The sequence below is a fragment of the Mandrillus leucophaeus genome, unplaced genomic scaffold (genome assembly GCF_000951045.1).
Source record: "Mandrillus leucophaeus isolate KB7577 unplaced genomic scaffold, Mleu.le_1.0 Scaffold36, whole genome shotgun sequence".
In the NCBI taxonomy this organism is placed as follows: Eukaryota; Metazoa; Chordata; class Mammalia; order Primates; family Cercopithecidae; genus Mandrillus; species Mandrillus leucophaeus.
The window spans coordinates 6156873-6228961 of NW_012103809.1; the positions used below are offsets into that span (position 1 = coordinate 6156873).

The 72089-nt window shown below is 38.2% G+C and overlaps 1 long non-coding RNA gene across 1 annotated transcript; it reads right to left on the reverse strand.

Annotated features, from left to right (window-relative positions):
* Positions 1 to 29682: 29682 nt before the first annotated feature.
* On the reverse strand, positions 29683 to 32297 carry LOC105546466. Its single transcript, XR_001007101.1, has 2 exons — positions 31997 to 32297; positions 29683 to 30405 (listed from the first exon to the last, which is right to left on the reverse strand). It is a non-coding gene; the product is annotated as an uncharacterized LOC105546466 (long non-coding RNA).
* Positions 32298 to 72089: the final 39792 nt, after the last annotated feature.

The window sequence follows — 72089 nt, forward strand, 5'->3', positions numbered from 1 at the left end:
AGCAGTGCAATTCCTGAGCAAGAAAGCTATGTGCAAAGGAGTCCAGGAAAGAAATGTGATAACATTGGGAAATGATATCTGCTGGGTAGGTCCTAGGTCTGTAGGGGTTTCATTTTTTCAGTAACAAGTCAGTAATGGCACCAAGAACAAATATGAGTTCATTGTGTTAATGGATGACCCCAGGTTGACCCAGAGAAAATTAAAATTCAGAATGATTTTATTCAATGTGGGGAGAAACTTCGTGAAGATTTTAAGGACATGTTCCAGGCAACACATACAGAAAAAAACATGGCTGGAGAAAATCCTTTGGGATTTACAGCAAACTTCATGCTCCCCTAGGTCACTGATGCTCAGCTATGGTACTGTTTCCAAAGATCGTACATGTGTGATGTACAATGTTTAACTGGAGAGGAAGCATATGGTGGGCTCCCTTTACTTTATCGGTAAAACAAATGGAAGAAGAAGATAGAAGGGAATTACAGAACTAGAGACTAGAGTCAATCAAGAGGATGAGATTGATGATAGTAAGAATTATTGAACATCAAAAATGTATGGTTAGGAATGTAATGATCATTCCTGAAAGTCTTTGAAAATGCAAAATGTTTTGTCTTGGTAGATTAGCTTGGATGCCATTGTGGCATCCAAGATTTAGATGATTCTTAAGGACACATGTAGCTTAACGTTTCTGCGGACTCTGGGAGAGGAGACTCCATGCCCTGTTTGAAAGCTCCTGGGGCCCTCTTCTCTCCTTCTGGACACAGACGGCAATCAGGATGACACAGGTTCAGATTGTGCTGGCTTTTCATCTCTCTATGGTAACTGACTCTGAAGTTGCGGCAGACCACTGTTTCTTCCTTTTCTATCCCCCAAAATGGAACTGAATGAGTTTATTTTTCTCCTTCTCTGAACTAATTCTGATTTAGCAGACTGAGAGGAAGACAGAAAGAAAAGGGGAAAGATGGAAGCAAAAGTAGAGGCAGTGCCAAGGAGGTGGCTGGGGACTTGAGCCTCGTTTTCATCTCCACTGCCACATCTTCTTAAGTGGCCCTCAAACTCAACTAAGTACTATCTGGGCTGTGGAAATGTAGCTTTAAGACAAATTCCCCAGACCACAAACTCATTTCGATTTGCTACCCTAAAACTCTAGAAACTCTGGACCTGTCAGTTCTTTCACATCATCAAAAAAGTATTCATTCCTTGTTTACAGAATCAAAGGCACCCTGAGCTGGAAGAGACCTTAGAGTTAGCACATTCAGTCTAACAACTTCATTTTACAAATGGGCAACTGAGGCCAGGCACAGTGGCTCACACCTATAATCCCAGCACTTTGGTAGGCTGAGGTGAGCACAGTCAACGTGGCGAAACTCCATCTCTACTAAAAATACAGAAATGAGCCATTCATGATGGTGTGCACCTGTAGTCCCAGCTACTCAGGAGGCTGAGGCAGGAGAATCGCTTGAACTCAGGAGACAGAGGTTACAGTGAGCCGAGAATGCGCCACTGCACTCCAGTCTGGGTGACAGAGTGACACTCCATCTCAAAAAAAAGGGCAACTGAGGCCCAGAGCAGATCAATGACTAGACCAAAATTACTCTGCCCCAGTGCAACAGAGCTAGGTTTACCATCAAGAATACTGACTCCAGGTGGGCAAGACATGTGCCCATTTTTTTTCCTGCTGCTTCTTCAGGATTTAACATGATGCCAGGCACATAGTAGGCACTCAGTAAATATCTGTTGAATGGACAAATAATCCATGATTTCTAACATCCCTTCCACTGCTCTTGCTGCTCCAGTACATGTTTTAACTCTCCAGAAACAACAACAACAATAATCGGAGGACCAATTTAGCTCATTTCACCCAACCTCAAGCCCTGAAATGACCTAATATTTTATCTTGGAATGTTCCACTGTGTTTCCAAAAATTCCTAGTATGCAGTGGTGTGGTTTGACTTAATTCTGTTTTCACAAAATGAGCTTGGCTGCATGAGTCCTTCACAAAAGCCCTATTGTGATCCTGTGACTCAACTTTTGCCAATGAAGAAGCATCATCTTGTATTTCTAATTTTGAGCATTTTTATTCCCGGGCTTTCCCTCTAATCTTTCTTAAAAATTTCCTCCATCACAGTAAGGGAACTCTTTTACCTTGGTTGGTAGTAAAAGTAGGCTGAGAATACTGTGGGCCATATGTAGGTAAATCTCACTGTGTATAAATTCTCATACAAGGGAATATGATTTCAAATCATAAATTGCAAGTGAGGTCAATTCCTTGCAGTACTGAAGGATTCATCATAAGATTTCTTTAAGTGTTGGTTTTGGATATACATGTGGTTCAGTTTACATCTTCTTAGAAATATAACTATTGTGCAATTGGGGTAACACTTCTGAGACAACCATGAAGTAAGCAAAAATCCAACTGGTAAGGCATGTTTTAGGAGTGACTCAGGGGTCCGGAGTCTGACTTCCAAAGCCTTCTCAAGCATGTAGACTCTTTCAAGCCCTGCAGGCCAGGAAAAACCTAAAATTACTCCTGCTTACAATTTATTTACTTCATGTTCCACAGTCAGTTAAATCCAGAGATGGGGATGGATTGGGGATTCATGAAGGAAGAATAGGGGGGAAAAAAAAACCATTTTATTTTATACTGGAATGTCAAATGCCCGCATCCTAGATAGACTTGACAGACACATAACAAAACAGTAACATTTCGATACTAAGATATTCACATTCATTATATTTCTAATTGAATAACATAAGGATACACATAAAAAATAAGATTGATACATTAAAAGTATATGAGAAAACATATAGGGATATAAAACCAAAGAGAAAAGCTAATAGAACAATGTACACCATAATATATGTTGTTATGGGAGACATTGAGGTGACCCCTAGCTTTCTGGCAGTCAAAGAGAAAAAGGAAAAACTGACCCATTACGCAATTCACTGTCTTCCTCAGGCTTTTTATTTGTTTATTTTTTTAATGCTCAAGAAAGTGTACCAGAAAGAAATGTGTCTTGTAAGTCCTCATAAAGAGGGTACTGGGTAAGTAATAAGTAACAACCCTAAGCACATCCTTACTATAGACCAGTGATTTAGTTTGAGTATATGTCCCTGCCAAATCTCATGTTGAATTATAACACCCAGTGTTGGAGGTGGGGTCCTGGTAGGAGGTGATTGGATCATGGGAGCCAATTTCTCAAGAATGTTATAACACCATCCCCTTGGTGCTGTCTTTGTGATTGTTAGTGAGTTTTCATGAGATCTAGTTGCTTAAAAGTGTGTAGCACCTCCCCGCATTCTTCTCTCTTGCTCCTCCATTCACCATGTGATGTGCTTTCTCCCTCTTCACCTTTCACCATGATTGTAAGCTTCCTGAGGACTCCCTAGAAGCTGAACATATACCTGCATCATGATTCCTGTAAAGCCTGCAGAACTGTGAGCCAATTAAATCTGTTTTTTTTTTTTTAATAAATTACCCAGTCTCAAGTTTTTCTTTACAGCCATGCAAGAATGGCCTAATACAACCAGTGTTTCTCAAACTTTAGCAAGCGTTGGAATCAACTGGAGTCTTACTAAAGCACAGATTGTCAATGCCACCCCCAAAGTTTCTGGTGCAGTAAGTCTGGGGTGGGACCCTTGCATTTGTATTTTTAACATACTCCCAGGCAAATGCTGTTGCTGCTGCTTTGCTCCAGGGACCACACTTCAACAACCATAGCTGTAGACGCAAGGCCCACTTTCTCAGGTCCTCTTCTCAAAGCATCCTTTCATATTGACTGATGACGATGTAGTAATTACAACCAAGCAGTTCCATGGAATTAGGTCCAGCCCACAGTAGGGGGTACTCATGTGGAGAGGGAATGGCCCCACCATTTCTCATTCAGTATATTCACTATATCGTTTCTAAATGCAATCCATCCCCATTGGCTTATTCACTGTGTTTTCCAACACACTTACAGATTGCTTCCTCATGCATCAAATTGCTCTGCAGCCCAGTCCAGAAGGAACTCTACCTATTAAAACCCAGCCATCCCTCATCAGCAATCACAAAAACAACCTTTTCTTATTGGTGACTGCTTTTTAAATGCCAACAGAGTTCTGCACCTATATTACTTGTTACTTAAATGATCTTCTTTTATTATTCACCTATTATTTATCTCTTTAAAAGTAGGATATCTTGTATTTCCAACCACGGTTCAAACTCTATGAGCTATGTATAATATATCCCCATATCTCTAAAGCACACAATATAGTGCTTTGAATAAAATGAACACTGAATTATTCGAGAGCTAAACAAACACTTAAGAAAAAAGCTGTAAAAAATAAGTGAAATGGCAACTCATACCAACAAAAGAGATTACCTTATCACCATCATAAAATATCTGCTTTCCCATAAAGATGGGCTGTTTTAAAATAACTGCTTTGCCATAAAGCTGGGCTGTTTTAGGTTAACTACGTGTTATTGAGAAAAAAGGTGTATACAAAAAAATATGGTTTTACTAGCTATCTAACCAAATGTATGATACAGTTATTGTCTTTGAATTCAACTTTTTCCCATATTTTAAAGCCGAATGCATTCCCTGATTCAATGAATGTTTACCGAGAATTTGCTATATGTAAAGTAATTGGAAAGCAAAGAGTACATCCTTAAGGAGTTCACACCACAACAGAGAGGACAGACACATAAACCCATAAATGCAACCCATGCAAGACTAAAAATACGTGTAAGCCATGCTGGGAAACCAGAAAAGAGTAGTCAGGTTAGAGATGGCAGGAGAGGGACTTAGAAGCTTATCTATTCAAGGTGGCACAACACATATTGGGGGTGGCATTGTTTGAAAAACAGGTACTGTTAGGAATTGGTATGTCTTGTACTGTAACAGGTGACAACAAGCAAACTAATCCATTAATCCTCAGTCTACTGTGAGCAAGGGAAGCATGAAGAATCAGAGGACTGAGTTGACACACACGGTGATATGTTTTGAAAAGAGCCAGAAAGGATTTCTGGCTGAAGATCCCACCACCAATTGCCACGGTCCCTGACATTTCACCATTAATAAGTCATTCCTAGATATCTTAAAGACTCTCTGGTATTTGAAGGACCTCAGGTAAAATGCCATTTCTCCTAAAACAGAGTCTCTTAACCTTGGTGGCATGACTGACATTTTGGGTTGGATAACTTTTTGTCGTGGGACTTCTTTGATGTGTTACAGGATTTAGCAGCATCCCTAGCCTCTATCCACTATATGCCAGTAGCAGCCTGCCCCTAAGTCACAACAACTAAAAATGTCTCCAGACATTTTCAAATGTCCTCTGGGAGGTAAAATTGCCCCCCACTGATAACCATTTTCCTAGGAGATATTACACCTTAGACTGGTGTCAGCTGTGGTTCTGTTGTGTGATCAAAGAATAGCTCAACTCTCTCTAGAGAGACAGTCCCTCCCACACTCCATGCAGCTAAAGGAAGAGTGACATGGCACTGAAGAATCAAGATGACAACTGCCCAGACACTCTTATCTGCTATACTAGGTCAGGCTCTCAATGAAGTGACATGTGCCATGGATAGGTGACCATCACATCCAACTGAAATTTAGGAATCAGACTATCTGAACACAGGAAAGATTTGGGAGGGGGAGTGGAGGTGAAAAAGAGTATTTCAAATAAAAACTACCCAATTGTACACAAACTTGAGGAAGAGTGGTCAAATTAAATCTTTTTACTTTAGGTATATCATACAGCAAAAAGGGACTTGATTCCTTATTTATTGATTGACTAATCATCTGTAAAGCACATAGTTACTTTGACATGTTATTAATAATTATAAAATAGTAATATCCTTTATACATATATCATGTTTTGTAACTCTTAAAATACTTTTCACATAGTGCCCTTTTAAAAAATTGGCAATGTATTCCCATATTTCAAAAATCAAAACAATCCCAAAAGGGAAATAGTGAACAGTCTCATTCCCAGCCTTGCTACAACCTTCCCCTCCCCATTACAGACAAATATTTTAGTTTCTTCAGCATCCTTTCAGAATTTCTTTATGAAAATATAAGAATATGCAAATACACATTCATGTTTTCCTATTTCTTACACAAAAGGTATTGTGTTATCCTTGCATTGTTTCCAGTAATTTACTACTGCAGGCAAGGCTGCAGTAATTAGCATTAGCCATGTGTCATGTCAAATGTGTAATCACTGCCTATCTACCTATTTATTTATTTATTTACTTATTTGTTTATTTTTAGAAACAGAGTCCCACTGTGTCACCCATGGTGGAGTGCAGTAGCACAGTCATGGCTCACAGTACCAGGATCACGGTTCACTGCTGCAGCCTCAAATTCCCGGGCTCAAAGGATCCTCTTCCCTTAGCCTCATGAATAACTGAGATTACTGGCATGTGCCACCATCCCCAGCTTCACTGTCTTTATCTAATCCTCACATCACATCAATCCTATTAGATAAGCAGGAAAAAGGATCATTCCTGCCTTTACAAGTGTAATTATTTTATTTGTGTGTGTCAAAAAAAGATACCTACAAAATATACCATATTAATCATTTTTACATGTACAGTTCAGTAGTGTTAAGTATACTTTCATTGGAGGGCTATCAGGGAAAATGGCAGATAGGAGGCAGCACTAACTTGCATCTCTCTCTCTCTCAGATGGACAGAACAGTGTGTGGGTGAACTTTTGCTCCAAGAAGTACTGCAGGAACATACCAGGGAAACCAAAAGAATTAACAGACCCTTTGAAAGAAGCAGCTTGCTGCTGCAAACTCTTGAGACAGCCAAAAAATTGCAAATGCCCAAAGTGTGAGGGGGGAAAATTCACCTCTGAACACACATCCTCACTGGGGAACCTGAAAACCCACATCATGGGAGAAGGATTTAAACTTACCTAGTGTTGAAATGAATTTAGAAAGTCGAGCAAACTGTAAAAGTAGAAGAAGCAGTGGGAAGAGCCCTGTAGGCACTCCCAGTCCCCAGGTAAGCCCAGGGAAGATATTTCTGACTGTATCTCACAGGAGTCCTTGGAGAGACCAGTCAGTGGAATTGGGGAAGAGCCACAGAGAGAAGGAGATTTCCAGCTAAACTTTGTAACAATTTTGATTGAGTGTGACTTTCCTGGAATCCTGGGGTGGCAAATGGGAAGTGCAGATACAAGCCCAGAAACCATGGCAGGCAAACAGGGGTGAAGCCTGAAAGCCCTGCTTACTTTCTCAGCAGGGAGGCTTGTAGCCTGAGGCAAGATCTCAGCCCTGCCCACTGGAGACCTGGATATAAGTTCAGCTCTGTCAGCTGTTGGGGAAGCATGGTGGAAGTGAGACTGGCCTTATTGGCTGCGTGGAAACTGGATGAGGCCTGTCACTCTCAGCTTTCCCCTATGTCCGTGGTGACCTGTACAAAGCAGCAGAGGCAGCCATAATCCCCCTAGGAACATAACGCCATTGGTCTGAAAACCATTCCCCCATTCCCCATATTAACTGCAGCAAGCCCTGCCCAAGGTAAATCTCAGCTGAGACATGCCCAAACCTGTCCCTATCTGATGGTCTTTCTCTACCTGTTGTGGTAGCCAAAAACAAAAGAGATAAACTCATGGGAACTCTATGGCCCCACCCATCACCTGAGAAACCTGAATACTTATCCAAGTGACCTTAGGGCAAGCTTGTATTCCCCCCTGTACTACTGCAGCTGATGCTCTCTTGAAAGCACCACCTCCTGACTGGAGGGTAACCAACTCAAATCATTAGAGCAACTCATAACAGAACAACCCTGCTCCAACGAGGAAGAAGACAATAGCTAATTCCATCACCTGTAACATCCTAGCTAACCAGAAGTCCTGAACCAGTCCACATGACAACTTCACTGCTAGCATAACTACCATTCAAGAAAACCAGCACACTAAACAAAACTACAACCAAGGACTCTCACAGAGTCCATTTCATTCCCCTGCTACCTCTACCAGAGCAGGTGCTGGTATCCAGGACTGGAAGACCTGAAGATGAATCATATCACAAGACTCTTTGCAGACACTACCCAGTACCAGCCCAAAGCCCAGTAGCTCCACTGGGTAGCTAGACCCAGAAGAGCAATAACAGTCACTGCAGTCCAGCTCTCAGGAAGCCCCATCCCTAGGGTAAGTGAAAGAGTATCACGTCAGGGAATCACCCGATGGGACAAAAGAATCTGAACAACAGCTCTTGAGCCTCAGATCTTCCCTAGGACATAATCTACCCAAATGAGAAGGAACCAAAAAAACAATTCTGGTAATATGACAGAACAAGGTTCTATAACACCTCAAAAGATCACACTGGCTCACCAAGAAGAAATCTCTGAACTGCCAGAAAAAGAATTCAGAAGGTCTTTTATTAAGCTACTCAAGGAGGATCCTGAGAAAGATGAAAACCAACTTAAAGAAATTAATAAAATAACACAGGATATAGACAAAAAAACCTCAGAAAAACAGGTAGCATAAGTAAAAAACAATCACAACTTCTGGAAATGAAAGACTTATTTAGTGAAATGCGAAATACATTGGAAAGTTACAACAATAGAATTGAACAAGTGGAAAAAAAACTTCCGAGCTCAAACACAAGGCTTTTGAATTAACCCAATCTGACAAAGACAAAGAAAAAAGAATTTAAATAAATGATTGAAAACTTTAAGAAGTTTGGGATTATGTTACATGACCAAACCTAAGAATAATTGGTGTTTCTGAGAAAGAAGAGAAATCTAAAAGTTTGGAATAATTGAGGAAAACTTCCCTGGCCTTGCTAGAGATCTAGACATCTTATATAAGAAGCTCAAATAACACCCAAGAAATTTGTCACAAAAAGATCATCACCTAAGCACATAGTTATCAGGTTATCTAAAGTCAAGACGAAGGAAAGAATCTTAAGAGCTGTGAGGTAAAAGCATCGGATAATCTATAAAGGGCAACCTATCAGATTAACAGCAGATTTTGCAGCAGAAACCTCTCAAGCTAGAAGGGAATGGGGTCCTATCCTTAGCCTCCTCAAACAAAATAATTATCAGCCAAGAATTTTGAATCCAGCAAAACTAAAACTTCATAAATGAAGGAAAGATAAAGTGTTTTTCAGATAATCAAATGCTGAGAGTATTCGCCACTACCAACCCAGCACTACAAAAACTGCTAAATGGAGTTATAAATCTGAAATAAAACCTCAAAATAGAATCTCCTTAAAGTATAAATCTTATAAAACAATAACTCAAAGGCTGGGCATGGTGGCTCACGCCTGTAACCCCAGCACTTTGGGAGGCTGAGGTGGGTGGATTACAAGGTCAGGAGTTTGAGACCAGCCTGACAAACATGGTGAAACCCCACTTCTACTAAAAATACAAAAAATTAGCTACACGTGGTGGTGTGCGCCTGTAATCCCAGCTACTCAGGAGGCTGAGGCAGGAGAATCGTTTGAACCTGGGAGATGGAGGTTGCAGTGAGCCAAGATCACACCACTGTACTCCAGCCTGGGCAACAGAGTGAGACTCCATGAAAAAAAAAAAAAAAGAAACCCACAGTGGGAAAAAAAGCAAGATATTATTCAGGCAACAACTAGCATGATGAATAGAATAGTACCTAACATCTCAATACTAACATTGAATATAAATGACCTAAATTCTTCACTTAAAAGATACAGAATGGCAGAATGGATAAGAATCCACCAATCAAGTATCTGCTATCTTCAACAAACTCATATAAGGACTCACATAAATTTAATATAAAGGGATGGAAAAAATATTCCATGCAAATGGCTGACAACAGCAAGCAGAAATAGCTATTCTTATATCAGACAAAACAGATTTTAAAGCAACAACAGTAAAAAAAGTCAAAGGGGGACATTATATAATGATGAAAGGACAAGTCCAACTGGAAAATATCACAGTCCTAAATATATATGCACCTAACACTGGAGCTCTCAAGTTTGTAAAACAATTACTACGAGACTTAAGAAATTAGACAGACAGAACACAATAATACTGGCGAACTTCATTAGTCCACTGACAGCATAAGACAGGTCATCAAGACAGAAAGTCAACAAAGAAACAATAGACTTAAACTAGAAACAATAGACTTAAACTAGATATCCTAGAAAAAATGGACTTAACAGATAAATATCTACCCAACAGAATATTCTACCCAATAAGTGCAGAATATACATTCTATTCATCAGTACCTGAAACATTCTTCAAGACAGACCATATTGTAGGCCACAAAACAAGTCTCAATAAACTTAAGAAAACTGAAATTATGTCAAGTACTCTCTCAGACCACAAAGGAATAAAATTGGAGCTCAATTTCAAAAGGAATGTGCAAAACCATGCAAATACATGGAAACTAAACAATGTACTTTTGACTGGTCATTATGTCAACAATGAAATCAAGATTGAAATTTAAAAATTCTTTGAACTGAACTCTAGTAGTAACACAACCTATCAAAACTTCTGAGATAGCAAAAGTGGTGCTAAGAGGAAAGTTCATAGCATTAAATGCCTACATCAGAAAGTCTGAAAAAGTGCAAATCGATAATATAAGGTCACACCTCAAGGAACTAAAGAAACAAGAAAAAAAACAAACCCAACTCTACCAGAAGAAAGGAAATAACAAAGATCAGAGCAGAACTAAACAAAATTGAAAGAAAAAAATTCAAAAGATAAATGAAACGAAAAGCTTGGTTTTTGGAAAAGAAAAACAAAATTGATAGATCATTAATGAGATTAACCAGGAAAAGAGAAGAGCCAAATAAGCTCAATTAGAAATGAAATGGGAGATATTACAACCAATACCACAGACACACTAAAAACTATTCAAGCCTACAATGAATACCTTTATGCCCACAAAATAGAAAACATATAGGAAATGAATAAATTTCCAGAAACATACAACCCTTCTAGATTAAACCAGGAAGAAATAGAAACTCTGAACAGACCGATAACAAACAGCAAGATTGAAATGGTGATAAACAAATTACCAACAACAAAAAAGTCCAGGACCAGATGAACTCACAGCAGAATTCTATCAGACACTCAAAGAAGTATTGATATTAATCCTACTGAAACTATTCCAAAAGATAGAAAAAGAGGGAATCCTCCCCAAATCATTCTATGAAACCAGTATCACCCTAATCCCAAAACCAGGAAAGAACATAACAGAAAAAGAAAACTACAGATCAATATCCCTGATGAACACATATGCAGACTTCCTCAACAAAATACTAGCTGAGTCCAGAAGCATATCAAAAAGATAATCTGCCATGATTAAGAGAGTTTCATACGAGGGATGCAGGGATGGTTTAACATACACAAGTCAATAAATGTGATACACCACATAAGCAGAATTAAAAACAAAAATCATATGATCATCACAATAGATGCTGAAAAAGCATTTGACAAAATCCAGCATCCCTTTATGAATAAAATCCTCAGCAAAATTGGCATAGAAGGGTCATAGCTTAAGGTAATAAAAGCCATCTGTGACAAATCCACAGACAACACTATACTAAATGGGGAAAATTTGAAAGCATTCCCGCTGAGAACTGGAACAAGACGAGGATGCGCACTTTCACCAATTCTATTCAACATGGTATTGAAAGTCCTAGACAGAGCCGTCAGGTAAGAGAAAGAAATAAAGGGCATCCAAATCAGCAAAGAGGAAGTCAACCGTCTTTTTTGGCCAATGATACAATCTTATATCTAGAAAACCTTCAAGACTCATCTGAAAAGCTTCTAGATCTGATCAATGAATTCAGCAAAGTTTCAGGATACAAAATCAATGTACACAAATCAGTAGCACTGCTATACACCAACAGCGACCAAACTAGGAATCAAATAAAAAACTCAATTCCTTTTACAATAGCTACAACAAAACAAAACAAAACAAAAAAACTTAGGAATATACCTAACCAAGGAGGTGAAAGACCTCCACAATGAAAACTACAAAACACTGCTGAAAGAAATCGTAGATGATACAAACAAATGGAAACACACCCCATGCTCATGGATGGGTAGAATCAATACGATAAAAATGACCATACTGCCAAAAGTAATCTACAAATTCAGTGCAATTTCCATCAAAATACCATCATCATTTTTCACAGAACTGGAAAAAACATCCTAAAACTCATATGGAACCAAAAAAGAGCCTGCATAGCCAAAGCAAGACTAAGCAAAAAGGACAAATCTGAAGGCATTATATTACCTGACTTCAAATTATACTACAAGGCTATAGTCACCAAAACAGCATGGGACTGGTGTAAAAATAGTCACATAGACCAATGGAACAGAATAGAGAACCCAGAAAAAAAGCCAAATACTTACAGCCAACTGATCTTTCACAAAGCAAACAAAAACATAAAGCGGGGGATAGGACACCCTTTTCAACAAATGGTGCTGAAATAATTGGCAAGCCACATATAGAAGAATGAAACTGGATTCTCATCTCTCATCTTATACAAAATTAAGTCAAGATGGATCAAAGACTTAAATCCAAGACCTGAAACCATAAACATTCTAGAAGATGACACTAGAAAAACTCTTCTAGATGTTGACTTAGGCAAAGAGTTCATGACCAAGAACCCAAAAGCAAATGCAACAGAAAAAAAGATAAATAAATGGGACTTAATTAAACTAAAAAGTTTCTGCACAGCAGAAGAAATGATCAGCAGAGTAAACAGACAACACAGAAAGAGGAAGAAAATTTTCACAAATTATGCAACTGACAAAGGACTAATATCCAGAATCTATGAGGAACTCAAATCAGCAAGAAAAAAAAAAGAATAATCCCATCAAAACATGGGCTGAGGACATGAATAGAAAATTCTCAACAGAAGATATACAAATGGCCAACAAACATATAAAAAAAGCTCAACATCACTAATTATCAGGGAAATGCAAATCAAAACCACAATGCAATACCACCTTACTTCTGCAAGAATGGCCATAATTTAAAAATCAAAAAATTATAGATGTTGGCATGGATGTAGTGAAAAGGGAACACATTTACACTGTTAGTAGGAATGAAAAACAATACAGAGATTCCTTAAAGAACTAAAAACACATCTACCATTTGATCCAGCAATCCCAATACTGAGTGTCTTCCCAGAGGAAGTCATTATATGAAAAAAGACACTTGCACATGAATGTTTATAGCAGCACAATTTGCAATTGAAAAAATATAGAACCAGCCCAAATGCCCATTAATCAACAAGTGGATTTTAAAAATGTGAGGTACACACACACACACACACACACACACAGCCACACACACACCATGAAATACTACTCAGCCATGAAAAATAAAATAATGGCATTTGCAGCAACCTGGATGGAGTTGGAGACAATTATTCTGAGTGAAGTAACTCAGAAATGGAAAAGCAAACATTGTATGTTCTCACTTATAAGTAGGAGCTAAACTGTGAAGATGCAAAGGCATAAGAATGATACAACGGACTTTGGGGACTCAGAGGGAAGAATGGGATGGTAGTGAGAGATAAAAGACTACACATTGGGTACAGCATACACTGCTTGGGTGATGGGTGAACCAAATTCTCAGGAACTTATCAATGTAAACAAACACCACCTGTTCCACCAAAACTAGTGAAATTATTTAAAAAGTATATTTCCATCATTGTGAAACAGATTTTTGGAACTTTTTCCTCTTGCAGAACTGCAATTTTACACCAGTTAAACAGCAAATTCCCCTTTCTCCTTTTAGCAACCTCTGGAAACCACCTTTCTATTTTCTATTTCTATGAATTTCACTACTTTACCTCTTGTAAGAAGAATCATAGTGTAATTGTCTTTTTGTGTCTGACTTATTTCACCTAGCATTATGCCCTCAAGATTCATCTATGTTTTAGCATATGACAGGATTTTCTTCTTTTTAAGGCTGCATAGTATTCCACTCTACATACGTACCATATTTTGTTTATTCATTCATTTGTCCACGAACACTTGGCTTGCTTCTGCCTCTTCCTGGCTGTTGTTAATAATACTGCTATGAACATAGATGTGTAAATGTGTCTTTGTTGCTCTGCTTTCAATTATTTTGGTTACAGTTCACTCAGAAGTGGAATTGCTGGATCATACAGTAATTCTCTCTTTAATTTTTTGAGGACCTGCCATACTATTTTCCATAGCAGTTGCACCATTTTACCTTTGCATCCACATTGCACAAAGGGTCAAACTTGATTCTTAAATACCACAAAGTTGGCAATATTATATGTGCAGAAACCAAGACACATGCTGCAGCCTTACAGATAATACAGGGTAGAATTGAAACATGCCCCAGGTCTTAACACAATTTAGTGCCTTGAATTAATCTATTTACTGCAGCAAAATGTTCAGTGGTGTAAATGATACAAATGTTATTTTCTGTCATGACTAAGTGTGATTATCTCTGTCAGAGTCTCTGTGAGAATTCCAGTGAATGGATTTGTTCTCATTTTGAGAGTTTAAATCCTTCCCCTTCTTTCTCAATTCTGCTACTGTTCACTTCCAGCACCACCAGCCTGTCTTACATTCCAAAAACGTAGAAGATAGGTACACCAGCTCATGGATTGTTATCCATGCCAAGTTACAGTCCCTCTCCACTATTCTTAAATTAGCTGAAGTCTTGAACTTGGAAACAAAATGATGCCCCATTGGCCTAGTGCTGGAGTAGGAGTCCTGAGTGGCTAACACCATAACCTGGGCTACATGTGTTTGCTAACCCTGCAAGCTGTTATCTCTGGGCCAGGCACATGAAGCCAGAGGGAGAACTAACTCTTGGCTGTATTGCTGGATTTTTCCACCAAAGAATTATTGCAGGAAGACAGGTCACAAAGTCAAGGCATATATTACCAAGCAGGGAATACCATCTGAGGCAAAAAACAAATACCAGCAGGAAAAAAGGAAAGCCTGACCCGCTCTCCCTCACACGTCTCACCTCAAAGATGTTAGTACTTGGAAGCTGTTTCAATAATGATAGTCAAACTTGTTAACAATGCTCTCAAAAACCGTCCGTGCAATCCTGTTATTTTACATCTCCTTGGTCAGGCAGTCGATGAAGAAAAGGAAGGTCAATGCCATGGGGAAGGATGTGACTGAATGTTGTCCTGCAGACCTAATACTTTCCTCATCTACACGTGGCTCAGATCAGCTTTCTAAGGTTTTTGTGCTCTAAATTGTCAAGGGGCTTGCTGTTAAATATAAAATAATGATCTCTGACACTGGTGTGCACATATCAACATTTAAACAAAGGATGCTTTTTAAACATGAATGAAATAGCTAATAATCTGCTAAAAAGTACTGGAAACTGACATATCAAGATGAACTAGAATTACACTCGCCTACAGAAGAAGACATTGAGGAAATTTGCCTGTCTTGAATTTGGCATTGGATAAAACGGAGAAAACATCTCCCTGAAGAATTTATAATTGCATTCCATCACGTATGTGGGTTTGGTACCTAATTTTGCACTTCCACTTTGGTACGAAGAAAACTGAATTCAACCCAAGGCCTTGGGAAATAAGTCTTGACCCCTCTAAGTCCTTCTTCTCTTCAATGGTCAAAACCTAAAGTTTATAATAAATTATCTAATTATTCATCTTAACATTGCACTTTCTTATAGATTGTAAATACCTCTGGAAATCAGTAATACATGAAGATATTATTAGGCCGGTGTCTACTGTGACTCCATCTATAACTATTAATATAGCTAAAGCAATGAATTCTTCTGAGTCTCAGAATTTATCAATTCCCAAAGACTGAACCATGTTAAGGAATGGAAGGTAATTAGAACTGACATTTTGAATCACGTATCTATTAAAATGATTTCTTATTTAATTTAATAAAATTCCTAATGTGCATGTTAGCATTATTATTACCATTGCCAACTGAAGCATAGTAATGAAGTAAAAGTAACTCACTTAAAGTCAGAATAAGTAAAGCCAAACTACGTTTCTAGTACACTATATACATTACCTCACTAAGCTCATTTCTACACATTCAATTGTTATGGCAGAATTTAAAAATCAGAACTTGTTTGCTGCCCTATAGTTAATAATACGTCCTCTATTATATATTATAATACATATTGTGGTAACTGCATTTTACTGTATTTAATCTCCTCCCCAGTAAAAGGAAGTTTGATGTAATAATTTATCCTCATTTATAGATTAATGTCTCAATGTGACTAAAGCATCTGAAAGAGGCCAGGCGCGGTGGCGTATGCATGTAATCCCAGTACTTTGGGAGGTCGAGGCAGGCAGATCACCTGAGGTCAGAAATTTGAGACCAGCCTGGCCAACATGGTGAAACCCCATCTCTACTAAAACTACAGAAATTAGCTGGGTGTGGTGTGCCTGTAATCCCAGCTACTCAGGAGGCTGAGGCAGAAGAATCACTTGAACTCAGGAGATGGAGGTTGCAGTGAGCCGAGATTGAGCCATTGCACTCCAGCATGGGTGACAAAAGCCAAACTCCGTCTGAAAAAAAAAAAAAGCATCTGAAAGTAATTGTGACTGGCTCTTGAAGGAAAAGAGAGCAATTGTTCATCATTCCTGTATACCTTAGAGGGTCTACTGGGTTCTGCAGCCTATGCATATATCAGTGAGCAAGGCAGTTGAGAAAATTGCCCTCCAGAAGCTTACATTTTAATGGGGAAAGACATAAACTAAACAAATAAAAAGATTAATAATAGCATTTAAGAAAATGGTAATAGCTACAAAAAAAATAGAATGTGAGTACTCAAAAGAATGATTCAACATCAAAAACATATCATTACATGAGACACTGAAACAAATCAATGCTGAGGAGATAGAGCCGAAATCTTTACATTAGAAAATTTTTAAAGCTAAAATGTAAATAGCAACCAAGTTAGGAAGTTAAAAAAGAAGAGCAAGAAAAAAGGAGAAGAATGAAATGATAAAGTTGAATTTGAAATTACTAAAATAGAAGGCAAAAATGAATTAGAGAAATTATCAGAACCATTATTACTCGGTATAAATGCTAATAAAATTGACAGCATCATGGCAGAACTGATCAAGACAAAAAGACACATTTTTTTTAAAAAACTATGTTATCAAAATTGACTCCAGAAAACTTTTAATAGAAAACTAGCCTTTTATGACAGTAAATCATTAATTTAAAATTATAAAAAGAAAGAAAAAACACTGGGCACATCAGTGTAGCTAATGTAAATCAGCCTAATTTACACAGAAAAGGATTTGGTGTAGGATATTCATCTTTTTAAAATCTCTGCTAGGATTGAAGAGCAGACTCAAGGCTAGGAGTTGGCAAACATTTTCTATAAAGGAAAAAATTGTAAATGTTTCAGGCTTTATGGGTCCTATACAATCTCTGTCACATATTATTCTTCTGTTTGTTTTTATTTTTGTTTTTGATTTTTAACAACCCCTTAAAAATATAAAAACCATTTTTAACTCAAGGGTTATGTAAAAACATGCCATGAATCAGTGCTGCAAGCTACAGTTTGCCAAGTCCTGCTCTAGGCTGAACATTCTGGAAGGATTCCCAGAAATTAATTAAAGGAACTTTCAAAGGAGTAAGTGCATCAGGAAATAGGAAGATGTGGGATCCAGGTAACAAGCAATCTAACACATGAGAGAAATGAAAGAAATTCCCTAATGGAAAAGAAGAAATGCTTGCTCCAAGAAGATATCATGTAGCAGGCCTGAAGGGCAATCAACTCATGTGAGAGCAGGAGGGAAAGGTTCTGGAATAATTGACTTCAGGAAAAAGATGAAACTGATAGGTTTAACTGACATATTTAACTACATGAAAGGGAGTTTTACTGATTATTGGTGAGTTTGAGGATGAATTTGTGTTAGCTGCATAGAAAACCAAGCGAACTCAAAAGTAGAGCAATAATTGACTCCAGGAAAAATGATCAGCTATACAAAAAGGGAAACAAAATCATAGTATCCTTCATGATTCAATTATTAATAATTAGAGTGGGAACGAAGAAGCATGTAAGAATGTTAAACACTCATTTTCTGAGCAAAATGTCAATAAATAATTAACAACTTTAAAATCGAGAAATGCTGGGTGTGGAGGCTTATGCCTATAATTCCAGCACTTTCGGAGGCCAAGGTGGTAGAATCATTTAAGACCAGGAGTTAGAGACTAGGCTGGGTAACATAGTGAGACCTATCTCTACAAAAAAATAAACAAAATTAGCCTAGGGTGGTGGCATGTGCCTGTAATCCCAGCTACTCGAGTGGCTGAGGTGGGAGGATCACTTGAGCCCAGGAGATCAAGATAGCAGTGAGCTGAGATTATACCACTGCACTCCAGTCTGAGCAAAGGAGGGAGATCCTTATAATAAAACAAAATATAAAAAATAAAGCAAAAATAAATTAAAAATAAATAAAATTCAAGAAATTGTCATATAAGCACATAATTATTTAAAACATAGTACTAAATGTCGGAAGATAGCCAATGTTCTGATTGAAAGTTCCTACCTTCCAGTCCCATATCATCTGCCTCTTAATAATGGCAAAAAGAATCTGGTTTTTCAAGGAGGCAATAATTAATTCTGGGACTCTCAAAGATCTATTATTAATTTTCTGCCCATGATGTATAAAACCAATTTACATTATTGGATATATGCATTTTTAGCTTTATGTAAATGCTATTACTTTCTTAGTATTATGATATCTAGATGCTCCAAATGTCTCCCCATGAGCAGTACCATGTTCCAGAGGATATGCTTAGTGCTAAACTATCATCTGCCATTCCTGATAATGGATTCCCTTTCAAAACTCAGTAACCTGGCATATACATGAAACATAATAGCAATAATAGCAACCCACATATTTTTGTCTCCTGTTCACTCAGGACCTAGCCCTGTCAGTATCTTCTGAAATGTCTTCCAATTTCAAAATAATAATAATTATCGAAATCTGAGAAGAATGGAAGAGAGTGGTTTTGTTATACACATTTACACGGGTTATTGCTAACTCTTTGCTTTACTTCTTGTTCTTTAAAATTAGAGCACTTTGTTTTCTATGTTCAGGAAAAGCTAATTAGGGAAATAAAATGCCTCAAAATTCTTATTGGCTTTCTGTGTTACTGTGTTCAACATGAACTAAGGCTAAACAATTAGTTCCTATTTTCCTATAGTTCTAATAATTTTTATATCCTTGTTTCCCCACAAATGTGTTTATTTTGTGTATTAATAAACATATTTACAATAGACTGTAAAATCTATGTCCACACATCTATGTAGACATATATATTTCAACCACTGTATATTATCATTATATATTTTTATCCAATTATAAAAATATAAAATATTATTGATTTATGTCACTCTATTTTCCCATAGCTGTCCATTTCATTTGAGCTTTCCATGATTGCTGTTTGCTGATAATTGCATGCGTTTACTGATTTGCTTATCACTTCCTTATTGTACTACCTACAGTGTCATTTATAGTGTTAACTACAAATAAGTTTCAAAAAGAATGAGGTACAAATAAATCTAATAAATAAAATATGAATCAAAAAACAGTGTAGAAAATATATTTACGGCATATAGTTTGGAGGCTTTACTGTGTTCAAGAGATGATACAGACAACTGAAACCACAATTGATAATATTTTATTAAAATTAGATGCTTGGATTACGATCAGTGAACCATATGCTTACATACGTCACATGGCTTTTAGTTTAATCACTTTTGTGTAGACCAATCATGTCTTAAATATGTGTTGATGCCATGGTAGTTCTAGGGTATCTATAATTTCTAGCCCAATGAGAAACAATGCCATTTTATATTTTTGTACATTTTTATAAATGTTAAAAATGTGGATAAAGAGCTATCAAAATGGAGTTGCTAGTCAAAGTCTATAGTCTTTCAATGCTCCGTAGCCCAACTCTTTAGTACACGTTCTTACTGGCCCATTTCCAAAGGGTTGCAAGTTTGTGTTGAAAGCCTAGGGCACATCCCTGTGACTACAATGCTATGGCACAGTGAATAAAGTCCACAGAATTCTCCCTAAGGTAGAAAACACATTAAATGGATTTCTTTCCTTGTGTTCTTAGCTGGAGACAGAACAAAGCAACCTGTTCGTTGCCCTCTACAGAAATTTGAATCTAATCAAGGGCTAAAAATTAATCATGTTTTTACAGGAAGAATGACACCAGGAAGCTTTTCTAGCTGGGAGAAAAAATGAGGATGGAAATAAAGCAATGCACTTCACAAATTTGAGAGTTCTGAAAATGACTCATCAAGCAATCATGTCAGGAATGCATGGCTGTTAGCAGATGGCTGGTTGAGGTGTTAGACCAGCTTTTTGGGATCCCGGTTGAGGGTTAGTGTCTTTCCTTCAGACCAGACCTTGGTGTAAGCTTGCAGAGATCCAATCCAATCTGGGGATGGAGACTGTGGTCTTCCAAGGGGAGTTGGAAGGTGCTGTGCTCTCAGCTGTTGGGTGAATTTGGAAGGAGCAGATTTGCCTCAACACTCTTGTCTGTAACCTGAAACAATAGAATCAGCCCTGCCTAGTGTCTTGGTGGGGCTCCAAGTCGATGCAGCACATTTTTGGAAGTTCATATTTTTGGAGTGTGGGTAGTGATTCAATTCATACAAATATATGCACTTACATGTGACAAGTACCACCTTGTCTATTACCTTTTAATCTCAGTTACTCATGCATCACAATTAATTATGATTCTTATTTACTTTATAATACAATGTAGCTTTTATATCATTTAATTTTTTATGTAATTCTCTTATCTACCTAAGCCAACTGTTAAGCTCATTAAGAGCAGGGATCGTGCTTTTTACTCTTTTGTGATCCCCCACAGCATCTTATTATCATCTTTTCAACCAAAACATTGTTATTAAGAGTCTCTAATGTCCATGGACCATTTTTTCAGAACTGATAGTTGTTATAAAATAAAAAACAGACTGTCATAACATAACACCAAAACTGGGTATCACTGTGTCTTGTGAATACGGTTTGTAGTATACTTACTTGGAAATAAGCCTTAAGATCGAGTTATTTAAGTGGGGTACCTACTAATTTAACTATTCACAAGACACAAGAATCGTGACAGTAATAATCAGGGAGGTATTATTGAGTTTAACAATACCTTAGAGCAGTGTTTCCCAAACTGCCCTCTTTGGTATCACAGTTACAACATAAATCAGTAAATCAGTAAATGTTCTATGCACACAATGTTTAAATGACTGAGTTTGGGAAATGGTGCCTATTATATCACTCATATGAAAAATTCTCAATGTGTATAATTATAGTAATGATTCTGTCAAGTCCTCCTGTTAAGAAATTTTCTTAACTTTGTTTAACTTCGTGTATTCTTGCAGACTACTCCCCTTTAATTTTTAATGACTTATGAATTTTTCAAAGGGCACTCGTGTTCCAAGGAGCACAATTTGGAAAAGTTTCCCTAAGAGTTTATTATTTAAATCAGTTTGTTTCGATGACAACAAAGGGACTTGTTGAGGAAAACCACAGCTGCTCTCTGTAATGAGAGCTACATGCAGTTTACTCTGCCTGTGTCATTGGTACACTGTCTCTCCTTCCTGGGAAGCAGACACCAACCTGTAACCAGCAGGGTAAGGGAGTAGTTTCTAGGCTGTTTAATTTTTATCTTTTCCCCTTCTCCCCCGGCTTACCAGTCTTGCCTGTCCTTTCTTGTAGTGGAGTACTCATTTCCAGATTCTCATCCCATATTACTAAATGTCAAAAAATTATTAATATGTCCTTTAATAACCACAGGAATGACTTGTTGCTTATTGCTGAATCTGTTAATCTTTTCAACTTGTCTGTGTTCTCTCTGCAAGATCAATATTCTGTGATATTTGAGAGAGAATGAAAGAGACATAATACCTGCTCTCTTGACAGTTTTTCTCCCTTTATCCCCTAGAATATTTTGTGATGATTAATAACTCATGTCTTCAATTTCTTCCCTCAACTACCTTCATTGCCTTACCCCATAAACATGTACAAGTCTCCTTTGTGCTAAATCAAACTCTCTTGACTCTGCTTGGTTATAGTATTGTTCTTCTCATTCTATTTTTGGCCAAATTTCTAGGCAAAGTTTATTTTTACTATTTCTACTTATACCTCCAATTCATGCTTCAGTCCCCTACAATCTAGTTTATACCACGTGCTTCTCCAACCCACTCTACTGGTATTGTTCTACGAACACCAATAGCCGTATCTCTGTCATCACCCTGCTCGATTTTCCTGCTGCTCTAGATCCATTAGCCAGAGTCCTCATGAATTCTATACTCTCATGGTTTTAGTTACACCACAGTTTCTTGGTTATTCTCATTCTCAGTCACTTCATGAGATTCTCTCTGTCCATCCAACCCTAACTTTGGTGTTTCCTGGTGTCTGTTCTTGTTCACACTCCTCACTCTACTTGTTCTTTCTGGAATACTTATTCCATTCTCAAATATTTAGCCTCCTTTTGTTTCCTAATGACTGGCAATTGCCAGTCTTTAGCATGGACATCTCCCCTGTATCTCAGACTCATGGAATCAAATGTCTCCCCAACACCTTTATCTGGATACATCACAGGAACTCACACTCAACATATTCAAAAAAGAATTCTTCATTCCTTCCTCCTATCTCACAAAGATTGACTCTTCCAAAGGGTAATCCTTTCCACGGTTGATGGCAACATCATAGTCTTTGTCATTCCCTACAGAAACCTATGTTCTACTTCCACTCTGTCAGCTTATTCTCTTTTCTTTCTGTCACCTTCAACATGAATGGATCACTTAACCCTTTCAGTTCTATCACCTCACCGTACAGAATAGCCTCTGAACAGTGGTCTCACTCATTCTAATTCATTGACCTGTTAGAATAATCTACTGAAAATGTAAATCTTGCTAGAAACTGGTGTGAGATTCTGGTAGGCTACTGTCTACAGCAGCAGTACTCTTTCAGGTAGGCTACAAATTCTTCACTTTTTCAACTACTTATCTCTGTGAGACTGGATTTTTTCAGACATTTCAACAAAATCAACATAACACAGCAGATTGAATGCAGAAACAGATTTGAGAACCCAGCTGTCTTCTGTTAAGCCAGACATTAAAGAGACTTGCAAAAATATAAAGTGATGCCACCCTTCTCACTAAATTTGTTCCTTGTTTTGGAAAATATAGCTTTTTATAAAAATATGCTACTTAAGTTAACATATAATAGAATTGCTTATTGTTATTTTAAAATGAATGAGTAAATAAATATTTTTAAATGCCTCAGTTGTAACGTCTAACACAGGAAATAGAGATTGATGGAACTCATGTATACCAAGTTAACTGGAACAGACAAGACCGAAATTTTGTTTTTAAAGCTGATGTGGTTATTCTCTTTATGGCAAAAAGCCTACCAGCCTATATAAGTCAACATCACTTTATTAATTATAAGTGAGCCCCTTTCCACATTTAGACTTGAAGCTAAAACTGAAATTCTTAGGTCATTAATCTTTGTACTGCAGTGTTCATGTAAGAACTCATGCCTGTGGAATTCTCTAACTGAATTAGCAATTTCAAGAATTTTGAAGAATATTCTACTAAATGTCCCACAGGCTTAATACCTTTCCATTCAGTATGTGCAACACATAAATAAAAAGAAATCATCATGATTTGCTAACAAGGACTTAGCCCTGATCTGCTTTTACTACTAAATGGGAATGGAAGGCATGTGTGCTCAGAAAAACGTGTTACACAGTTTATAGTTTACAGAGTTATTAGTTTCCAGTTATGATGCATGAGGATCTGAAAGTAATGATATATGTATAATTATCTGAAAGCAGTGATATTCATCTATTTTGATAAGAAGAACAATATCATGATTCTGGTTAATATGCATATATGTACAGAGCTATGCATGTGTACAGGTATGGGGGTGTGTATTTGTATGCGTATATGTATGGGTATGAGTATGTATGTGTGTACGTCTATGGCTATGCATCTGTGTATGTGTACATGGATGGGTATCTGTGTATATGTATGGGTATGGACATGCATGTATGTATGTGTATGGCTGTGTGCATGTTTATTGGCATGTTTACGGCTATATGTCTGTGTATGTGCATGGTTACAGGTATATGTATATGTCTGGGTATGGGGGTGTGTGTGTCTGTGTGTATGTGTATAGCTATAGTTATGTGTATATGTACAGGTATGGCTATGCGTCTGTGTATGTATATAGCTACAGGTATGCAATAATACCTGGGTAAACAAATCTTAGAAGGCTGGCATGGAAATAGTTTTCATTCCTGACAACAAAATGTTCTGTTATTCCTTAATCTCCTTCTGCTTATTACCCTATGTTCCTCCTTTCTCTTTTCCCTCCCTCCTTCCTTTCTATCTTATTCTTCCTCCATGCCCAGCAGCTCCCAGTCTTAGGTTTCAGAGGCTGTCTGCCCCAGGGCATGTGTGGCTTCTGGGGAAAGGAGCCTACTGACACTCCTCAAAGTCAGCAGGCCTGCATTCCAGGCACCGCTGCTCAGAATGACGCAGGACCTTCTCATCGAAGGATGGCCTGCGGCTCTCAGGGATACGCTAGAACACTCAGATGCAATCTGACAGGCAGCTTCAGTGATTTGAAGGAATTCAAAGAACACTTTGCCCCTCCTAGGTGAGTTGAGTTCTCTGAAACTGTCATTCTCCTTTCCCTTCACTCCTTGCCCAAGGGCAGGTTGCAGACCCTAACCCACAATCTTTAGACAAAAATAAGGCTGTTTATTTGCCTGAGACACAAGGGCTTGAAGTGTCTTAAAATCGTCCCTCATCATATGCCATTCAGTTAACCTTCTCCCAAGTCTCACACCCCATCCCCAGAAAAAGGAAAGAGGAGGAGAAAGAGGAACAGAAGAAGCAGATAGCACTGTAATCTCCTTAAGGTAACAAAATATTATCTATTTCATAGTGAAAAGAGGCACTGAATGACACCAACTGTTGAGGCTTCTTGCATAATCAGGGCTGATTTTTATTGCTTCTGTGAAGGAAATTGATTAGAGAAAAAATGAAATCCTACTCCTCTCTATTTCAGCGTAAAATGTGCCCAGAATTTTAGGTTGATAAACAACTGAGATGTATTATTTTTTCAAGGCAAACATCTCTTAGGCTTCCTCCTGCAGAACCCTTGTAAAGTGAATCATTCTCTGAGTTTACTTGCTTCCTATGAGTGATTTAATTCTAAGTTGCAGAAGAGTATTAAATTGACTTTTTGAAAGTAAATTTTGTGTTTTATGTGTTTCGTGTTAAGGACTGGCTGCTAAAAAAAAAAAAAAAATCATTGATATTTGACTCATTAAAATTTCCAAAATGTGCATGTGCAAGATTTTGAAGGTATAGGTCAGGTCATTCAAGTGTAACTTAAGCCATATACCACAAACTTCTAAGAATTCCATTGAACAAAGATGACAACATTATTACAAATAAATAAATGAAGTCGAGAAAATTTACATTAATTATCTTAACTATACTTTGGATCTTGAGCCCCATACTTTATCCTTAGGGCAATTCTCTCTCTCTCTCTCTCTCTGTCTCTCTCTCTCTCTCTCTCCTTTTTCTCTCTCTCTAACAAAGAGCCAGAAAATCACTTGTCAGCTTGAGAAAACCCACCCAGAAAAATTCACCAACTTGCATTTCTCAACAATAGGAGAATTGGCATTGTTAAAGAATGTCAAGACCCCTCCTATTTTTAGGTGCATGTCTAGGCATTTTGAGGTTTGCTCATCCCCTGGGCAACCCAGAACATAATATTGTATTGTGTTAGGTCCTTTCATGGCTTTGGGTTTGCACTACACCAGCATAGCGCACCCTAGCACTGCTGATTTTCAATGACTCAACAGGTTCAGACTCATAGACAAGAATTTCAGAGCCATCGCCCAGGCCTGAATCAGCCAGGACTAAATCCAACTCATCACTTTGCAATGAGATTTGTTTATTCTTGTTCCAAACGTGATTCAAAGAAAAACAAAACCCAGGGAATCTGGGTACAATTTGTCAGCTTGCAAATAGCAATTATTTCAATGACACTATATAGAATAGACTTGGTTGGTCACCCTGCCATTACTAGAATTCTTTTGACTGCTTTTACTTGAAATGACCAAAAGAGTCAGAGACAAGTCATCAATATTATTTATTGTTCTTAAAGAAAAAAATGAATAATATACAAAGCCTTTCAGAAGAAAAAGATGGTACATCGGAATATTCATAATCCTTCCACTGTCCCCAGTTTTAGTTATTTAATTCCTATTCTGTTTATGGGTGCTTTTTGGAGCCCCGTTTGTGTTTATTGGCAGGAATTATCTCAGGGAACATCTGTTTCATATAAATTTCCATGGAATTTTTTGGACCTTGGTTGAAAAGGCACTAATCATATTATTGATAAATTACCACATATCATATCATTCAACTGCAACCCTATTCTGGGAGCAGTAAATCCTGAAACTCTGAAAGTGGTCCCATTGACAGATTGGGTTTTGGGGTCCCACCAGTAACTCTTTTCAATCTTTTTTTTCTTTTTGAGACAGGGTCTTGCTGTGTCACCCAGGCTGGAGTGCAGTTGTGCAATCACTGCTCACTGCAGTCTCAACCTCTCAGGCTCAAGCGATCTTCCCACCTTAGCCTCCTGAGTAGCTGGGATCACAGGCGCCATCATGCTCGGCTAACTTTTTAAATATTTTGTTAATATGGGGGTCTCTTTATGTTGCCCAGGCTAGTCTTAAACTCCTGGCCTCAAGCGATCCACTCACCTCGGCCCCCCAAAGTGCTTGGATTATAGGTATGAGCCACAGGGCCTGGCTACTCTTTCCAAATTCTAACATCTCTAGTGAATGTCATTTTTCTCATTGACTTTGAAGATGATCCTTCCCACCACTGATGGAGTAAAATCCCTAAGAAGGGCAGATGGGTGTGGGGGATGGGGGATGGTGAGGAGACAGACTCTTCCCCAACCATAACCGAAACTCTTACTACCTCTGACTATTTCACAGTACAACAAGGACACCATAAACAACGTACAATTTTCAAAGGGTGCTCCACCTTTGCTTTAAAGATAAATTTGAAAAGAATCTTTCCAACTTCTTGGAAATAATTAATATTAGGCAGAAAAGTCTGTTAGAAAGCACCACAGCTTGGAAATAGTGGAAAGTTTCTGTTTTTGTGTGATTTGAGCTGGTCAATGTTGTGGAGTAACTTGATAATTCTTCTTCCCAGCCTGTATTAAGATAAATATACCTTAGCTTCTTTCAAGAGGGCAAGGCCTGCCTCTGAGCTTAAATCAACTACCTCAGGACACTGGATGATGCTCTCACTGTTTATAGAGACAGTTAGAAACAAGTCTCGCAAGTTTTGGATAGAACTGACTGTTGTGGGTCAAGACCACAGCTACATAAATTGTTATTTAAAAACTATGACATCAATGTATTTCTGAGTGTTAGAGTGAGATATTTTTTACTATGACCTTTTGTGGGACAATGTATTTGCTAGCCATGAAAACTCTCACACAGCTTGTCCAAACACACGTTGCCTGTGACATGCAATCCATCTTCCTTCAACTGAGATAAATCATTTCTCAGAAGTCTATAAGAAGCTCCAAATGAGGCCAGGCACAGTGGCTCACACCTGCAATGCTAGCATTTTGGGGGGCCGAGGCGGGTGGATCAATTGAGGTCAGGAGTTGGAAACCAGCCTGGCCAACATGGTGAAACCCCCATCCCTACTAAAAGTACAAAAATTAGCTGGGCATGCTGGTGCACGCCTGTAATCCCAGCTACTCGGGAGGCTGAGGCAGGAGAATCGCCTGAACCAGGAAGGTGGAGGTTGCAGTGAGCAGAGATCACACCACTGCACTTCAGCTTGAGCGACAGAGCAAGACTCCGTCTCAAAAAACAAAAACCTCCACATGCCAATCATGAATAAAGAGATAAGCCATATCAAACTGAAGTTTGGTTGTTTCCATGAGCAGGTAGGTTACTAAAGTGAGCATCTTGGAGATCCCATACAACACATGGATCAACAGAGCCACTGATGAACACTCTGGTACCTGAGCATACAATATTTTGTTCTGCTTGTGATGGCAGGAGTTAACATTCGAGTCTACTGAAATTCAAATAGGGTTTCCCTTAGCAATTTATCCATGTCTGCCTTTGGGGATTTATCTATCTCAGTTAATGTCCCAGTCACAAATGGGTCCCTGCTCTAACTCTAACCAGACAATCTCTAACATGGATATGACTGGTTAGAGACATTAATACCCATGTTGGCTGGGTACAGGTCTGAATTCCTTTTCCTTACTCAGTATTACTCTAGTAAGCAACAGTGCATACTCTTGGTAAATAAATTGTTAATGAGTATAAGTAGATACTGTCTGAAGAATATTTACTCTCTTCTAAACAGAAAGGCATACATTTATACAGAGAGACATATGTTGATGACTACATTCTTAGGAGTGATACACTTTTTGTTCCTGTTCCTGGGTAAATGATATTTAATTTATTTTGGAGAAAAATTTCTATTATTGGTTTTCCAAACTTTCAAAATGCAGGACAGACACAAAGAGTGAGACAGACTGGTTGATTTTTGGAAGTAGTTTGATGTTTCTCTAATATTGGCCTTAACTTCCAATTGATGTTTAAGCTAATTTTCTTTTAAAAGAGAAGTTAGTTACTGCTTCTCTTAAAAAAGAAAAATAAAACTCCTAAGAAACCTATCAAAATATCAAAACACTTTATATAATTAATTACAAGTTAATAGTTAATTATAATTAAAATTGTAAATCTTAGATGTATTCAGTGATCCTCTGAGAAATGTAGGCTTGAATTTCACTTCTTTATTGGATTTCTCTCTATTCTACCAGGCTTAGTCTAATTATCAAAAGAAAAGTAATATAAACTATAACTGATTAAACATTATGGACAGAACGAAAACCCAAAATAACTTCTTTTTACCATGTAGCTCCTATGGAAAAATGCCTTCAAAATGCTGCAAGCACAATTTATTTAAATCATCCAACTTCCAGGTCTACTGCGTCCAACAGATGGACAGGACTTTTTGCCCTGTCCAGACAGACACCAAGTTTAAAAACATTTTTAAAAAGCCCAAGCACCTTTTTGATCTAACTTTAAAAAGCATTGTCAATGTCAAGAACACGGTGACTGTGGGTTGTTTATTATGCTAGGAGGAGTCTTCTATGTTGAATTGTTTGTGTGGTATGAAGCCACATTGTATGCCTGCTGTCCCTCTGGGACCCTCATGAAAAGGAGGTATTTATGTCCCTGCCTGTGCCCGTAAACGAATTGCCCCCTAAAGTAAATATAATATATAAAGCCAAGTCTGGTTCCAAAGTCATGCTATGTGCCTCCCTCTGGCTATAGAGGAAGTTACTCATGCTTATCAGAAAGCCGAATTTGGTGTGGCATTATTAGGTTGCAGGCAATATGGTAATGGGACCCAGAGAAGTGGTTTTAACCAACAGAGAATGTCTCTGAGCCAGCTGGCTGCCAAGGAAAGTGTATATTACCTTACCCTTGAGCTCAGAGAACTTATATAAATGTAAAGAGAAGTCAGATCCTTCGAGAATTGGCATCATATCACTAGTTCGTGCAGGGGAAGTGGTTAAATACATCAATGTGAAAATACATTTTCACTTCTATGGCATGGAAGTTGAAAAAACTAGAATTTATTTTAGTTTATTTTATTGCTCTAAATCAATCAGGAATTACTAAACTCCCATGAGGAAACCAAATATGCAGGAAGTCAGCCATGTGACATGATTGTGACCACATTACAAGCTAGACAATGAGATAGGACAATAGAGAAGGAAAGTCACGTTGAAATTATATGGCTTCATGGCTGAACAATGCCATTTATATTTCTGCCCGTGAGCCATCAGTTCTATCCAATTATTTTCTATTTCTCCAGGTTCTTCAGAATATTTGTGTCTGATGTCAGTTGTTAGTTCAATTGCATTGTTAGAGTTAAATTACATTGCTTTGAAGCCATGAATGTGTGGATTAAAATGCAGACTCTGCTGCTTGCTGGCTGTGTGGCTTTATACAGCCTTTCTGAGCCCAGCTTTTTTAATGAAAACATCATACAATCTATATTAAACAGTTCGATGGGCCAGGCACGGTGGCTCACGCCTATAATCCCAGCACTTTGGGAGGCCAAGGCCAGCAGATCATGAGGTCAAGAGATTGAGACCAGTCTGGCCAACATGGTGAAACCTCGTCTCTACTAAAAAGACAAAAATGAACAGCGCATGGTGGTGGGCACCTGTAGTCCCAGCTACTCAGGACGCTGAGGCAGGAGAATCGCTTGAAGGCGGGAGGCAGAGGTTGCAGTAAGCCGAGATTGCCCCACTGCACTCCAGCCTGGCGACAGAGCGAGACTCTGTCAAAAAAAAAAAAAAAAAAAGTTAGATGACACCTGAAACACAGAGTAGTTTCATGGAAAGTGAAGACTTGAAAGCAGATCATCATTCTAAGATATGTCATGAGAAAACAACTCATCAAACATACTTTTGCTAATTATTTTAAGAGAAAGGATTAAACCGGGGTATATTTTGTTAATTACTATCCTAAAACTTTTAGTGTTTACCATGTGTTGACATAATAGGAGACATAATTTTTCCCAAAGGCGTCAAACTTGTCCTTGATACTCAAGTGAAGATACTGGTCAGATGTTACTGATTTTGATTTTAAATTCAGAAATAGAAATATGCGAGTCACTGTGGCTAACGCCTACAATCTCAGCACTTTAGGAGTCAAGGCGGGAAGATCACTTGACCTGGAAGATTGAGGCTGAAGTGAGCCATGATTGCACCACTACACTCCAGCCAAAGCTAGAAAGAGACCACATCTCCAAAAAGAGAGAGAGAGAGAAAAAGAAATAATTTAAAGTTTCAGAAAGACTTCTGAATCTTAAAAAATTAAACATAAGTCTCTATGAAAACATAAGCAATAGTCTCATACTATTGTATGAGTAGTCTCTTCTTTTCTTTCTCTCCCAAGGATATCCTTCTCAGCCTAAAACACTTTTGTTGACAGTTAGCCCAATATCCACCACATTTTACATCTGCTAAGAATATTAACTTACATTTTCAGTTCAACCAACATTCCAATAATATACAAGGCAGAAGAATCAGAATTGATTCAGCCAGTTGAAACTTTGTATACTGAGGCATTTGCAGTAAATCTAGTAAAAATCTTTGGATTTTCCAGAAACTTAAAGCAGTCTATTTGTGCGTGTCTCCCTGTTTTGTTTGTTTGTTTGTTTGTTTGTTTTGTTGTTGGTTTGTAGGTGGGGTCTCACTCTGTTGCCCAGGCTGGAGGGCAGTGGTGCAATCAGAGCTCACAGAAGCCTCTGCCTCCCAGGCTCAGGTGATCCTCTCACCTCAGCCTCCTGAGTAGCTGGGACTACATGTTTCATTCACTGTATCATCTCAAAGCTTAAATAAGAGCCTGTGGAGCCCCAGATGAAGTTGGAGTAGGAAGAGTGGTGTCAAACTTTTGAAGAGTAAGTTTTAAACCGAGCATTCCAAGAAATAACTGGTGTTTCCTCTTCCTCTTGCCGGCTGGAGAAACTGAAGGACGGAGCACTTAAAATTTCCCAGCCCCATTCAGTGGAAAAGGAAACATACTGTGGAAAGAATTGCTAGCAATTGTAGTCAGTGTCCATCTCTATGGATTTGGTGTGGAAATTTACATTACAATAAGTGAAAAACAACTGACGGTACCCTCAATACAATGGGCATCAATTATTCTGCTTCCTTTGGTGATTTAAAAACAAATCTGGATCTGGATCTGGATATATGTGCTTTAGAAACCGCCATTTGTCAACTTGGTTGTTGCTATATGGCATTTGTAGAGCTTGACTTGGGCTTGTCTTTAAAAAAAAAAAAAAAAAAAAAAGCTTCTTAAAACTGTATGCCTTTATCAGAAGTCGCCCCTCGGCTATTTACAAGTGCCATGGTTACAGACCTGCTAGACTGATGATATTCACATGCAGGAAACAATGCAAGGAAAACAGGATTTGCACGGCTCCGACTGCACTGGCCCAAGAATTCCAGGAAGTGATTGTACTTTATGAAACCGTCTGTGCTCCGCTAGATTGTCTATAGCTTTTAAGGTCAAGTCCTATCACGGCGAGTTTGCAATGCCCTTTGTAACAAGGCAGAGTGTTTATGAAGCTGAGTACATGCTGTATTGTTTATCAGCCCAGGCAGTTGAAAGGTGCGATATTCCAATCTCGTGGTTCAGGATGGCACTGGGAATCGATCACAGGCTTTTCTGACATAGGCTTGGGATTAGTTCAAAGAGTCCCTGGCAACAGTGACCACGCAACAGTCCAGCACATGGAGAAAGTCACGAAGCCCACAGTCCGTGACAAGAGAGATGGGTTCATGTGGGAGATCAATGTGGGGAGCACTGTAAGTTTATGTTTTAAGATCCCTGTGCTTCCTGCTGTGGCTGAGAGTCTCCTTGGAGAGGGAAAGGTGCTGCAGTACAGTAACTGCTGATTTCGAGAGTACGGAAAGGAGAGTGAGACAACAATGGAATTTATTTCTTCGTAAGAGAATTGGGAGGCAGCCAGGCATTCCAGGGCCTTGCTCTCGAATTCTTTGATTTCTCTACAGTGCATAATGTCTAGAGACTCCTGTTGCCTCTGGACTCGGGGATACTGGAGCCGGACAGTGGACGCCCAAACTGCTCACGTTACTCCACAGCCTTGCCTAATCTCTTTGTAGGCGCCAGGCTGGACGTGACTGACCAGACCCCTGCTTGCTCCCTCTCTGTGAATGATGTTGGTCCCTGAAGCTAGGTTAAACAAGCAATAGTCTATAGCTATTGTTAAGGACGCTGTCGTGATGGAATCAGCTGGGTACTGGGCATCCTTTCCACTAGGAGTGATGGCTGCTAGCCAGGCATCTGTGAACTTTCTGGAGACATTTAGGTGTTGTGTACCAAAGTCATGGCACCTTAGGGGCAAGCATGATATCCCATGTTTTCAGTTGGATGGACTGAATGAAACTCAGTGAGTGACTGCTGATGTCCAATCAATCAATATCGATTTAATGAAGTCTGTTTATAAGGCAAGTGACTTGCCATTAGAGACTGTTTCTTCAAGGGAGACAAAATAAATGACAACAATGAAATACTTTTTATCTAGTTGCCACATTCTGTGTCCCATACTGGCTTTTGAATGTCTGGTTTTGCAATGTAGGGTTGTATTTTACTGACTGAATTTTATTTTATTTCTAAATTCTTAGGCATCTTGAGGTTCATCACTTAATAGGTACTCTGTGGACTAACATCACATAGCTATCATCAAGCCTTTTAATAAAAGTGTTATTTTTTTCCAGTAGACTCATAGATGACCATTGTTGGATGTCCTATGGGCATAACTACCTCAAAAAGGGTTGCGAATTACTGGCCAAAACACTTAAGTAAAGAAAAATTAAAAGTGTCACTCATCAGGTAAGAAGAGTCCTGAAACCTCTGTTTTGGTCTTGACTCTACCATTAACTCCTAGGAAATTTTACCACCCCCAATTACAGATATTGGGATAATCATTCCCTGCACCTTTGTTTTTCCTCGGCAAAAAGAGGTGCTTTAAATGTATAATTGATCTATAGGGGATTTCCCATCTATGAAGATTGAACTTGGCCTCTAAATCAGAAGACGCAGGGGTGTTTGGACCAGAGCAACTCCATCTTGAATAGGAGCTGGGTAAAATACAGCTGAGACTTGCTGGGCTACATTCTCAGTGAGCTAGGCATTCTAAGTCATAGGATGAGATAGGAGCTTACACAAAATACAGGTCATAAAGACACTGATGATAAAACAGGTTGCAGTAAAAAAGCCTGCCAAAACCCACACCATCAAGACAAGAGTGACTTCTGGTTGTCCTCACTGCTACGCTCCCACCAGCACCATGATAGTTTGCAAATGCCATGGCAATGTCAGGAAGTTACCCTATATGGTCTAAAAAGAGAAGGCATGATTAATCCACCCCTTGCTTAGCATATCATCAAGATATAACTATAAAAATGGACAACCAGTAGCTCTCAGAGCTGCTCTGCTTATGTACGCCATTCTTTTATTCCTTTACGTTTTTAATAAACTTGCTTTCACTTTGCTCTATGGACTCACCTCAAATTCTTTCTTGTGCAAGATCCAAGAACCTTCTCTTGTGGTCTGGATCAGGACCCCTTTCCAGTATTTAGAGAGGGAAAGTGAAAGCTTCCTAGGGGAAGTAGGAAAGTAGAAAAACAAATGAGAAAAAAAAAAAGGTATGAAAATTTGAGGAGAAATACCACCATAGGGAGAACAATAATTAATAATTATTTACCTTGTAAATATGAAGTATGATTTTAAATAATTTTTTCACATTTATTAAATCCTTAGAAAAATTCTAGGAATTTGATATTATGATTTTTAATGAACAAAATAAGGAGACTGAAGTTTGTAAAGTCCTTAAAAGACTTGCGAAAGATACATTTGATTAAGAGGTTGAGTCTACAACAAACCAAGCTCTTGGGCTCCAAAACTAGGGCCCCTAAAAGGATCCACCTGCGAGGGAGGAAGTGTCTAATTGGAAAGAGGATGAACTAAAAGCACATTCAGTCTTGGTTTTTCTAGCTATACATATAACGTTCAGTCTTCTCTATGTTTTAGGTAGCATAAATACAAAAGGTCATGGGCCCTGCGTAAGAATGTTTTCTGATTTTAAACGTGCTAATTTTATTTTTTTACCCTGGTAAGGCATGTATACTTGAGAGGGAAAGGAAATTATGGAGTTATTTATTTGAGGTATATCTAAGATTTTTTTAAAGTACATTAGAAATTATGAAAACTGTATTCTATGCCCTAATGCTCTCAACACATTATCAGATTATGTAAATAAATACCTGGACAAATTGCTTTATTTATTCAATGTTTATGCACCTAGAGTTAAGAAAAATGCTATATTTAGGCTTGGCATGGTGGTGCATGCCTGTACTCCCAGCTACTCAGGTGGCTGTGACAGGAGGATCGCTTGAGCCCAGAGATTCATGTCCAGCTTGAGCAACACAGCAAGACCCCATCTCTCTCACTTAAAAAAAAAAAAAAAAAAAAAAAAAAAAAAGCTGTATTTAAAAATTATAGGAAGCAACGAAGACAGTTATCAGAGAAAAAAATATTGTTTATAATTCTTACATTAGAAAAGAGGAAAGTCTTAAAATTGAGTGAACTAAATACCCAACCTAAAAAAATTTGACAAAGAAGAGCACAATAAACCTAAAGAAAGGAACAAAAAAAGATAATAGAAATAAGTACAAAAACAAATGAAACAGAAAGTAAAATTTCAAAAAGCTAAAAGTTGTTCCTTAAAAAGATAAATGTTTGGTGATATTTACCCCCCAAAAAGGAAAGAATATGAAAAAAAATAGCATTAGGCATAAAGGAGAAGATTCTTATTCTTTCCATAGACATTAAAAAGGAATAAAAAAGAATATTATGAACAACCTCAGGCCAACAAGTTGTGAACAGATGAAATATATGTATTTGTAGAAAATATTACATAAAAATAACTTAAGAGGAACTAGAAATCCCTTGTATAGTAAAATCTAATTCAATCTGTAGTTTAAAATCTTGTCACACAGGAAATACCATGCCAGAAGAGTTTACTCATGCTACCAAACATTTCTTACATAAATTCTAGAACAGAAAAAAAGCAACACTTCCCAGCATATTTTATGAGAGTTGCATAACCTTGGTATAAATGCTAGCCAAGGACAAAACAAAATAGGAAAACTACAGATCAGGATTATTGTAATTCACTACTTTAACAAGTTAAAAGAGATTAAACCATATAATTACATCCATAGTTGCAAAAAAGATGTTCAGTAAAATCAATAAACATTAATGATAGTACTTTCATAAAAGTAGAAAGAGAATGAGTAAAAAGACTTAGGAAGGAAATGTCTTTAACTTCATAAAGAAGACCTACAAAACTCTAGGGCAAATATGATATATAATAGTAAAAGTTTCAAGTATTCTGTTTAAGATCATGAACAGGACAAGGATGACCAGTCTTACAACTTCTTTTTCACACTACAGTTGAAGTCTCAACTATCAAGACAAAACAAGAAAAAGAGAAGTTCTAAGAATTACAAGGAAAGAAATCAACTTTTTCTTCTTCTTCTTCTTCTTCTTCTTCTTCTTCTTCTTCTTCTTCTTCTTCTTCTTCTTCTTCTTCTTCTTCTTCTTCTTGTTATTATTATTATTATTATTATTATTAGAGACAAGATCTCACTCTGTGGCCCAGGCTGGAGTGGAGTGGTGCCATCGTAGCTTACTGCAGCCTTGCTCCTGAGTTCAAGTGATTCTCCCACCTCAGCCTCCCAAGTAGCTGGGACCACAGGCATATGCCACCACGCGTGGCTACTGTTTCTTTATTTTTGTAAGAACGGGGATCTCCATATATTACCCAGGATGGTCTCAAACTCCTGGACTCAAGCAATCCTTCCACCTCAGCCTCCCAGAGTGCTGGGATTACAAGCATGAGCCATCACATCCAGCTCAACCTCTCATTATTAACAGGTGACATTGTTTAAATAGATAAATATCAGCAAATAAATTATTTAAATTAAGAAAAATTGACAAATTAATGAATAAACAAAAGCAATTTTATATATATCAAAAAATCAGATAGAAAATGTAATTTAAAATATCTTTTACAAAAGTAATAAATTATATAAAATACATAAACACATAGGAATAAATCTAAGAAAAGGCATGTAAGACACCTATAGAGAAGGAGAGAGCTTTTTGAAGTTCAGTAAATTACTCAATTATGGAAAAATATACCATGTTCTTGGATAAAACGATTCATATCATAAAGTTGTCCATTCTTTTCTAACGGACATAAACGCAAGTGTAATTATGGTAACAACTCCAACAGGTTTTTTCATGGAACATGGCAAGTTGATTTTGAAATTTCTGTAAAGGATAAAGGGTAATGGATGGCCAACATGCTCCTAAGGAAGAAAAACAAGGAATTTGTCCCATTACACATTGAAACATTGTAAAACTATAGTTGTTAACTTATTAACAATGTGATATTGCACATTAATAAAGAAATAGGCCAAAGCAACAGAATGGGACATTTAGAGACAAATTCACAGATATATGAAAATTTGATTTATGGAGGGGGTAGTATTTGAGATCAATGAGAAAAAGATAAACTATTCAACAAATGCACCATACACAAACATCAAATTCAAAGAGGATTAAGGCGTAAATGTAAAAGTCAAAACCATATAATCCCCAAAAAAGAATGTAGGATATATCTATAAACAAAATTTAAAATGCACAACTCTGTAGAAGAAAATTGAAGAATTCAATGACTTTAAAACTAAAAACTCTTCTTTGTCAAATGGGTGAAATGATTAACTATGGAACAGCAAATATAAACAAATCACATATATAAAAGTAAATAAAATTTAGTTAATATTTTTATCTATCACTATTCCTAATTTGATTATTTAAAGAGCTCCAAGCAATTATTAAGAAAAAGAGAAATGACCCAATAGAAAAATGGACAAAAGACCCAAAAAAGGAATTCCAAAGAAAAGGAAACATATATGGCCCATAAACACACGGAAAGAAACTCAGCTTCATCATTAATCAGAGAAGTACAAATACAAATCACAGTGAAGTTTTATGATATTGCAATTCACACTCACCAGATTGGGAGTAAAACCAGACAGTAGCACGTGTTAAGAGGATGTTGAGCAATGAGATTTCTCATCTACATCTGGTGGGAATTTAAATTTTATGTACTACAACCAGCCGGGTGCAGTGGTTCATGCCTATAATCCTAGCACTTTGGGAAGCCGAGGCCCGCAGCTCATTTGAGGCCAAGAGTTCCAGATCAGCCTGGTCAACAAGGCAAAAAACCCATATCTACAAAAAATACAAAAAGTAGCCAGGCGTGATAACATACACCTGTAATCCCAGCTACTGGGAAGGCTGAGGTGGGAGGATGGCTTGAGCCCAGGAAGTCAAGGCTGCAGTGCGCCGTGATAGCAGCACCACAGCACTCCAGCCCAGTGACAAGTGAGACCCTGCCTCAGAGACAAAAAAGGAGAGTGAATACATTCATAGGAAGGATTATTGTGCAACAGTGAAAATTTAGTGAGCTACAGGCACAGGCATCAACAGGACGACTTCCCAAGACGTAATTTTGAGCAAGAGGAGCAAGTCCCAGGAAAATATAAATAAAAATTTCAATTCATATAAATTCCCACCAAAGAAAAAACTAAACTGTATTTTGTTTTGGGTTATATACACGTGTGTTAAAACCATAAAGAAAAGCTTGGAATGATGAACACAAAATTAGGGACAGTGGTTACCTCTGATGAGGGGCGGGAGAAGCAGCCTTTGAGGTTTACCCAGGAAGATTTAAGGTGTGGCATATATTCCATTTCCAAAGCTCAGTGGTGGGTATGTGGGTGTTCATTCTGTCACTATTCTTTTTTTTGAGACAGAGTCTCGCTCTGTCGCCCAGGTTGGAGTGCAGTGGCACGATTTCAGCTCACTGAAAGCTCCGCCTCCCGGGTTCACACCATTCTCCTGCCTCAGCCTCCCGAGTAGCTGGGACTATAGGCGCCCACCACCTCGCCCGGCTAATTTTTTGTATTTTTAGTAGAGACGGGGTTTCACCATATTAGCCAGGATGGTCTCGATTTCCTGATCTCGTGATCCGCCTGCCTCGGCCTCCCAAAGTGCTGGGATTATAGGAGTGAGTCACCGTGCCCGGCCCATCACTATTCCTTAGAGTACAGTTGTATTTTAGATTCTTCTGTGTATATGTGATATACTCCACAATAAAAGTAAATCTATACTTTTCATGGCCTTGTCATGTACAGAAACCCCTCAAAATACCCTTATCCTTTACCGCTGGACCATTTGGGTGGGAAATGTTTATATCTTCAGTATAAACAATACATACAAAGGTGACTACAAAACGTTTATGTGACATTTAAGGAATAACACTTAAGAACTAGAATATTGCCAGCATTTCAGAACCACCTTCCTCACCTGGTAAATCTCCATCATCATGTCCTCCTCCCTCCCTCCTTCCTTCATCGATGTGAAGGATTAGTTTTAAGGTTTGAATGGACAAAATGATAGAACACGAGAGAACGTACTGACTGTCCAGGTGAGCACAGAGGCTCAGAGGATAGGAATTTAGTGAGTGCCACTGTCAACATAATTCACATAGTTGGCAGTTTTGCCTAACATGGTCTCTGCCTGCAGAATTACCACAAGTTGGAAATCCCACATCAGTCACCACTTCCTTGGGGACTTTAGTTGTTCATGTAAAATTCCGAACAATGGAAGTTGGCTTTTAATCCATACGGAAATGGAACACAAAGACAGAGCCCTAGAAGTGGAGTGTGAGTGCTGAGGATTTTCCCTAAAGCCTCTTCCCTTGCACATGTGTTGATGTGTGATGTGTTGGTTAAGTATTTGGAAAGCACAGCAGGTTTTAGTAATTATTCTTTTATCTAAAAAGAACAATTTGCTCCTAGAAGAATGACAGTTTTCTTCCCTTATTACGTGAAAGCACCCTCTGACCCCCTAAAAAGCAGAGATCTTTTGTAGGGATACACACAAGTGTGAAAAACTGAAAAGCAGAGCTGGTAATAATGGACAGAAAATTAAAGAGAGCTGTCACCTCTGGCAAGGGGAGGGAGGAGGACATGATCATGGAGATTTACCAGGTGAGGAAGGTGGTTCTGAAATACTAGCAATATTCTATGCTTAAGCGTTATTCTTTAAATGGCACATAAATGTTGCATAGTCTCCTTTGTATGTATTGTATATGTCACAATACATTTTTATTTATTTTACCTGAAGTTCTATCTAGCTGCCAAAAAAAAAAAAAAAAGCAGAAGTAGAAAAAGGGTTTCCAAAGAACCAGGATCAGAATGAAGTAGACCAGCAGGAGAGAGGTTTGTCTTTTTTTTAATTTTTAATTTCTAATTTCTGTGGGTATATAGTGGCTGTATATATTTCTAGGTTCCAAGAGACGTTTTGATACAGGCATGCAATGTGACCTAAGCACATCATAGAGAATGGGGTCTCCTCAAGCATTTATCCGGAGAGAGATTTTTCATGTACACCTGTACTCTTCAGGTTTCAGCCTTTTAAATACATAACTTTCACAAGAGATGTTTTGAAAGTTTTCCCTTGACCTTGAGAAAGAAAAGCATTTGCTGAGATGTTGCCTATTGAGTGAAAGGGAGAGGAATCCTAGAGGAGAGGCCACTGAGTTTACCACCCAGTTGACGCACAAGAAGCAACTTGAGAAGGACTCCAAAAGCAGCAGGTCAAGGGGAAACCAGCATTGAATCAGCTGAATGGGTACCTGGAAGTGGGGTGAATGTAAGTGCCAGTTTGCCTGCAATCCCCCCCGCCATGTATTCCTGTCCCAGAGTAATTATTAACAGCACTCCTGTTAGTGGCAGCAAATTCGTACGGGTCTGCAGCAACCTCAGCTCTTGCCTCCTCAGAAGAAAGCATTCGACTGAGGGGCCTATGGCAGAGTGAGGGACCGAGGCAAGTTTGAGAGCAGGAGTGAAGGTTTGTTAAACAGCTTCGGAACAGGAACAAAAGGAAATAAAGCACAACAAGAGGGACAAGTGGGTAACGTGAGAGATCTAGTGCTCTGTTTGACTTTTTTGACTTGGGGTTTTATATGTTGGCACGTTTCTGAGGCATTGTGCCTCTTCTCCCCTGATCCTTTACTTAGGGCAGGCTGTCTGCATGAGCAGGGACCTCCAGCTCTTGGGAGGAGCCACATGCGCGGTGTGTTTACTGGAGTTGTGCGCATGCTCACTTGAAGCTTTCTTCCCTTACCGGTCGAGTGTTCCCATAAGGTCATATCCAGTTAAACTCTGCCATTTTGCCTCTTAGTTTGCAGGTGTGACCCTACTCGCCCAGCTCCTGAGATCTTACTGGGAAGCTGCTGATCACCAGTTTCAGGTATTTCTATTGAGAGACTGCCTTTCCCTGCCTGGGTTGCAGCCAATTATTGTTTTCGAGAGACAATTAACAACTACCTGACTATCACCTGATGGTGGTCTGACTGTCCCACACGGGGGAGTGGGGAAGCCTCTCTTGCCCTGCTTATCTCTGCCTGACTACCTACCGTAACACTTCTTTCACTTTCAAAAGTGTCCAAATTGGACCATAAATAATGTGGTCAACCTGTACATACAGGAAGAAATGTAATGTGCTGTAGGAGGAGAAGGGCTCATCCAGGAAGACGTCTTAAAAAGGGACTATCCAGGGCTTAGTTGCGGTGGCTCTAATTGGCAAAGAAGTGTGGTAAAACTCTAAAAAAAATTAGAGAGAGGAAACGAAGAAGGAGAGAAGGAGGAGGATAATTATTTTTGTGTTTATTTAGATCTATACAAAAAAAAAAGAAAAACACAATGGAAGTAGTTATTATTTTTTTGACCAACTTTTCTTCTGCGTTGAGCTTCTGAAGAGCATGCCTGGGCTTTCTTTCACCTCAATTTTGTTTTCATCTGAGATAAGTAAAAGATATATGGGAACTGGCATTATCTAAGTTGATTTAGAGATTAGGGTGAGTTCATTTCCAGCTCTTCATCTTGCCTTTGGAGGAAAGGCTGGAAGCTTCCTACTCCTTCACATCACAGAGCTTGTGACCTGTAATTTTTGCTGTTTCTCAATCTGCATTCTTGTGGCTTTGTTCATTAATGGCATGCTGTAATTTATGAGCTTTCCTCTTTTGACCCTTTAAGAGAACTTTATCAGCATTCTCTAATTTTATTAACAAAAGAAAAGAAACTATTTTTAGGAACCCAGACCATCCCAAGCACATGTTGCGGTTCTAAAAAGTGGTCCCGTGAGGTAGTTGCTCCCACACGTGGTCTCAGCTCAGAAGTCATTGTTTTTGCAAACGTTATCCTTTAAGGAAGAACAAGGTGCAGAACTTTTGTTTCTCTTTTCCTTTCTTTTGAAATATCAATTTGCATATAACCATATGGTAAATAACAGCCTATGGGAAAAAGGGGAAGGGATGGAGAGCTACACAGAGGAAGTAGTAAACAGAAAAAGTAACAAGTCACACAGGAACCAGGAAACTACAAATTATAATGGTGGTGCTTCTGTTTTCTTCCTGCATCTGTTCTTTTGAAACAGGGGCTAAATTGGGATGGGTAAGATCTAATTGGGATTCCCCCCAGATGCAACATCTTTGTGAATTTGTGGATGGGACCAGATAAGAAACTCGTGGAGGAAGGAGATTCAAATGAGCAGATTTCAGTATTCTTCAGGCAAACCCAGCCTTGAGTATCTCTCAGCCTTCAGAGATCCCAGAAAATCATAAATGATGGAGTCACTAGGAGATAAACAATGTAATTTGACTCAAAAGAATAGGTAGAAAATCAGACACACTAGGGAAAAATAAAAAAACCTGCTATTTGTAAATTTATTCATGGTGGTTAAGATAAATAACAGCAATCAAATGGTTTAGTTACACGCAGGAAAATTTTATTTACTGGTCCCAGGCATGCTAAGCTCTGAATACCAATTTCCTGGGTGCAGGAGGATCACCTAGAATTATTGTAAAAAGTTGCATCATATCCAAGAGATATTTGTCAGCAAAAAGACTCACACAACAGGTTTAAACTGATGAATGCCCACTCTGATGGCTCAGTAAATATTATTAGTGATGCCTTAATTTTTCTTGGTTTTAAGGATGTCTTTCTTCTATACAAGCACTTCAATTCTCTTAGTTGCTTCCTATAAGAGTAATCAATTCATATGTTAGACTTTCACTGGACATTTCATGGCAAAAGGAATATCGACCCAGTATTGACATTAATAATACATATAAAGGAGAATGGCAGGAAAACCTACAAAAATCTCTCCCTATCAACACAGACTCCAGCAAAGGTCATAGTAGAATGCATCATTTACAGAGAGGTGAAAGATATTGACAGAGATTAGCATGGAGCAGGGAAGAGAGACATACAATTTGTGTTTTAGAGTATGGTTGTCCCTCATATACATGTTTGTTCAATTTTTATTAGGGCAGTGTACCAAGTGTTTATGTTTTTCCCACTGCTCCAGATAATGAGCAAGGTCATCTCTTTCCAAGAGTGGAAAAGGTGGTGATGGTGGCTTCCTCCTTGAGAAACTAGCTGAGCCTATTAGCAGGGAAGCCACTCAGAAGGAAGGGTTCCATGTGTCAGGACGGATTCTTTCTCTTTAATATTTGAGCTCATTTGCTTCTCTAGACAAAGAGTAGTCTCTCTCCTTTTTAAAACAAATACACTCGGGAAGAGTCCTATTTTAAGTGTTGTTGACTTTTGGATTAACTGTTAAGGTGGTGTTTGCGACAAATTAGAATACAGTCAGCTGAGGGCAAAGATGACTTTTTCAGAAGGGGAAGGCTACTGATGGGTATGGGAAGTGGAGCTGAAGACAGATGGCAGAGACATCAGGAGACAGAAAACGATGGAAGAGAAGAGAAGTGGGAAGAAGATGAAGATTAATTTCACTGATTTAAAAATTTTGTCTAAATTAATTCTGGCCATTCTGGGAATTTGCTCTTGCCCTTCCATGCAATGTGTGGTTCCAGGGCAGACATTTATTGACCACCTGCAATGTTCCAGGCACTTAACTCAAACCTAGTGATTCAAAAGTGAGTAAGTTATAGGGATGGCTTCTATCACAGATAACATGCTAGAGGAAATGGCGTCTAATGTGAGCTTTGAAGAGGGAATAAGCATTCACAAAGGAGGCAGTAGCATGGAGCAGGATGGGGCCATTTGTGATTCCCAACTCAAACGAACACTCAAACATAGCTTGTAGTTTTTCAACTCTTCCTCAGAGTCACTAACTCTATACTTTGTAGTGTTGAGCCTTCAACACTGCCCTATATCTATTTACTGTCAGGATATAAACTAATTTTCTGTTTCTCAAAAAAAGAGGGACCACCGTTCATGAAAATCTTCCATTTCTTTTTGCCATCACCTATCCATCCATATCTCCCTCCACCCCATCACCTGGTCTCATAGGAAAATGTATTCCTTCTTCCTCCTTGAAAAAAACCAAGGCTTTCTTCAAGTCACTGAGACCCGGACCTTTCATGTCTCACTTGAAAGCTATGAAATCATTGTCTCCATTATCTTTGCATCTTTATCCTCTTCCTTAGGTTCAGTATGAACAAAAGCTCAGATCCTCTCCATTTCAAAAAGCAAACATGCATGTACACACATGCACACACACACACAGAGAAATTCTTATTAAAATAATCCCAAACTGTTTTTCCCCTACCAGTACTTAGATTGTTTTATTAATCTCCTCATTGAAAAATCAATGAACTCATCTTAATTCTCATTCTAATTGACCTTTCTGCACCATTGGATATTGCTGATCTTTTCTTCCTTCTTAGAATGCTCTCCTTTCTTTCTTTTTTTTTTTTTTTTGAGACGGAGTCTTGCTCTGTCACCCAGGCCGGAGTGCATGGGTGCGATATCGGCTCTCTGCAAGCTCTGCCTCCCAGGTTCATGCCATTCTCCTGCCTCAGCCTCCTGAGTAGCTGGGACTACAGGCACCCGCCACCACGCCCGGCTAATTTTTTTTTTTTTTTTTTTTTTATGTATTTTTAGTAGAGACAGGATTTCACCATATTAGCCAGGATGGTCTTGATCTTCTGACCTCGTGATCTGCCCGCCTCAGCCTCCCAAAGTGCTGGGATTACAGGCGTGAGCCACCGCACCCAGCCAGAATGCTCTCCTTTCTAAGTAAGGCACTCATGGAATACTCTCCTTTCTGAAATATTGACTCCTTACCAGTTCCCTTCCTTTCGGCTATCTCCTCCTAACTTATTGTTCCTTATCCCTTAAATGTTCATAGTCTCCAGGGTTCAGACCTTGACCCAGTTCTCACTCCATTACCTTTCCCAAGCAATTTTATTCTTGTAGGGCTTACTCTCTCTGACTTCTCACACTTAACCAACAGCAATTTACGTTAGATCTTCCTTCCTAACATACGTCAATTCTAACCCCCTTTCTATATCCCATCTACTGTCATTACTCAGCTTTGGCCATCCTCATCTCCCACCTGGTTTAGAATAAAAGCCTCCTAATGCATCTCTCTGCCTCTTCTGGCTACGCTCCAATTCTTTAAAGCTGTGCAAGAGTGATGTTTCTAAGTGATAAATCTTACCTCTCTGCTATCCTTCTTAAAACACTTGAGCAGTTCCTCATTGCTTTCAGAAGAAAGTCCATATCCTTATCAAAATTCTCATTGTGATGCAGCAAAGTATTTAAGACTTGACAATATACTTTTCTGATGTCTCCTCCCCTTCCTTACCCACCAAGCATATACTTGGGAAGATTTTTCATCATGATTTTTCAATCATGCCATGATTTTCAAACCTCATGCTTTTGCTTCTGCTTAAAGTTGAGCCTGGAATACCTTAAATTTACTTACTTGAAAAAAACTGCATTTATTCTTCAAAATACAAATAAAATACTTTCTCTCTGAACCATTTCTTGATATTCCTCCTTACTCGTTCCGCTGTGCAAATACACATATCCCAACCGAAGTTGGTTATTATTTCCTCTATACCCCTATCATATTTATTTCCTTCCACTACTTATCACTCATACCAGATTGTTTTATGGCTGTATGATCGCTGTGTTCCTCCTGGGAAATTAAAGACTTAATCCAGCATGACATGGACAGTTAATGTCACAACCAGAACAACAATGATCTAGAGTGCGTAAGCCAGTTAACCGTCTCTTAGGCCATGCTGTGTGGTTGATATCATCCTGCCGGAAGGGAAAGACACAGATCTGATAACCTCTGTAAGTCTCCGTCTGCTACCGCCATGATTCTATGAACAACCTCTTTAAACGTTGCTTCACCACAGAATCTACATAGCTGATGCCTTTGTTTTCTAAAGGCTACCCTGGGAACAGCAGCAGGAAAAACAGCATCTCTCTCACCACATCATAGGCATCATTAATGAAGGTGATATCTTGGTAGTGTTCAGACTTGCCATCATTCCTAGATGCCTGGATAAACAGAATGACATTTTTAGGGCTTCCCCGTAAACTGAATCATTTTGAAAAGTGCCCCAGTGACCCAAGTGGTTGGGTTTTCTGAGTGTTGATTTACTGTGGCTTATGGGGTAGTTGAATGAATTAATTGTGCTTAATTTAGCTATTAGTTCAAAGATCTTTCTGAAGATCAATCCAATATCAAAGTCCTTCTAACGTCTAAAGAACTTTTTCTTTTCTAAAATGGGAATTGGGATGGAGATGTGGTTACAAATCTAGTGAACTTACATATTTTAATCTAATTGCAGATACTAGAAAACCCAATTGTAAGTAAACTATAAAAAGACACACTTACCTGTGCAAATAGAACTGTTTGTAAATAATTTAAGTTCCTTGGATAAATAATTATTTTAAGCAATAGTTTTATAATATGGAATGGAATTCTGGGTGTCATGTGCAAAAGATATGATCCACAAAACATGATAGCACTTCAGCTTTGAAAATGTACCGTGCTCTTTGGGGGATCTGGGGGAATGAAGCATGTGAAAATTTTGGGTCCAAAAGCCTAGGCCTCTCATGAAGTTCCTCTTTAACTGCTTCTATGACCTAAAGGAAGACAACCACCTGCTATGTCATTTTCCTCTAGTAAAATATGGGTTAAAAACACCTACCTTTCAAAGAGACTATGAATTAGGTATGATAAGTGAAATAGAAGTTTCCTGGGTTCTTAGGAGAAGTCAAACATTCTAAGGCTGAGGTGTCTGGGTCTCTATTGTATCATTTACTCATTGAGCACATGTTATATGTCAAGCACTAGTCTAAGCTCTGGGGATGAACAGACAACTACAGAGACAAAAATTCTGGGGACTCCTCGAGGGAGGAGAAGTGGAGGAAGGCAAAGGCTGAGAAACTACCTACTGGGTGCTATACTCACTACCTGGGTGACAAGATCATTCATACCTCAAACCTCTGCATCATGCAATGTACTCATGTAACAAACCTGCACGTGTAACCCCTGAATCTAAAATAAAAGGGGCAATTATAATTTTAAAAAGTTACTTAATGGGGGAGGAGAAAAGCAAGCAACAAACAAAAAAGTAAAGTAGGTATTAGAAGATGGGAAGATGGGAGATAGTATGGAGAACAATAAAACGGGGAAGGGGGCCGGGCAATCCTGCCGGTTGTGGTGGATTTCAATTTTCAATATAAAGCTGAGAAAGGACCTCACAAAGAGAGTGACTTTTCAGAAGCACATGAGGAGGTGAGTGAGATAAGGTGAGAACATGAGGATATCTGGAGAAACAGCAACCCAGGCAGAGAGAATAAAGGCATGGGAGATTTGAGATGCAAATGTAACTGTGTTTTCAGGGAATAGTGCAAAGGCCGGCATGGCTGCATGGTGGAAAAGAGTGAGTTAGCAGGGGGCGAGACGTATACAGCCTTGGAGCCTATTGAAAGGATTCGCTTCTCTGAGGGAGATGAGAGCCATTGGAGCATTTGATGCAGAGGAGGAACATGGTCTAACTTGCATCTTGAAGTATCCCTCTAGTTACTGTTTTGAGAATAGATTTGTGGGGAGATGCCCAGGTGGAAGCGGTTAGGAGGCAGTGGCAGTAGTGCAGTTAGTGCCTCGGACAAGGGAGGTGGCAATGGAAGCAGTGAGAAGTAGTCAGACTCTGGATATATGTCATAAATAGAGACCACACAGGACTTCCTATTGGAATGAATTGGGAGCATTAGAGAAAGAAAGAAGTCAAGATTAGCAGCAAGGTATTTGTTCTGGCAAATGAAAGAATGTACTGGCCATTACAACTCTACTGGTGACACTAGATCAATTTGGGGAAAACTTAAAGCAAATGATTTAACATGATCTCTTTATCTGCCTTTGTTATGTATCTTTCTAAATCATAAAATGGGAGTAATCAACTGAGAATTTTTTTAAGACCTTAATTGAAAGATGCTAGCTAATAAAATTTTGTCTTGCGTCTATTACATTAAAAGGCTTGTTTGATTCTAATAAAATATTTATGATATAAAACATGTCTACAAGAAAGGTTAACAAGAAAGAAATGATAGAATATTATTACTCAGGTTTTGTAAGTGAAGAAACTGAAGTCCTGAGAAACTGACATGCACTAAGATGCAGTTCTTCAGATTTCTTCTTCAGAGAACTTTCTAGCATAACCATTACCTCTCTGACAACAGTAAGCCCCATCCATGGCACTTTTTATAATGATTTTTCTCCAGAAAGGCTCTTGGTTTTAATAGCTAATGAACCCGTCAACTAGAGAATATTGATTGTTATATAGGACACAATCTATTACCAGGTTTCCTCTTTCTTTTCCTTTAAATCCTGTTTTCCCACCTTTCAAGTTGAAAAGAGTCTTTAATCTATGACTTTTATTGTTCCTTATATATAAACTAAAATGTGAAGATTGGCTTGAAATGCAAAGGCTACTTTAACATCTTTCCAGCAAATACTACTTCTTGTACTAATGCTAGAGAGTGTGAGATAAATAAATTGGAGTTCAATTTTTCCTCCTTCTCAATCCTCTCTGTTTGCCATTTTAGAACACTGTGAAAGGCAGCAAGCTATGCTAGAAGATAAAACTTATAACAATTTTTATTTCCTCTCTTGTGACCTCCCCACTGGTCCCCCCCCCCTCCAAAAAATCTTAACTGTTGGTTTTATAGTCTTCTCTGCTCTCAAGGGATTTGAGGTATGCAAAACTTTGGCTGAGATTGGAAAGAAACAGCTCAGAGGTGGGGACTGCTGCTTAAAATGTTCCTTTGTTTCATTTTTTTTTTCCTGTTATTGTATACGAAACTTTGAAACTATCCTGACTTTCCATTCCAAAGGCAAAGGCCAGGACAGGTGCCAATCGCAGCGACCATTTGGTGGAGGGGCATACATGATGATTGGTTTTTATGGGGGCTCAGAGTGAAAGCAGAGGGGATTCTCAGAAGTTTCATTATGAGATTAAGATGTTGGCTTTGTTAGGGTAAACTATAATCCTCCATCACCTTTTGGTGAGAGGGATCCTGTGAGAACCTTCTACAAGGGAGATCTTCAGGTTTAATACCTACAAGCACAATGCAGGGTCGTAGCAGTCCAAGAACTGAGTGGAAACTCCAGGGCTGGGGATGCTAAACTCCATCTGTGTTGATTTGCTTTGTAACCTGAGGCAAGTGTCTCTAAATTCCTTCAGCCTCCACTTCTTCATCTAAGTCAGGCTTGCCACAGGCACAGGTATTGTGTAAATACATGGATACTATCATTCCTTGAGGAAAAAAAAAAAATGCTTTGTTGAGCCAGCAGCGCTCTCTACTGCTTGAAGCAGGGTGTGAATAAGAGCTTCTGGGTCTTTCACCAAACTGTTGAAGATGTTCTGAGATGCTGTAGAAAAGACGCTTTCATGGCTTTAGAAACAGTACACAACAGCTGCTCAGATTGAGTAGTATCTCTTTAATGGCAGGGTTGGGAAGGCGTGTTTCATTTTTCTTTTGGATAAGTCACTTGGAAGTGTTGGACTTATGGGCCTGCTGACCTGGCCATTTGACTATGTCGAACAGCAATCCCACCTTTAACTTGTTAGATTCATTTTCTATACTCCCCTCTATTCTCTCTCACCTCCCAAATACACACACACACACACAACACACACACACACACACATCTCTGCATTTGCCTGACCTGTAGAGTATGATCTGAGGGATGCCAAAGTGCTTCCTGTTGCCACATATATGCATTCCTAAACATTTCTCCTGTTACAACATTTAAACCTGTTGTTTAAATAGAAAATAAGAGTCAAACATATCCGGTTGTTGCTCATGGGATCCGATTTGTGTTTACCAGTGTGGGCTCTGGGTTTGAATCTCAGCCTTGTCACTCAGCTCTGTGAATTCTCTGAGCCTTGATTTTATCTTCTGTAAAATGGTAGCAGTAATGGTACAGCCCTCATAGGGTTGCTGTACAAAGTAAAGATGATAATGATGTAAAATCCTTGGAATGTTGCCTGATGCATAATAAACACACAGTAGACACAGCTGCTGAGGTTATTATTGAAGTGTACAGCGGAAAGAAATGGTACGGAGGAAGGTCAATCAGGATGGCGTAATGGGACAGAGCAAATCATAGACTTGTACTGACCATTTATGAGCATTTAAGTTAACTTTTATTCTGCTTCTGCTGATGGCAAAATTTAGGCAGGCTTGCAAGAGCTGCCTTGTCCTGTAAGACAAAGACTAGCCTAACCAGTCTCTTGCTAATAACTGGAGTGACCTCTAGTGGTTCTGATTTTTTTCATAGTGGAAAACACAAAACAAACCAGACTTACCCAAACTGTACACTGTTTTGCTTGCACTCAAAATTCAGAAGCTGATTAAATGGAAATTAGTCTAGTGTTTAATTGAATTGACTGATTTATTAATAGAAGCCTTATTTCTACCAGATAGTTTCAAGAATCCCTTCCCAGTATGACCACACCCTCACTTCCATTTGGCCTTCTGTCCATTATTACTGAGTTGGGGGAGTAATTTATTAGTATTCAATTAAAATGTATAGATGTATTTAAAATGTATAGGATGCTTCCCATGGGCAAGACACTGTGCTAGGCAGAAAAGAACATATCAAGATGAAATATGGACAGATCCCTTTGAAAATACTAAAAAAGTACCTACTTTTAAAACATGCTAAAATAGATGTCGACACAAAGAATTACCACCATCTTATGCCTTATGGCTTTGTGGGCAACTTTGCTTTTTCTGCTATGGGAAGAAACAGATCCCCTCAGAATAAAGCAAAATAAAGCATGCATATCCATTGATACACAAGAGAATTCTCACCCATGGGCTGGGAGGTTTGGCCAAGAGCAGAGCCAGGTAGCAAAGGAAAAATGTATCCTGCTATGGTTTAAAAAAAAAAAAAAAAAATTAAATAAAGCAAAATTCAAAATTCAAAAATTAATTAAAGAAGTCATTTTAAATGTGTTTATTCCGCAACCATACATCATTTATGTTCTAGGTAATTCTATCTTCAAATAAATGTACTTCTTTTTACAACAGCATTGCCTTAAATATGCAAGTGAAAATGAAAACTTTTTATACACTTATATGATTTTTATTTAAATAAGTCCATAAGTTATTTATATTGCCAAATTCTGTTATACACTGTAGAATGTTAGCAATGTACATATGGCCAATGTATAAAAAGTAAGAGTCCCAAAGAAAATACTAGTGTCCTGATATAAGGCCCATACTCTGATTTGTTTTTTTACTTGATGGGTATTTGAAACTGAAAAATATTTTTAGCTATCCATGCAAAGTGCAATTGTCTCTTATTTTTCCACTTGTACTTCATGAAGACCTTTGGTGATGCCTAGTTGACAGGCTAATAGCCTTACCACAAAGAGCTATTTAGACTTGGCAGAAATTTAGAAATTCCTGAAGCCTAAATCAATCTAAAAACCTCAAAACAAATTCACAAAACTTCAAATTCTGCCCTGGCACAACTTTATTTGGTAATAGTGTATAGGGGGATTCATTGCAAACACAATGTCTTCTAACCCTGGAATTTTCCTGAAGCACTGGGTTTCATCAGTGGGCATTCTGTTCCATTTCTTTTTAGGGTTTCTATTTAATGTCATTTATGTTCAGCTTATGCCCTGGGAGTACAGAAATAGCCAGTTGAGAGTATATAAAATGTTCTCTTTTTAAAACTTATTTTTAAATTTGTTTTTATTCTTTTAAAATTACTTATTTCTTTATTTGTTTTCTTATTCTTCTTTATTTTTATTATATTTATGATTTATCTTATTTATCTTTAGCTGGTCATCAGTTTAAATAAACCTTAAAATGTTTCACATCTTAAAGATGTTGACCTCTCCAAGGTGGGGCTGGGCCTGATTAGGAGTTAAAACTGAGTGGAAAAAAACAATTCACAAAGACATATTACAGGACACATTTACAGTAAAAAAATGAAAATTAGAATGTCATTTACATCAATACAATATGATGGTCTTTGAATTCTCATTGTCAAATCTTAGTGGTTCTATATTTAGTATTTAAAACTATATTGACAATCTATTAGCCTTTCATAAGAAATTAATATTCTTAGCAAACATTGATTGAGTTGTGCTTTGTACACAGTTGAACATCTTATACTTTTTTTAGCATTTTTACTCAAGCATTGGGCTGATAGTATTAACAAATACTGCTATTAATTATTCGAACTTAAATATTACCACTTAAAACAACTATAAACATGTTTAAAACAAAAAAGAGACTGGTTGACAATACAAATTTAGAATTAACCCTTCATGATAAATGAGAGAAGCTATGATATTTGGGTGTCTAACTTTGACTCCAGAGAAGTAACAAAACTGAATACGGTGTTAGGGTCATTGGGTGATTACTGCTCCAGGACGTTTTAAAGAAAGTAAAGTTAGCTTTAAGCAGCTTCACACGATTTTCGGAGAGGCAATAGTGATTCATGCCTTTGCAATTTTTGCAATTGTGTGTGTTGTTTCATACCATTCAGTTTTATCCACCTGCCATTTTAACCTCCCTTTCGAGTATTGGGGAACAGGTTTGAGCCTCTTGGTCCCTTGGCTAATGGTTTAGCTCAGCAGTCTGCTGCCACCTAGTGTCTAGGATAGAGTGTCGTCTATTAACTCACACTTGGTGACTGAAGGAAGAACTCCAACTGCTCACCAGAAAATACATACTACAAAAGCAAGCACACATGGGTGCTGTGATAATGGCTCCCAAACTGATCCAATGATGCCATCACATGATATTCAGTTCTCATCAACACATGTCTTACAATGGGAATGGCAGGACGTGGGGTGGGTAGGAGGGTCTGGTGGCAACAGTTCCAGTTTCACATTAAATCAGCAAACCACCTTACACATTTTCAAGCATCTGAGTCTCAAACCCCATTAAGTTAATGATGAGAATCCTCATGACTCCAGCCTTACCTGATGAGTTTCACTAACATGATCACAAAAGCTCTTGTAGAATTTCTGAGGGATTTACATTGAATTAGGTCTTCCATTTTCAGAGATACTTTTGGCTACTCGTTCTTAGCATAAGGGAAATCTCTCTTTATCTTGCCAACAAAATTATAGGCCTCTTTCACTTAAATCTTCCATTTATATCAAGCTACAGTGGGATCATGTGTTACGTATGAAAGTCTACTTGTTACTAGGATATGACAACCAGTATTTGACATCCACTCTTCTTCCTGAGCCTGTTCCACTTATAGCTGTTCTGAAGAATATATTTCACTTCGGGAACCAAACACAGTGCTGTTACATAAAGTCTGATTGATAGAAGTTAAGGTGGGCAGAAGTTATCGAAATTTGAAAATCAAGTGCTTCAAGAGGAAAGAATGCATTATCATTAGAGCAGTGGGAAGGTAGAATTGCCTGTGCTAGCTGGATGATTGGTGGGGAGCATCAGCCTCCACTGTGGATCCCAAGCACTGAGCCAGCCTGGCTTCCTGAAAACTGCTGACCTCAGAATGCAGGAATGATGTTGCCAGACGAGGTTCCCTTCAGCAGTCGATGGGCTCACACTGAAGTCTTGTTTGCTCATTTCACTGTGTGTCTCACTAGACTAGAATACTAGAACTCATGAAGAAATGGCCTCAGCAACTTGGAGCCAAAATGAGCACAGGGAATAAAAAAGAGAAATTAAAAATACCAGCCTCACCGTGACAGCCAATCTAACATCTCCCTCCCTGCTCATCTCTCCCTTCCCCGCTCATCTCTCCCTTCCCCTCCCTACTGATTATCTCAACATTCTTATACTTCCCTCTTCTTTGTCCCTGTCATACACAGACACATGCACTCACATATTTATCCCTCCTCTTTCTTTTCTGCAAGAAATATATGCCACAGAATCACTCTCCTGGCAGTGAAACAACCATTGAGTTCAGTTAAAACCCACAGCTATAACATTTACCCATCCCCATTCAATTTCCCAATTGATTGCCAATCTTCCTCATCATTTCCTACATGGTTATGGGCTTTAAATGCTACAGCATCATACACAGGATCTGTAAACAGAGCAAACATAATATTTATCTTTTCTTCTACAGTCCTGAATATTTTTATTTAAACAATCTCATTTATTAAGTTTAACCTCTAGCAAAGGCAAGACTCTTTCTCTGTTCTGATCATTAAGTACTTGGTTACCAGAAGGAAAACTGGATTTTAGATGAAGAATTTATTGTGATCGTGTTAGCTTTGTTGTATCGCTGAATGTTCAATGATATAGTTAATGAAGATGGGTCACTAAACCTATGTCACTCATGAGAAAAAATTCCTAGATGACAAACAGCAAGGCAACCCGCATGCAGGTATGAGTATATATGTGTATATGCATATGTATAGAGACACACACACACACACAGAGGAAAAAATATATGAACATACTACAGAGATACTGAAGCCAGGAACAAGAATCTAAACTTAAATATTAGACAAAGAAAAGCTCCTTTTGTGAAAAAAAACCACCTTAAAATACAAATTTTCAGTGCAGAACTTGAGTTACCAATGGATAGTGTTCATAGTAAGCCTGATGATAATAAAATGTCCATTTTTTGTTTTTTAGAGACAGGATCTCACTCTGTCACCCAGGCTGGAGTACAGTGGCACAATCATAGCTCACTGTAACCTCAGACTCCTGGGCTCAAGCCTTCTGCTTCAGCCTCCCGAGTAGCTTGGATCACAGGCATGTGAGACACACCCAGCTAAGTTTTTACTTTTTACTTTTTTTTTTTTCCATAGAGATGAGTCTCATTATGTTGCCCAGGCTGGTCTCAAACTCCTGGCCTCAAACCATCCTCCTGCCAAAACATTTGGATTACAGGCCTGAATTACCACACCTGGCCAGTAAAATGTCTACGCTTGTTGGGAAAAAAACCCTCTGTTTATTGACACTTCCTGTATTATGTAAAGAAGGCCGAGAATCCTTTTGCACACTGTTTTATGAATATAACAGACAATACCCATCAATTGTGGCAGTGACTATACTGTTGTGCTCTTGGTAAGGTGCTAAGAACAATCCTTTCTGTAAAAGGATGAAGAACAAAACCCTTGAGCAGTAAAAGATGACACATTCGACAAATGCTAGCTAATTTCCTGCAACAGAGCGTAATGAAAGTGCATGTGGACAGGGTGTGCGTTATCTGTAAAAAGAGAAGCAAAAAAAGAAACAAAAGCATCATCATATCTTTTGGTATCCAGAAATAAAATCCACTCAGTTAAATGGTGATTATGAGCAACTTTGAAAAGATTGTCAATATCAAATGCTATTTTTAAACAACCAAAGTTTCTCTTCATACATCTAGCAGTCTTACATTTTAATGAAACAGGCTCAAAATAGCACAACACATATTTCTAGGTTTTGATCATTAAAATTCTTCATCTGTGGACTACTAGCCATAAATAATCAAGTTGAGAAAATAAACCAAACTTGATGGTTTTCTTGTTTCTTCTTACCATTTCTGGAACTTTGAACCTTTCCTTCCACACTCTCAACCAAAGATAGCCTAAACAAAGAAAGCCAGCTGTTTGCCCAATCTTTCCGATCGACCTGCATAAATCAAACTAGAAATGACCTTATTCCTTGTTTCAATGAAAAGGGACTTAGTGTCACAGCTAAACCTTTCACTGGAGAAGAGAAATGGGGTTGGCCAGAAAGACTAATGATAAACCTGCCAGTCAAGGTTTACTATAGAGAAACAACGGGAAATATCTATGAAGCTGTTCACAGCTTGTCAAGATGACCAATGGAAGACCACATATATGACTTACCTTGACAATAACTTAAACTCTGGAGGTTCCTTCCACTGTAGTAAGTTTTATGATGCCCTTGAACCAAGGAAGCAGTGTGCTGTGCGGGGGGGAGCACGGGATTTGCTGATAAACAAATCTCGGTTTGAATCCTCCAAAGTCTACTTACCAGGTGAATGGTTTCTACAATTTTTTAATGAATCTGAACTTCTTCATTGTAAAATGAGTATAAAATCTATACCTAATTGTATTGTGTGAGGAACCAGAGATAATATGCAAAAAAGTACCTAGAGCACATCTATAAACGTTATAAAGGGCATTATGGGAGTTGAGCTTTGTGAAGGCAGAGCTGTCCTTAATTGAAGTCACTCTACCATAGTCTGTTTCATCTCAGATATGTATTTGAAAGGCCCTTTCATAAGAGGTTCTGTAAAAAGTAGTGCTCACGGGGAAAGTGTTATTCTGAAATCATCCTGCTTAAAATCAACTTTCTGAACTGCCACGCAGTCTTGGCAAATATGAATTTCCATCACCTCTTTGCTACATGCCAGATTGGAATATTGAGAATGCTATCTATTACTCAATCTAAGTAACGTACATTACTTTTAATTGGAGGTTGTTTCACTACCTTTTTGAATGAGGAGACTAATCATTCATCAGAAATATACAATTAAGGACTTTTGTGTTAATTTGGCATTATTGCCATTGATCCGAAAGTGTTGTTATCTTTTAAGCAAGAGCTGAAGTGAGTTCCTCCCATATGTTTTGGCAGAATTGGTGCATCTGTAAGATTCAGCGCAAAGCCCTCCATGGCTTGGCATAGCAGCTGCACAGATCAGTGCTCTGGGGCGTATTCCAAGCACGTCACCACATAGATTTGCAACAATAAATCAGAAATTTCAAATCTACTGAACAAAGTTTGCTACTGGATCTGTAAGTTGATTTACTTTTGCAAACATCTATTAAGCATCTTTTCATGTAAGTCACTGTATAAATATTATTTAACTTTTCAGCTATCTTGCCCAGAGCCCAAAAAAGCTGCAGAAAATATTTAATTTTACCTCAAAAAGCATTTTATGCCAGATAAAGAGAACACATACAAAGTTTCAAAGCTTCAAAGAAAGAAGAAATATTTCAGAAACCTACCAATATTTACTATGGTTTTATTAGAAGTAAATCTTAGACAGGCAAGGATTTCTTCAACTGCACAGTAAAAGCACTCCCAAAAAGAAAAAAGTTTTGATAAATTAGACTTTATAAAAGCTAAAAATGTCTGATTATCAAGAGACTCCATTCAGAAAGTAAATAGACATACCACAGAATCAGAGAAAATGTTCATAATACATATGTGAAGATGAACATATATTCAGAACATATTTCAAAATTGCTACAAGTCACCAATTTTAAAAGTGTAATAAATATTAGCAAAAGTTTTGAATAGACACATTCCATAAGAAGATATACAAGTAGCCAATAACCACATGAAAGAGTTTTCAACATCATTAGTCATCCACAAAATGCAATTTATTTATTTATTGAGACAGGGCCTTGCTCTGTCTCTTAGGCTGGAGTACAGTAGTGCAATCTCAACTTACCAAAGCCTTGACCTCTCTGGTTCAAGCAATCCTCCTACCTCAGTCTCCCGAGTAGCTGGAACTGCAGGTGCACACCACCATGCCCAGCTAATTTTTGTATTTTTTGCAGAGACTGGATTTTGCCATGTTACCCAGGCTGGTCTCGAACTCCTGGGCTCAAACAATCCACCCACCTCAGCCTTCCAAAGTGCTGGGATTACAGGAGTGAGCCAGCGTGCCTGGCCAGTAAAATGCAATTTAAAATAAATAAAATACCATTTATACTCACTAGAAAGGCAAATATTGAAAGCAATGACAACACCAAGTGTCAGCAAGGACATGCAGCATTTGGAATTTGGAGCTCTCGGACCTTGCTGGTGGTGATGGCATACAGTAAACCACTTTGGAGAACTATTTGACTTCCAGCAATTCCTCTCCTACCTATTTACAAAAGAGGAGTGATAATCCATGTCCACACACACATACACACACAAAAATTGACTTGTACAAGCATATTCATAACAGTTTTATTTATAATAGCCCCAAACTAAAAATAGCTCCAGTGTCCCTTAACAGGAAAATAGTACACACATTGTGGTATTTTCCCATAATGGAGCACTCTTCAGTAATAAAAAGAAAAGCACTGCTGACGTACACTACCACCTGGATGCATCTCAAAAGCATCATGTTGAATGCGAGAAGATGGGTACAAAAGGCTACAGAGGGTATGACTCCACTTCTGTGAAATCCAAATTCAGACAAAACGAACGTATGGTTCTAAAAATCGGCTAGTGGTGAGAGGAGAATGTGGCTGGAAAGAAGCACAGAGACATTTTTAGTGGGGATGGAGATGTTCTCATCTTGCTTTGGATGGAGGTTACAAGGGTGTATACAAATGTTAAGTCTCAATGACTGAAAGGGCTCCACTTCTGCTAATAGCCAACTAGCTCCTACCAGGTTATTCTACCCTCTAATAATAACTATAAACTCTGGGGAAAATGTCAACAACAACAACAACAAAAAACTATCCGAAACTCCTAGAGAGTGAGGAAATCAGACATATACTGGAAGGCGAGTATTGTTTGGATAGACAGAATACAAGTGAGAGAATTTGGTATTTGTATGGCTTTACCCTGAGGGTATACCACAGTCTATACCATGCAGAGCAGCTAAAGCTTGGGCATGTGCTGCCTTACTAGCTTGGAGAACACAATATCAGAAGTTGGGTTGACTTCTACAGCTAGAAATGAGGAAATCATCCCCCGAAAAAGACAGACAGAGACAGGGAGCCTCAAATACTGTATATACACTCCGCTCAAACCATCTCTTAGCCCCCAGACCACACCTGCAGACTCCAGCCATCTAGCTGAGGCCAAAGAAACAGCTGAAATTTTAACTGCCTCCAACTGTGGGGCACACAGTTTGCAGTTTAAGTCTAGACATTTGCCTGCTAGCATGTCTCTACAACATATCATTTGCGCAGAATATAATCCAAAATTACTCAATAAAGAAAGAGGAAAGCATTACCCACACTCAAGAGAAAAGGCAATCAACGGAGACTGATGCTGAGGTGTTCCAAATATTGGAATTAGCAGGCAAGGAATTTCAAGCACGTATTACAACTATGCTATAGGATGTAAAGGACAGTGGTCAGAATGAAGAAAAATATAATAAATGCAGCCAATTAATCAACACTAGATAAAAAGAACGAAGTGGAAATTCTGTATCTGAAAAATCAAATACCTGAAATACAAATTCAATGGATGGGCTTAATAGCTGATTGGAAATTTTAAAAGAAAAGAGTTGCTGACTTTTAAAACAGAAAAACACTAATGATTTAATCTGAACAAAAAACAGTGGAAAAAATTTTGCAAATAATGAATAAAATCTCAGAGACCTGCAGGGCAATATTAAAAGATGTAACATACACAGGATCTTTAGAGTTCAAGAAAGAGAGGAAAGAGAAAATGAGCATCCCACAACCAGAAAAATATTTGAAGAAATAATGGCTGAAATGTTTCCATATTTGATGAAACACAAAATTTTTAGACTCAAGAATCTCAGCCAACCCTAAATCTAGGCGATCGGATATGAATATTTGCCATACAAATCTTTCCATTTTTCTCTGTTTAAAATTTTTCATAATAAAAATGTTTACAAATAATATAAAAACTCATCAAAACAAACACCTAAGATGTACATATTTTTGTATGTTAATTATATCTCAATTTCTTTAAGTAACTAATCTAATTATAGAATGTATTCGGTGGATATTCAAGCTTCAGGCATTAACTGGAAGGTACAATATTTCTCAACTTTTTGATTCCTGCTTAACGTAGGTAAATTGTAGCCCATGGAAGAAGGGGTGGGTGATTGGCATTGTCTGAGATGCATTTGCTCCCAAATCCTCTGCTCACTCATCAATTCTCATGTCATTCAGTAAAAGCTCTTAAATTTGTCTCATGGATAAATATACACATCTAACCAAGAGGTTTTGAAAGACCAAGGAAAGCAAGATGAGTGGCAACACAATGCCATGCACAGCTTCCTCCCACTGGGCTGTTGGTGGCCTGTGCATGCATAAAAACAATCAATCGGAAAGCCCACCCTTTCAACCCTGTATGTAGGCATATGATGACAAAGAATACAGTTCAGAAGGTTAGTGCCCTACCTTTGTCATTAACTAATGTGACTGTAAATAAACTCCCAGATTGACTGGGAACCCCATTTCTTCTCTACAACACATAAAGGCAAGGAAAGAATGTATGTAGGCATATGATGACAAAGAATATAGTTCAGAAGGTTAGTGCCCTACCTTTGTCATTAACTACTTACATGACTATAAGTAAACTCCTAGATTGACTGGAAGCCCCATTTTTTCCCTACAATACATAAGGCAAAAAAAAAGAATTGCTCCCTTAAGCCCCTTTCATGTCTAATATTTGTGGTCATCACTGGGCTCTTCAGAAAAGGATAATAATAATTCTGCAATTCTGGGAAATCATCTGTGATGCAGGGTGAACCAAGTTACCTCGAGACAATCTCTGGCCAAAGTCAAGAATACAGTTTCAGTTGACCCCACTTGAACCCAGCAGATTTGAACATTTTCAGATAAGCATCCCAAAACTATTAACAATTCTTCTTTCTTCAAAAAAGGGAATTGACATTAACCATCAAGTGGGTTTTAAAAGACACAAAAATCCCCAAAGAAAAAGTCATGTGCTAGGATTCAGTTCATACAGAACTGACATCATGTAGGGGGAAAGGAAAAAAAACCACCTACAATAAAATGTTATGCCTGTCCCTGTTTTCAACGTCCTCCCACGTATCTACTGCTTCTGTTGAAACTTGTTATTGCTAAAGTACTTTTTTATTATAAAAAGAGCTACAGTTCCAAAAGAGACTACTGGCACCCAAATTCAGCTGTGGTATTAGAGGCAATTAAATTGGGTTTGGTAATTTCTTTCTTGGGCATTTCATATTATTACTGTTGTCAATGTGCTCAGAAGAGGGCTGCTTTCTATTAATCCCAAATACAGAACTATTACAAGTATTATTACTAGAAATATTAGAAATATTACACTAATCTTTGAGTATGTCTTTTTGAAGGCAAAGAGATAGATTATGTCAGGCAATATTGGAAAAAATAAAAACAGAGACCTAACTACTGATAAAAAGAGATACATGTTCAATTGCAAATCAAAACACACAAGGAACTCCAAAAGACTCATCCATTAATGGAGGGTGCTTTATATTCAGAAAATTATTTCCAGAGTAAATTTAAAACATAATCAAAATTTGTTTAAACAGTAAGCCCTCAACTCTGCAAGACCACAGCACTGTGAGACCGTGAGACTACAGTACTAGGCACATCCACAGACCATGAGCCTGTGAGACTGAAGACCATGACAAAGTGGGACAAGGTGATGATGAGACGTTGAGACCACAAGACTGCAAGACAGCAAGTCTCAAGACTGCAAAGTGTCCATGTTAGATTGTGAGACCTCTGCGTTTGTGATGGAATGCACTGTTTCCATTCCTTTTCTGTGACATCTGACTTATTGTTCTACTAAGCAGTTAAATGAGCAAAAAAAACTTACAGGCTAGGCATGGTGGCTCATGCCTGTAATTCCAGCACTTTGGGAGGCCGAGGCAGATGGATCACTTGAGTTCAGGAGTTCAAGACTAGCCTGGCCAACATGGTGAAACCCCATCTCTACTAAAAATACAAAAATTAGCCTGGCATGGTGGCGGGCACCTGTAATCCCAGCTACTTGGGAGACTGAGGCAGGAGAATCACTTGAACCCAGGAGATGGAGGCTGCAGTGAGCTGAGATCACGTCATTCTCCAGCCTGGGCAACAGAGCAAGACCCTGTCTCAAATAAACAAATTAATTAAATTAAATAAAAAAGAACTTAAAGTATTCTGTTAATTTATTTGGAAATAACTCACCTTGGATCTCTTTGTCTTTTTAAAATAATTCTTTGGGTAGTTAATTTAGATTCATTGAAATTATAAGAGACTTCTGGCTTTAGGATGGTCAAGTAGAGACATTTCTTTATGTCTTTCCTCTTGACAACCACTTCATATTAGCCAGAAAAAGAAACACAAACTCCTGTTTTGATGAAATGTTCAATCCCCATCCACAAAGTAGGAAGAGAGAAAACAGTTGCTGGGATAGTATAACTTAACAGGAGAGTGAACGGTCAAAGCTAAATTTTGCAGAAGGTGATGCCAGCAAGCAACAAGCCAATTGGCTTTACAGACCCAAGGAAAGGCTTAGGAATTGGAGGCACTGGATACTTTGAAAAGTGAAGGTCAGGGGGAGCTGCTAAATACAGCAGTTTTACTGGAAATCTGTTTCAAAAGCAATTAGATACCAGTGTTTCATCCTTTCCAGACAAGCAGGCCACTTTTCTTCCACTTCTGCTACTGAATATAAGAGGTAATTTGTTTAGGGAAAGAAAATTAAAGAGGCTCGATATTCAGAAACACCAAGCACAGAGGAAGGTGGTAATAAATCACTACACAGTAATCAGAAGAAAAGTCTGTATCCTACATACCTACCTCTGTCGATTCCCAACTGACAGAACGCCAGCAGTCAGGCTTATACATCCTTCCAGATGGGAGATGACAGGATCCATCTCTGGAGAAAGTGAATCAGGCCAGAAAAGAAACCCAGACACTGACATTTTGGGGCCTCAGAGATAGTTAGCTGCCATAACAAATAGACTAAAAAAAAAAAGCTTGATGGTGCAAACACATTTATGTTTAATTCTTGCTGTGTAAGAGCCATGCCATCATGCAGGCACCTGAGCTGATAGAATCTCTACCATTTTCGACATATGATTTCTAAGGTCATTTTCTGAAGCTCTTTTTTATTCCAGCCATAAAGCAGTAGATTAGGGTATTTTAATAGGCCAGGTCTGGAAGTGGCAAAAATCACTTCTGCTAATATTCCATTGTACAGAACTCAGTCATGAAGGCATTTTTTTTTTTTTGAGACAAGATCTCACTCTGTCACCCAGGCTGGAGTGCAGTGGCATGATCTCGGCTCACTGCAACCTCTGCCTCCTGGGTTCAAGTGATTCTCCTGCCTCAGCCTCCTGAGTAGCTGGAATTACAGGCATATGCCAGGCTCAGCTAATTTTTTTGTATTTTTAGTAGAGACTGGGTTTCACCATGCTGGCCAGGCTGGTCTTGAACTCCTGACCTCAGGTGATCCACCCGCCTCGTCCTCCCAAAGTGCTGGGATTACAGGTGTGAGCCACCGTGCCAGGCCCATAAAGGTATTCTTAACTACAAGGAGGCTAGGAATGGATTTTGGTGAGCAGCTGGACGTTTTTGCCACACTCAACCAAATAGCTGGTTCCGTGACTAATGACTTGACACAGCCCTCCACTCAGTAAGCCCTGTCTCTGCAGAGAGGCTCTTAGTGCACAGGCCTGGTCAAATATAAACAAGCATCAGTGAAACAAGAGTAGGGCACAATACAAACAGAATAACTAGAAAGGATTTTTGGAAATTAAAAGTATTAAAGCCAAAATAAAACATTCAATTAAAATGTTGAAAAATAAAACTAAAGAAATCTCACAGAAGTGGGAATAAACAGAGATGAGAAGAATAAAAAGAAAGAAAAAATTTATATGAAGAGATGTAAAGACCATTTTAACATCAGCACTGCAAGTTAGGAGCAAGAGATCAATATCCTCAAAACTTTGAGTAAAGTATCCTCCCAGCCAAATGATTAACTAAATGTGAGGACAAAATTAAGAAATGTCAGACATGCAAAGCTTCAAAACATTGATCTTCCATCAGTCCTTACTTAGAAAGCCACTAACAAAGAGAAGAAACAAAAACAAGCAAAACAAGAAAAGAAGGAGGTAAACACAGGATTCAAGACATAGGGCACCCAAAACAGGAAGAAAGAGGTGCAGAAAAGTCTTAGAAGGATGGCAAAGAGATGTCTCAGTATAAGAGTTATGTAGCAGGCCCACAGACAAACAAATACATATTGAGAAATGGAACAGAAGTCAGCAGGAGGGGTTGTCTTGAGAAAAAAAAGGAAAGTGGAGCTGATTATCAAAACAGACTTTACCATATGAAAAACTTTTATTGAGAAGTGTTTAACGTAACTAGTGGGTAATATGGCAAAACTACAAGGTCAGAGAAAACTAAGCAGAGAGGTGAAAGATAAAAGACTACATATTGCCCTGTAATCCCAGCATTTTGGGAGGCCGAGGCAGGTGGATCACAAGGTCAGGAGTTTGAGACTAGCTAAGACAGTGAAACCCCATCTCTACTGAAATTACAAAAATTAGCCGGGTGTGGTGGCACGTGCCTGTGCCAGCTACTCGGGAGGCTGTGGCAGGAGAATGGTGCGAACCCAGGAGGCAGAGCTTGCAGTGAGCCGAGATCACACCACGGCACTCCAGCCTGAGCAACAGAGTGAGACTCTATCTCAAAAATAAATAAGTAAATAAATAAATAAATAAAAGACTACATACTGGGTAAAGAGTACACTGCTCAGGTGATGGATGAACTAAAATCTCAGAATTCTCTACTAAAGAACTCATCCACATAACTAAAAAGCACCTGTTCTCCAAAAATTGTTGAAATTAAAAAAGAAAACTAAGCAAATGAAGATGAAATTATTAATTACAGAAAGAAAAGTTATACAAGAAGAAACATAATCACAGTATACAATAAGATAGATTAAACAATATTTACATAGACTTTTAGTCATCCTAATTTGGTTCCTAATGGAATTGGAGCATGATTTACCTGGATCTTAAGCTTCATAGTTTCTCACAGGCTGTAGTCAAGGTGTCAACTCAAATACTATAGTGTAAGCTAAAGAATTGAGTGGGGAAGGAAGCGCTTTCGCAGTCACTCAATAGTTGTTGGCAGCATTTGGTTTCTCACAGGCTGTTAGAAAGAGCTCCAGTCCCTCACTGGATGTTGGCCAGAGGCCACCTTCAAATCCTAGCCGTGTGGGCCTCTCCAATATGGCGGTGTGATTCACCAAAGCCAAGAAAGCAACATAGTGAGTCTACTAGAAAGCCAGAAGGTACAATCTTATGTAATATAATCACAGATGCGGCATTCTTTCAAATGTTGCCCTCTTTTATTGATTAGAAGCCAGTTACTCCAAGAGATGAGATTACACAAGGCCATGAATACCAGGAGGTGAACATAATTGGGGGCCATCTTAGAAGCTGCCTAACATACACAGTTGAAATCATTTTTCAATTTTTGTGGGTTGAATTCAATGTTACAGATTAAACTAAAAATTAGATAAAATTCTGTTGAGAGGATGGAGGGAGAGAAAAGGAAATAAGAAAGTTAAAAGTTTTCATCTACCATGTAGGAAATCCACAGACAATTTCTAATAAAGCTTAAACAAATGATAGCATAAAAACGGCATTTAGGAATATGAAGGTAAATGCCAAAAGAAATCTCAAAAAGATTGACAGTGATTGCCTCTGGGGACAGGATAGGGTAGATGACTAGTTTTTTTGTTACTTTGCACTATTTTAGTTTATATTATCTAATACAATAAATAATAATAAATAAAAGAAACTAGTCAAGATGAAATTGTCATTCCTTCTAGTAGTTAGGTTAAGAAAACAGTAATAAAATATGCAACTTACCTAGCCAGGCATGGTGGCAGGTGTCTGTAATCTCAGCCACTCTGGAAACTGAGGGAGGAGAATCGCTTGAACCTGGGAGGCAGAGGTCGCAGTGAACCGAGATCACACCTCTGCACTCCAGCCAGGGTGGTAGAGTGAGACTTTGTCCCAAATATACATATATACACACACACACACACACACATATATATATATATACACACATATATATATGTGTGTGTGTGTGTGTGTGTGTGTGTGTATATATATATATGTGACTTTCCTTTGTCTGCTGGCTAATAAAATCATGAGGAAATAAAAATTAATACCAAACCAGGAATCCAGGGCAGGAGTTGTTTTTGTTTTTTGTTTTGTTTTTGTTTTATTTCTAAATAACATTAACTAGGGAGAGAGTTGACATTTCTCAAATAAACCTAAATGGACTGGATTTTGATTGCTAAAGGAAAACCTTTAAAGTAGATCACATTAATTGGATTTCAGAATTTTTAAAAGCCTTTTGTTACTCTATTCATTTTATGATTTTTATGTTATTTGCATTGATTTTTACCTCCTAACATAAAAAAATTGCCAGATATTCATTGTTATTTCTGATTTTTTCTTCAGTATGTACAACAGAGTTTACTTAAGTTCTGTGTGTGTGTGTGTGTGTGTGTGTGTTCACAAATACAAAAGATAAATTGCAAAGGACATTTAAAAAGCTTTAACATTTTCTCATGAAAGCATAAGAACTTTCTTGAACAGAGTTCCCTTTTCTAAATAGTACTACATCTTTAACTGTCTTCATAAAGTATTCCTTTTCTTCTTGGTAATTAGTAAAAGTATTTCATTAGATTATTAAAAAGTAGGTTTGCAAATCCAATTTCTCTTTGCATCTCTTAGAAAGTATAAAAGAATCTACCTAATAAACCTATGTTTTCTTTTTATGAATAGACATTGATGTTAGGATGACAAGAGTACACTTTTTCTTTCTTTCTGGTGCAACCTTTAATTATTCCTAAAGTCAACTGAGGGTTATTTGTATTTGTTATTATGATCTTCCGGTTTTTTTAAAACTAGATTTATGTCAGTTTCCTTGACCTAATTGACATATTGCTTTTGGACTTAGGCTTAAATTTTAACTAGAACCAACTCTGAGTCACTATATTACATCAAATTCTTAGAATGCGCATGTTGCAGGCTGACCTTCGAATGAGGGGTCCAACTCACTTACATACAAGAAGGCAGAGGTAAAGCCCCTTGCTCAAGGTCACATGTTCGGTTAATACCAGAATTGAGAGGATGCCCTGTTCCCTGGTCTTCCTACAGACTCCTGTTCAAAGCTCTTTCCACTACATTAAAAATTCTCCCACCATTTCTTCTGGTAAGTAAATGTATATGAGGTGTATATATATTTTTTTTATTTAGAAATAGGCTCCTCTAGTCCTAGGTGAGAAAGTAAACATAAATCCACAAAAACCTCTACACAAATGTTTATAGTACCACTATTCATAAAAGCCAAAAAGTTGAAACAGCCCAATTGTTCATCCATTGATGGATGGATAAACAGCATGTGCTATATATACACAATGGAATATTATTCAGCAGGAAAAAGGAACGAAGTACTGATACATGCTACCACATGGATGAATGTTGAAAACGTTGTGCTAAGTGAAAGAAGCCAAGCACACAAGTCCATAGATTGTGTGATTTCATTTATACGAGATGTCCAGAATAGGTAACTCTAAGAAGCAGAAAGCAGATTCATAGATGCCTATGGCTGGGGGAAACGGGGAGGATGGAGGGAGGAGGTGCGGGGGAAGTGATGACTAAATGTGTGTGATTTCCTTTTGGGCCGAGGAAAATGTTTTATAACTGATTGTGGCAATAGAGTCACATGCTATAAATATACTAAAAGCCATTGAATTGTACACTGTGAGTGAACTTTATGGAGTAATACCTATATCTCAATAAAACTGTTAAAATATGCCTTTGTTGGTGCTCATTGTAAAGAAAATTTAGAGTTACATCTTCAATTACTATGATAAGATGAAATAACTATCAGTAGTCTAGATAAATGGCCAAAAAATTAGCAAGATGGCTCACAAGTAGAATAAATTGAATCTATTTTTTTTATTTCCTCCTCTTTACCTTATTTACTAGATCATGATTTTAGACTCTGCTAGAATGTCAGTTTAACACCGTGATAGGCTCGCTTCGTCTGCAAACATTATGGATCACCTACTTAATGATGAAAATTGCACTGGCCACTAGAGATAGAATGATAAACCAAAATGTAAAACTCACTCAGGAAGTTGATGGCAAAAATTTCCCGTTTTTTAGAAGGCAATTGTATTAGTCCGTTTTCACACTGCTATAAAGAAATATCTGACACTGGGTAATTTATAAAGGAAAGAAGTTTAATTGACTCACAGTTCCAGATGGCTGGGGAAGCCTCAGTAAACTTACAATCATGGCAGAAGTCAAAGGGGGAAGCAAGCAACTTCTTCACAAGGTGGCAGGAGAGAGAAGAGAAAAGGAGGAACTTCCAAACACCTACAAAACCATCAGATCTCGTGAGAACTGACTCACTATCACGAGAAAAGCATGGGGGGGAAACCCCCTGTGATCCAATCACCTCCCTCGCTCGACACATAGGGATTGCAGGTCCCTGCCTTGGCACATGAGGATTATAAGAGATGAGATTTGGCTGGGGACACTGAGCCAAACAATATCAAAAATGAAGGTGATAACACTTGTTGAACACATTTTATGTCCCAGACACTGCCAGGTATTGAGAATAGGTTTTAAGTTATAACAATAGTCAATTGAAAAACTTTTTATCACACTGCAGTTAATATTAGTTGGCTACAAGAAAATTGAAATCATTAAATGGTTCAGTTAACTTTCATGCATTTCATATGTAAAAACTCATTCACTTCTTTTTCATTACTATAATTCAAGAACCTCCTCCACTAACAATGATCAAAATATACTAGACATGATAAACATTTGTTGAACTCTCAAAGGCAATTGATGATTTAGCAGTATGATTGCCTTGTGACTGTGTAGTTCGTTAAAATCCAAAGTGCCACCAAATAGTTGTCTTATTGACTCTTTTAATCTCCAGCTCAAGAAAGCAGAAAAAGAAAACAATTCGCAAAGGCAGCATATAGAGAGTACTGAGCGTCATTTGTAAGCCTGAGTAAGGCCAATGCAAGGTTCTGGGCTATCATGGATATTGTGGTCTGATGATTTTTCCACTGATTTGCAATACTAACCACTGCTTTCTGCTTTATTTCACATGGCTTCCAAGACTCCCTCAGGCACAGGAGTTGCTTTATTCTTTTGTACAAATGCTTGAAAAGTGAGTTTCTCTTTATTACGTATGCTTTTGGTATATAGCATCTGAAGGCAGAAGCTTAGGTAGGGACAACATTTGCCCCTGGTGCAGGCAGGTGGATGATACCAACCCTTCTAAGTGTGACCTTTCTTCTGAGAACAAAGTGCTTTCCAAATATTATCTGAGTGAGCTCAGAACCCCAGCAGAGAGGCTTGGAGATAAAGACTAGTATTAAATTATTTCACTCCTGGGAGAATCAAATAAAAAGAAACTTTCCAACAGAGATGTGAGAAAATTTTAACCTCTTAATGACTAGAGGCAAACTGTCTAAGAAATAATTTGAGGATGAATTTGCCTCCTACATATGGACAGTGGCTAACACAGCCCACAGTGCTTGGTTGTATTTTGCTTAAACGGTAGCGATCCAATCCACCCAGATTCAGGCATTGCGAATAGCCCTTTGCTCAAAGGAAATTGCCTGACAGTGCCTTAAACCTAGTGGGCTCTTGATAAATGAGTGTTAAATGGATTTTGGAAAACATGATAGTGATTCTTGGCATAAAAATAGAATAACTGCTATGAATAACTGCTATAAGGAAGAAGATACATAAGACAGTGTCTACAATAATTGCCACTGTGACCTTAATAAGGAGATGTAGACATCATGAAGTCACTTGCTATGAATTTAGATTGCATCCTCCCATAGCAGGACTTGAGAGGTATGTATGTACAGCTGTTATAGACATCTATATATGTATTTTAACATACACATGTGCGCATGTGTGTGCACGTGTGTGTGTGAACTAGCACTTATATATACATAGTGTATGTGTATATATGCTGAAATAAATATATATAATGAATAAAAAGTACAAACAACCTATTAGAGTTTGAATTAAAACAATTCTTTATCAACTGATCTCTGTAACTGAACATTTTTACTAAGTTATTCATTGGAATGGGAAAAAAATTAGTAAATAACCCATCCTCTAACTGTGTGAACTTGGCCAAGTTATTGACTCTCCCTATGCCTCAGTTTCCTCATCTGCAAAATGAGGTTAACAATAGCATTTACCTCATTGGGTTATATAAGAATTAAATGAGTTAACAATGAAAAGCACATATTCCAGTGCCCAGTATAGCATGTGCTTTATATGCTGGTTATGTCTGTTATTGTTGTTGTGGTTGTTGCTAGGTGTTCATCCTCAGAGGAATGGAAATGAAAATGTGGTGTGTGTATATATCACACACACACACACAATGGGATATTATTCAACCTTTAAAAAAGAAGGAAAGCCTGTCATTTGTGACAAATTGGATGAACCTGGAGGACATTATGCTACGTGAAATAAGCCAGACACAGAAAGAAAATACTGCGTGATCTCACTTATATGTGAAACTGAAAAAGATTGAACTCACAAAATCAGAGAGTAGAAAAGTGATGACCAGGGACTGGGGGTTGGGGGAAAAGGGGAGATGTTGGTCAAAGGCACAAGCTTTCAGCTATAAGATGAGTAAGTTCTGGAGACTTACTGTACAGCATGGTGACTATAGTAATAATAATGTATTGCATACTTGAAATTTGCTAAGAGAGTAGATTTTACGTATTCCCACACAAAAACAGTAACAATGTGAGGTGATGGATATGTTAATTAGCTTGACTGATTAACACATGGAAATCATTTTACAATGAATATGTGTATCAAAACATCATGCTACATAGAAGCAGAGAGTAGAACAGTGGTTACCAAAGGCTAGGGTGTGTGGGGGCAGGAAGAGAAGACACGGTTTGGGCAAAGGATACAAAATTAGAATTAGCCCAGAGGGTAAGTCCCGGTGTTCTAATGCACAGTAGGTTGACTACAGTTAATGGTAAAGTATTGTATATTACAAAATAGCTAAAAGAGAGACTTTTGAATATTCTCACCACAAATAAATGATAAATGGATAAAGTGATACATACACTATCCTGATTTTATCATTATACAATATAGATATGTATAAAAACATCAAACCACACCCCATAAATATGTTCAATTATAATGTGTCAGTTAAAAATCATGTTGTACACCTTGAATATATACAATTCTTTTTTGTTTGTTTGTTTGTTTGAGACGAAGTCTTGCTCTGTCACCAGGCTGGAGTGCAGTGGTGCGACCTCAGCTCACTGCAACTTCCACCTCCCGGTTTCAAGTGATTCTCCTGCCTCAGCCTCCCGAGTAGCTGGGATAACAGGTGTGTGCCACCATACCCAGCTCATTTTCATATTGTTAGTAGAGATGGGGTTTCACCATGTTGGCCAGGATGGTCTTGATCTCCTGACCTCATGATCCACCCGCCTCAGCCTCCCAAAATACTGGGATTACAGGTGTGAGTCACTGTGCCCAGCCATATATACCATTCTCACTTGTCAATTACACCTCAATAAAGCTTAAAAAAGAAGAAAAAATAATGTTGTGTTATTCTAATCCTGGAGTACCAACAAGTGAAATAAAACCCCCAAATTCGTTGTAACAAAGTTTTCTGTAGGCTTCTAAGTGATACTGAGATTGTAATTTTTAAAACAGCTTTACTGTTATTCAAAAGTCAAAAATAAGAGATGTTGTGGAGGGTGTGGAGAAAAGGGGACACTTATACATTGTTGGTGGGAATGTAAATTAGTCCAGCTACTGTGGCAAGCAATCCAGAGAGTTCTCAAAGAACTTAACCACCATTCAACTCAGCCATCTCATTACTGGGTATACCCGAGGGAAAATAAATTGTTCTACCAAAAAGACATGTGTACTCTTATGTTCCTTGCAGCTATATTCACAATAGAAAAGACATGGAATCAACTTAGATGCCCGTCAACAGTGGACGGAATAAAGAAAATGTGGTACATATGCACTATGGAAACCATATACACAGCCATTAAAAAGAACGAAATCATGTCCTTTGCAGTGACATGGATGCAGCTGGAGACCATTAGTCTAAGCAAACTAATTCAAGAACAGAAAACCAAATACCACGTGTTCTCACTTATAAGTATGAGCTAAACATTGAGTACCCATGGACATAAAGATGGCGATAATAGATGCTGCGGATCACTGGAAGAGAGAGAGAGGTAGAGAGGGGGACAGGGTTGAAAAA